The sequence below is a fragment of the Haliaeetus leucocephalus genome, unplaced genomic scaffold (assembly GCF_000737465.1).
Source record: "Haliaeetus leucocephalus isolate CR32 unplaced genomic scaffold, Haliaeetus_leucocephalus-4.0 Scaffold384, whole genome shotgun sequence".
In the NCBI taxonomy this organism is placed as follows: domain Eukaryota; kingdom Metazoa; phylum Chordata; class Aves; order Accipitriformes; family Accipitridae; genus Haliaeetus; species Haliaeetus leucocephalus.
In genome coordinates this window covers 7,747,257-7,818,782 of record NW_010972820.1, presented here as the reverse complement: position 1 = coordinate 7,818,782, position 71,526 = coordinate 7,747,257, and the positions used below count along the sequence as shown (strand labels likewise).

At 46.6% G+C, this 71,526-nt stretch overlaps 1 protein-coding gene across 1 annotated transcript; it reads left to right on the top strand.

The window, feature by feature from the left end:
• Positions 1-22,684: 22,684 nt before the first annotated feature.
• On the top strand, positions 22,685-69,160 carry SCML4 (sex comb on midleg-like 4 (Drosophila)). The gene is made up of 7 exons (XM_010573401.1): positions 22,685-22,840; positions 30,717-30,846; positions 33,440-33,640; positions 36,345-36,539; positions 54,777-55,043; positions 63,816-63,961; positions 69,035-69,160. Exons 1-7 carry the CDS (start codon positions 22,685-22,687, stop codon positions 69,158-69,160), a joined length of 1,221 nt encoding a protein of 406 aa, XP_010571703.1.
• Positions 69,161-71,526: the final 2,366 nt, after the last annotated feature.

Below are 71,526 nucleotides of genomic sequence, written 5' to 3'. Positions count from 1 at the left end.
AAGAATTGCCCAGAGAGAGTCTGGATGTGTAATTATGTTCTGCTGAAGGATGAATAATTCCTCTTGAACTGAACAGTTTGCTGTTGCCCTGCAGTTTATCCTGACCCCATCTTTAAAGGTGATTCTCATCGTGCAGGAGAAATGGTGCTATAAATGCCAGCCTTTTGCTCTCTGCCTGTTTGAGTTTGTTGCTCTGTTCAGTTCGGGTGTGGGATGCAAAGGATGGGGTTTTCTTTCCATCCCTGGTTGGCAGCGGGGCCAGGAATACGCTTCTGGTTTCCTGCTCCTCTTACCTGGCACGTGCGCCGACGCCGGCATGCTCGGCATTCGAAATGTCAGACCGACAAAAGCTTTCGCAGGGGCCAGCTGTTGCTCTTGTTGCTTCAAATATTTTTATATGTGGGACTCCCAGGAGCATTCTCTGGCATTTTCTTGATTTGCGACAGGTGCGACTGAAACTGAGCATTCAGGGTTGCTCCCTAAACTGCTCTCCCTGATTTGGTTACCATACTCCTCGCAGAGGGTCTCCTCCTACCTGCGTCGTGGCACACATGGACCCGGGGTGCCCACGCAGCTCCGCTGCGGCGGGGGGCAGGAGGGAAGGAGGCTGCATTTGGTGCAGGGCAGGGAAAAGCCCCAGGTCTCGCTCCTCTATTAACCCTTGCCTGGCGTGAGAGCACCACGCACCTTCTTGCCACCACGCCGCAGCTCCCGTGTCCCAGCTCAGGAGATGGGCAGCTGGCTAAGGCCACCTGCAGCTCTGCCCCAAATGCATGCCAGTAAAGACATGTTTTTCTCCACATCTGGAACTGGTGCTGCACCCAAAGCAGTGGCTGGCTCCATACTCCGGCTCTCACCTCGGTACGTGGTGCTGGGGAGCAGCAGCAGTTTGGCTGCTGGAGCTCTGCTAGGACCTGTGCAAGCCTTGCTTTCCCCGAGGGAGCTGCAAAGGGTTAATCCCGCAGCACGTGCAGTGATAGGCGATTCCTCACAACATCCTTTGTGATCTCAAGCGGTATGAGTAATTTGTAAAAAATCAGCTATATATCTCTTTGACGTGCTCCTTGGACGTGAACAGCATGTGTGCACGTGCCTTTTGCTGAGGGGCCAGACTCTGAGAGCTGCCCTACCTCTCTGTTGTGTGAATACTTTTTCCCGATGCTTGCCTCCATCTCTCCATGCTTCCACTTGTGTGTCAACGGTGTGAAGGAGGTACCACAAAATGTGGCATGTTTTACTTGGTGGGAGGTGCAGGGAAGGTATGGGATGCTTCCTTCATTCACCCCATCTTCCTGCAGGTGTCATGCACCTGAGATTTCAATACAGAAGCTAACTGTGAGTGCTTTTGCTTTCAAAACTGATTTAGATTTAATGGCGGGTGAGGACACGCTATCCCCACACCCCAAGCCTTGCAGGGCAGACGCCTGAGAGCCAGTTTCCCCAGAGCCGACAGGGCTACCTGTGGGCTGCAATGAACATTTCCTACAAGGAAAGTCCTCCCAAAACAGCTCCCTGAGGAAGGTGCCGCCTGAGCTGAGATGTCTGTGAGCTGAGCAGACTGGCTTGCAGGCAGCTGCCTGTGCGAGGGGCTCTCGGTGGCAGTGTGCGTTAGCCCCTTCCCACTAGCAGGAGGAAGCTGCCACGTCCCCATAACGCAGGAGAAGTCCTCGGTGACCTGAAAGCCTCTAAGCAGCATTGGCCCCCCGTGATTTCTTCCTGCCCACATGCCAGGGAGGACTCCACAGACAGGTAAGTTTTTAACCCAAGACCTTGTCTTGTGACACAGTCAGATTTATTGTGAACCATGGTCGTTGCCATCCCGAGAGGCTCCAGCTCACGTTTAGGCACTCTACAAACTCATGGTCAGAGGGAACATGTCACTCAAACACTGCAAGTCTATCAAGGCAGGAGAGAGGAAAAGTGGGAGCGAGGGACCACCACTGGTCCTGTTTGCTGGGTGTCCCGTTGCCACCTCCTGTCCCCTTGCCACCAAGTCAGTCTTTCAGGTGCCCTCCTGCTCCCCAAGAGCCTCCTGCTGCTCCCTGGTCCCACAGCATGGCCCAGATTTGGGGCAGAGCGGGCACACCTGAGCCATGAGACGGGCACTGCACCCTGCAAGGGGCGGTGGAGGCTCTCCCGGGGAGGCAGCGGAGGGGCACAGCAATGCCGGGACAGGGACAAGCAGGTCTGGGTGGAGGCTCCGTCCTATAGAGTCAGTGTGTAAAATGATCTGATTTCTGAAGTATACATCAGAGGTTTGCAGCCATCTGCACCTGCGGGCACTATGGGGAGAGCAACGTGCCTCGGGGGAGAGCAAAGATTTGGGAGGGGGCTTCTAACCTGGCCAGAGGCAGTACTTGGACAGAAGAGATTTTGAAAGGAGAGGTAGTCACTGAACAGGGGAAAGGGGAGCTCTGGGGTCTTAGCTAAGGACAAACCCAAAGGGCAAGGTTAGAAGAGGGGATTCCCCATTAAGGACAGAGATTGCTTGATATTTTTTTCCTCTGCTATCATTTTTGTTTGGGGCTGAGCTGCTGCTGCGCCTGGCCATTCTGGGCTGTCCTGCCGGGCAGCCAGGTGGGCATGGTGGTGGTGCTGGCCGCTCCATCTTGGCTCTGCATGTCCTCACCGCTGAGCCCTCAAGCTTGGACAGACACACCAGCCCAGAGCGGACACGTGGATGGTGGAAAGACCTCAGGGGTTTGTTGGTGACTCCTATGGAAAAGCCTTGCAGCATTCAATAGGGATGCAGCCCAGCAGAGTGCTGTGGGCTTTAATGGTAGATAAGGGCTTTCAATGTATGTATCTGCATATATCCATGAGCATGTATGTGTATAGGAACCATCCTATTGAATGGGACAATAGAGAGAGAGGATTTTTCCTTGTTTTCCATCTGAAAGAGTAAACAAGTGAATCAGTGTGTGTTAATTTATTACCACTAGGAAGAAACGCCTTGTGGAGAACATGTCCATTTGGCAGGGCAGTTTTAAAATCTTACACAGGGAACCAAAGGAGGATTTCAGTAATAGCATATCTGATGCATTTTTTAAGATCTGTTTACCATAGAAGATGTCTTTCCTCTGCCTCGGAAAAGCACAGACCTGGTGAGGGCTCTTGTCTTGCAAATGTCAAGTGAAGCTTCTCAAGAGAGCATCCATGAGAAGAAATGGCGCAAAAAGTCTCCCTCCCCTTTTCTGTGCAAGATGCCGCTAGAGGAAGGGCTCACATTTTGGTGCAAGGAAAAGAGAGAGTTTCGGTGGGTAGTCCATCTTTTCAAGTCAAGCATGTTCCCTTCCTGCAGCTTGGGCAGCTGGCGAGGAGGCGGCGAGCGAGAGGGGACGGTGCAGGGCCCTGCTCTGTCCCCAGGGAACCGGAGGGACTCCAGTGCCACCAGCAGGGAAAAGCAATGCAACAAATAGGGCTTCAGTGTGGATGTGTAGTAAACACACACACACAGAGTAAAAAATAAATAGAAGATGTTGCAAGAAACTGTTTATGATCATTAATTATGTATATGTATATGTGAGGACTCAGTGCCCTTTCCCCTGTTGCCTTAAAAAAATATTTATGGCATTTATCTCCTGATTTCATCTGGCAGCCTCCATCTATTTCCCTATAAACGACGAATGAGAGATGTGCCTAGTAACTGTCTCTTATGGCTCAGTAAATACTTGAATTTATTTGCATATTAAGTCAGCCACGTTTATATTGCGCTCGCTAAATGCAGCAACACGAAATACTACACAGAGGAGGCTAGTCGGCCATTAATGTGCCAAGGATTTATGTGAATGACTCCCTTTAACATTAGTGGAAGTTATCTACACAAATCGCCTTCCAATGGGGGAATAGGCCATAATGTATGTAAATACATATTACTCATGGCTGTTTAGTCATTCAAAAGGAAGCCTAGCAATCTAAAACACCGCTCTGGTGCTGATACTCAATCAGTTTTCCTTAACATGCGGGAAGGGAGGGTGCTTGTGTCTTGTGTCACGTCTGAGCTGGCACACGCTCGGAGGTGGCTGCAGTCCCTTAGGCTTCAGTGGTCACGAGGGAGAAAAGTTTTGGAGGTTTCAGTCCTTGCTGAACCAGTGTCCCAAGCGGAAGCGGGAGCAGCTCTGCTGGATGGGATGCAAGAGCTGGGAGAAGACGGGTTTCTCTGTCCCTCGTAAGCTGCCGGTGCAGCTGGGTAAGGCGTTCCTCGTTTCCCACCCGAAGGCCCTGCTGCGTGCCCTGATGCCACTACCTTTCAGGAGGGGTTGCAGTGATCTTTCAGGTTTTGTTGGGCTTGGCTCTCCTGCCGTTTACTCTCTCGTCCGGGAGGCCACATTTGTGCAGGTCAGTGAGCAGCGTGGCTGGGCTCTACCCGTACACGTGGCGTATTACCTCTCCCTTTTTCTATCCCGTCCGAAACCAGGACAGCCCTGCATCCCTGGGAGCTTTGCTGCTGGCTGCCTGGAGCCCCCGGGGGCTGCTGGACTGGCCCTGCCTCACTGTGGAGGCTACAGACCTGGGCAAGGTGTGCTCCGCGGAGAAACCAGCCTTGCTCTCCCTCTGCATCTCTATTTTTTGCCTCTCCCATCTGGGCAAAAGGCAGTGGTGGGTGTAAGTCCTGCTGCACCGGCCCCCACCTCAGCTCAAACCCCTTTGCACTACCAGGGTGGGAAGGGTCCGTGGTGAAGGGTGAAGCCAGGTGCCCTCAGCCTGCCTTGGGGTGAGAGTCTTTTTGTGACCAACCTGTCACTCAGCCCTGCCTGCTCCCCAGGGTGGCTGAGCTGAGCAGAGCAGAGCAGCTATTTGCTTTATTTATTTGCAGTTGCGTGCCTGGTTTTGGGCTGGGTGCCGGGGATTCTCTATGGCTTCCCAGCAACACCAAACTGAAGTGTGGTGGCTTTGACTGAGTTTCACAATGAATGTTAGAGGGAGCCCACGGCGCTGAAACTGAAAATCCGCAAGTCCTGGTGAGGTGGAGCCGCGCTGTTTCTCAGAGGTGTGTTTTAATCCGAACTTGCCCTTTCTACAGTTCCCTGGGTCCAGCTCGTCTCCCGGGGAATTCTGCTCCATTTGCACGGATGCACGTATTGCCCTGGGGCTGGGATGGGAAACCCAGCTCTTGGCTTGCCGGTGAGGGCTGGGACTGGGACTGGGGCTGGGGCTGGGCGGCCAAACCTCAGCTGCAGTTGCTGTCCCCTCGGCTGGCTCGGCTGCAGGAGACCAGTTTGCTGAAAAAGATGCTCCCAGCTTTCTGCCCATGCTGTCCTCCTTGCTGGCCTTCCCTGCTCAGCCGCAAAGCCCTGTGCAGTGCTGAGCACTATTTTTGCTGTCGTCCAGAGGAGACAGAAGCCAGGCAGGTGAACAACAAAAACCTTGTGGTAATGGGATGAGCTCCAGGGGCATCTTGACCCTTGTGTGGGTGCAGGTGGCACTGCTGCCCCACTGCTCAGGAGGCACCTCGCAGCTCCGATAGTCCAGGGATATTTATCACTTGTTGTTCTTCCCTTGATTGTGTTTATTTGACATACATTAACATGTTTTGTTCCTCATGGGATCGCTGTAGTTGCATTACCAAAGTTAAGCCTGTGCAAATATCCTTCCCTCTCAGAACATGGGCTTTTGGGGCAATGCTAGAGAAAAACCAGAAAACGTAGCTTTTGTTTTTCACAGCTGACTAGGTGAAGATAAATTTGTTCTGAAAACAAAAATCAAGTAATTAGGCTAATGGGACTGATCACAATGTTACTATTTCAGCCTCCTTCCCACGCAGCCACAGCTATCGCTCCAGATCCCATTCTGGTGCTGGGGATGGGCTCATTACCCAGCATTACATTAGGCAGTCTCATGTCCTCGCCAGCCTGCTGGGGTACCCAGCACCCCTCACCCTGGACTCAGGGCTGGGCAGCAATATCATCCCTCATCCCAGATCCAGCTGAGAAAACCTACACCAGCAAAAATGCAGGTTTGCTGCCACAAGGCGCTTAGGCACCGGACTGTTTGCTCTATGCAGCTCAGCTGAGTGGGTAGTCACGTCTCGTGGATGGCCACAGGTTTGTGTGTTTGCTACATGAGCACTCAGGAGCTCACGCACATCAGGGCACCCTGCAGCAGGCACAAAGATGTGCCAGTGGGCTGTGCTGGTCCTCTGGGATGGTTGGTTTTGAGCTGTGTGGTGTGAGGGGAGACTCCGGGGAGAAACCTTCAACTTCAGAGACATTTTTATTAACAAGAATATTAGATATGGTAAAATTCCTGCAATCTCAGGTGTTTCAGAACTTATATTAAATTTACCTGCCATGGCTGCTACCTATGATTTCTAATTAAATGATGTTATTAAACTGGGAGACAATATTGCAAAAATTATGATTGGTCTTTTATCCTTACCCATTATTTTTACACACTTAGCAGTAGCAGTCTCTGTTGACAACAGGGACCAATGCTGAGCTGGCAAAGAGACTCAACTACTTGTCATTGCCAAAAAGAAAGATCTGCTCAGGTGAGCTACCATTAACCTCGTGCCAGGGCTTTTGTCTCTCTGTCGGCTTAGATTGCGTGGAGCAAGAGGGTCTGTCCAGGGAAGGGCTGATGTTTAGTGGTGGACTTGGCAGTGTTGGGTTAACGGTTGGACTCGACGATCTTAAAGGTCTTTTTGAACCTAGACGATTCTATGATTCTACAGTTCTATGATGCAGGTATTTATTTACCCAGGTAGGCAGGAGGCTGCCCCATGCTGAGGAGAAAACGAAGGGTGGTCAGGGTGTGCGGTCTGGAGGGATGCACGCAGGAACATCCTCCTCTGCAGAACAGGGAGAGCACGACTGATTGAGGCTTCTGGTGGGTGATTTATTCTAATTAATTTGGAAGCTGGGGAGTTCTCCCAAACTCATTAATATTTAGCTCTGCAGATACAGAGATCTCATGCATAGGGACACAGGGGAGGGTGCGATGAGCACACAGGAGCCCATCATCCTGCCTGGGTGAAAGCTTCAGAGCAGACAGAGATCCAGGAGGGGACAGATATGAGGCTCCAGCCCCTCTCGTGTGCCCGGGGGGACTCAGGGCACGGCTCGGCGAGTGCAGCTGACAGCGAGCTCTGCAGGAGATTGTGCCGAGGGCAGTGGTCCCCAGGGCCAAAGAGGGGGGGAGCTCGCCGGAGCAGGCAAAAATTGCCATGTGTGCCTACCTGTGTGCTTTAGGACATCACATAAGCTGGTTTTCCCAAACATCGTATGAGATTATAGAAACATGTGATGTATAGGTCTAAAGGCGAATAGGGCCGTGCTTGCCCCCAGGTTGTTTTTACCATTGCTAGTACGTGGGTACGCATATAACCATGGGGGGACTCGTGTCTGGCACTTTAACAGCTAAAGGAAAATGCAGAGGAACTGGAACTGGAAACGATTGTCTTGCCGTGTGCTCAGCCTGCGTCCCAGGCTGCGACTGCAGCCTTAATTACTGTTTGATTAAGAAGTGTTGCTAGTCAGAGATATTTTAATGATTATTGTTAGTAAGTCTGCGAGACGGTGCATTACTTTTTTTAATGATTTTTGGGGAGGGGGAACAGAGAAATAAATGGCAACAGAATAAATAAATGGCAACAGAATAAATAAATAAAGTCAGCCTCTGAAAAGGTCACATTTGCCTACAGTCACAGTCAATGTGCCAATTTCTTATGCTAATTTTGGGACAGTGAAAAGCTTGACACTATGGTCCTGCTGCCTGGTGATTGCTAGAGAGGGCAGCTCAGGCTGGTCAGTGTAGGGCTGTTAAAGCATCTGGAGAGAAATGATGTGGTGGGAAGGCCAGGAGAGTGTGCCCCATAAAGGAACACAAAATTAGAGGACAGCGGAAGGAAAATGAAACAAAGTCTGAAATCTCTCCAGGTATTCAGGAGGCTCCATTCATCATGTGCTGTGCATGGCACCGTGCCACAGCCCCTCACAGGCTCTTTGCAAGCATGGAAGATCTCTCTGAATGAAGTATGTTAAAATCATCTGTTCTCAGAGATGATGAAGGACATAAGAAAGATTGGGGGGAAAAATAGGATAAACTCTGAGTGGAGAAAATGGCTTCAGACAAGGAGTTTGGGACATAATCATTACATTGATGGTGTTGGATCCCATATGAATTCCAACGCAAGAGAGTAAATCTGGGCTTTAAGGTGCAGAGGGAGGAGTCTGCAGTGGGGCACTTTGCCTGTTCTACTGTGGCTTTCTGAAACACACCCGACCCACTGGCATTTAGAGACTGCCTTGGATTTCCAAGAGAGATACAAGGAGCATTTCAATCTGCCGTTTTCTTTCCTTTGCAATTTCACAGAGATTTCATGAAGAGATACATACTAATCGTCTCAAACACTGTACTGCCCCAAAGAGCTTATAACGTGTCCCTGAGTGATGTGGTCACACACACAAACCAAAAAAAGGATGACTTACCTCCATCCAATGTCCCCATCCCCTGTGGAGGGGCAGGCAAAGTGAACTGTGACCTGCAGATATTTTATCTGTCTCATAATCACTTGTGCTTTCTCACTGGCAGAAGAAAGGGCTTAAAAGCCAAAACATTTTATTGGACAATTTTGAAATGATTCTCCAGGGGACAGATGTGCCCAGGGCCTGGAGGTGCTTACGAAGGCTTCTGGGTCAGGGAGATTTGTGGGATGGGGGAGCAGAGCAGACCACCCTCCTGACCAGGGCTCGCACAGGCAGCCTGAGCACTTCTCACTGAGTGCCCATGGCGCTCGGCTGGTGATGGAGGTCTCCCTTCCCAGGGGAAAGCAGGTGCCACCGGTCATGCCTGTGTGTTGCTTCTCTAGTGATTCACCTACTGGGACTGTCCTCAGACCCTGAGTCGCTCCCAGAGCCCCCGCTGCCACTGAGTGTGAAAACCTCTGTGCTAAATCTGAATATGCCGCAGCGGGTGGCTGTTGTCAGGCTCGGGCTGCTGTGTGCCTTGGTCTGTGCACGGAGACATTTCTTCCTTGGCAGCCCCAGGTATTTCTCTAGAGCTGTGATGAGTTGTCTTTGCTACTCGAATTGTTGTCCCAATTAGTTTGAAGAAATATAGCCAGGAATGGAAGACATTGCCATTCTCTGCTAGAAATCTTTTGCCAGTTTTGTGATACAGACATAGAAAATATGAAAATAATGACATCTCGAGAACTGGTAAACAATTCAATGCGTTGTGGGGAAAAAAATCACCATATGCAGGGCGTGAGTTGCAATACGAGCTCTTCTCTGGTCCCACAGAGTGCTGTTTTGGAGGCTTAAGCTGGACTGCAAGAGTGTACATGCCTTCTGCTAGTGCTCTGCGTTGCTCTTACCAATTAGTGTCAGAATTACGTGGGGGCCAAACTCTGTGATTAGTTTCTATAACGTGCCTGAAAGCTTTCTGTTACTTGCCCTCTGAGCTGGTTTGGAAGTGTGCCTTCTACTGACAGGCACTTGCAAATACAAACCAACTGAAAATTCATTCAATGGGACCTTTCATCTGGGGTGTGTTTTTTTAAAGAACAGTGAAAGCAGGCATATAATCAGTACAATTTTGCAAACTCTATTGCCCAAGGTATGCAGACGATGACACACAAGCCAGCTGGAGCGGTTTTGTTCCGAGTATTGAGTTTCTAGGTGATGAAAACAGGGTTGTTGCCAAACACAGTGTAAAAATCATCTAGAAAACAGGAAATGGTGGTTTGTTGGAGAGGGAAATGGATCAAAACAGCTCTGAAAAATGAAGGTTATATGTTTATTTAGAAAATGAATTACAGATATAATCATACAGGGGCAAACTTTACTCTTGGGTGCTGCATGCTTTAGTAACCAGCCCCAGTTAGCAAAGCTTTGCTCCCCATTCACGGTGAGTCACACCTTGCTAACTTGCCACATGATGTTCTCACGGTTCAGTCTTAGGTCTGGGATATTTTGCAGTTTCCCAGCATGTTTTTATTCCAGATGTATCCGTTTGCATTTTGAGAGCCACCTGCAGCCTCCCCCAAATGCAGATCCAGCGTCCAGTAAGCCTGCGAGAGGCCAAAGCTCGCCTTCCCAAAGAGGGGTGTGCCAGGGTGAAATCACAGCCGATGGCCTGAAACACCACCACCAACCTCCGCCAGCCTGCCCAATGGTCACTTAGGCACCAGAGTTTTTCTTCTGGAGTGGGAAGCCGTAGCACTGGGGTGACTGTTTAGTTCCTAAGCAGTCCTGGGTAACACAGCAGACTCTAGCAAGTGATGCACATGTTTTTCTTGTTCCTGAACTTAATGATTAAATGAATGTCCTTTTATTTATGCTGTCCAATTACAATGTTAAAATGTGGTTTGAATATAAATATATCTCCCATGCGTGGAAGTGAAAGCTTTGAGCATCTTCAGAAGCTGTGGTCCCTGAAGTCTCTAAAAACAGAAACATAAGAGCTACTCCAGTTTATGCCAGAAAAGGATGAATCTTTTATAAGTATTATTTCTCAAAATGTAATATAAAAGTGCAGCAGGTCCCTAAGGAATAAGGATAACTTTATGTAAGAAATGTTTGAAATTCCTGCCCTCTGTCTAAGAAAAGATATTTCCCTATTGACTTTTGTAATATCACTTCTTCAGATTTAGGGGGTTAATTTATTTCCTGGGACAGATATCTGTGGTAGGCGTATCAGCTGGTATGCACGATCCAGTCAAGTGTGTTGGTGTTGGAGAGAAATCATCACGGAGTCAGTGGCTGGCTATTACTGGTGACAGAAAGGGAGGCAGAGCATGGGGCGACATGGGAGCAGGGGAACCAGACAAGGCTGCTGACCCCCCCGGGGTCCCCAGCACACTGCTGGGATATAATTTGTGTGGGACAGGAGAAGCAGTGGACTGCTTCTTCAGTGCTCAGACTGCCTGGAGAGCACATTTTAATGGGAAAGGGGGGTGTCCCAGCCCTTTTCCCAAAATGAGCACATTAGCCCTGTTGATTTCATGCAGTAGACAGAATTTGGCAAGGAAGGAGGCACAGAAGTTTTATTACATATTGTAGGCTCAAGAAAGGTAGGGAATGATGGTGGCTATACCCAGGACAGGGGCTGTCACTGTCTTAAAAATGTATTTACTTGGCAAAGTAATTGAGGATGATAGTATGTAAGCCATAATGAAACGCCTAGAGTAGCACAGGAGGCAATAAATGCCAGCAAAAAACATCCAGACCATCTCAAGCTGCTTATCATGCCAATTTTCTCTTTTCCACTATGAAGTTCACTCGTATTTCTTATTAAACTGCTGGAGGTCCACTGGATCTGGGGAAGACAGGGAGTTTTTCAACTTGACTCCAGTTTTTGTGCTAGTGACTCTTTCTGCTAATTCCGGATGGTTTCAGGTCTCAGCCCAGGTTGTGCAGCCCAGGTTGGCCCCAGTGTGGCAGGCGCTGGGGAAAGGCTGGGGCTGGGGGAAGCAGATTGCTATCCTGCCAGTGTTTTGGGGGTGGAAAGTTCTTTCTCACCCTGTGCTGTGTTTAAATCACAGCCATTTCAATATGTGTGGGTGAAAGTCACTGAGCCAGTGCCCTCGTATCCAGTGCATAAGGTCGACATGGAGTTGTCCTGTGATGAACACACACAACATGGGAAAGCCATGACAGCAGACAGTGAGAGGCTAGGGCCTCACACTGGGTAACAGTCTGCCATCGAGGGGCCATCTCATCATAAGGGAGTACCCCCTTTTACAAATAGAAAAGAGGGAGAACTCTCAACCTTCTCTGCTCTGCTTCATATTAGCATCCTCCCTGGCTCTCATGCTGGCTGCTCAAGCCAACTCTCCCAGGGCAAATCTGCAGCTCAAGGGCCAACCTTCGCCATGTGGATGCAAGTTATGCTGCATCCCCGAGCCCTGGAGATAGGCATTACTCCTGCTCCTCTTTTATTTAGTAGTATAGCTGTAGTTAGAGAGAATCCTGCTTGGTCCTGAGAGTGATAGGGACCAGAGTTTCTTTCTCCCGTGTGCTGGGGAGTGCCCAGGCAGTGGGTTAGTTTGGCTGGGGTGAGTCTGCCTCTTTTACTGTTTTCCAGCAAAAGTTCTGTTGCATCTTGCTCTTTACTGCAAAATGTTCACCTAAAAAAGAAGAATTCTTGTACATGGTGTTTTCCAAAAATTCCTAGCCAGCTCTCATTGCAGTGTGCACCAGGCAAGTGGGATAAGCATCCCAAATCCTTGCACATCTGCTTGTTTGTATCACATTGATGAGACTTTCTCTCTGCTATTTCTGTTTGCTCTCCTCTATCACCTCCACAGAAATGTGTACAAAATCCCTCCTCAACTTGTTCTGTCCCAAATGCCCCCCAGAGGGATTCTGTGTGGTGAGAGGGCACATAGGATCTAGAAAAATGAGAAGTGTGGGGTCATTGCCTCTCTCCCTGCCCATCTCCCACCATCTGACTTGAATACATTGACCTTCTCTGAGTTAGGTACCTGCTCCTTCTTCCCGCTTCATATAAATGTCAAACTTTTTTTCCTGCAGGAAGGGCAATGCATAGCTGGTTCAAGAAAACACTGGAAGCAGTTCAGGGAAATTATCTAGATATTTGGATCCTTAGAATCATAGAATAGTTTGGTTTGGAAGGGACCTTTAAAGGTCATCCAGTCCAAATCCCCTGCAATGAGCAGGGACACCTTCAACTAGACCACTTTGCTCAGAGCCCCGTCCAACCTGACCTTGAATGTTTCCAGGGATGGGGCATCCTTCTTTGAAGTGAGCTAGCAGCAGCTTTGTAAGGCTTATCCATATAAGGCAGACACTAGTTTAAGATGTCCCATAAATGTAAAAACTATAGAAAATTTGGTGGCAGGAGGAAAAAAGGCAAGCAGTTGTAAGAGAAGAGGCCAGGGTACTGCCAGACAAGCGAGAGGGAAAAAATATGAGTATCAGCCAATTACAGACTCAGCTGGAGAACTGAAATGGCCATCATATAAATGTTGCTCATTTCACATTCATTTGTTCCAAATCTTTGCCCCTGAAAATTTAACAGAGAGCAGAAAGGATCTGTGGCTTATGGGTGATGAAAGCATCTGGCTTTTGCGTGAGATGCAGAAGATGAAAAAGAAAGTAACTGCATTCAAAAGAGAAGTTGGTGCTTTCTTTGCTGGTCTGAAGGTTGTAGATAAATAAGATATTGCTTTGTGTGCCTGTAGTTCAAGGAGGGTTAGCTTGTTAACCGCTCAAGTTCCCTGGTAACAAAGCTAGTGGCAGGAGGGGACTTCTGGAAAGCAACCTGTAAATTACAGTGGCAAAGTGTGTGATCAGAAACAAGGGCGTCTCAACTAGCAATTGCTTGGCTGAATATGTGAAACAGAACCTGCTACAACACAAAGCTCAAATTAAATTTAATTGCTGGTTCAGAATCACAGTCTCAGTTTTACGGGCTGAAGACCTATCAGGGCTGCAAACATTCATGTATTTAAGGCAAGATTTGTTCCAGTGTCATCTGATTAATTAATAACAAACATCCTGGGCATCTTTGCGTCTCCAGCAGTTGGGGTTTGAGCTGGAGAAACTGAGGCTGGAGGATCTTGGTGTTGGAAATCACTTCTGGTAGTTCAGGGAGAAAAGAGCGATGTGCTCTGCGTTACAGTCCTCCCGGTCACTGGAAAAGTCACTCTGTCCTGGAGTGCAGATGGCCAGAGGCAGGGCAGTGGGGAAGCAGGTGGAGGGTCCGTGGGACGTAATCTTCAGCTGATTGCAGCCTGGAAAGGTAGCAGCCCCTCCATTACACCTCCCTACACCCAGAGGGATGCTGGTGTGGGATGCAGCGTCCCATGAGCTGGAGCTCCTGAGCGGCTTGCGGAGGCAACGGGGGAGAGCACCTACCTCATTCGGAAATTTTGCAGCCTGTCAGCACCAAGGGGAGGACTCTCAGATGAGGTGGGGAAGCTGGGGAGGTGAAGTGGAGGTAGGCTGACAGGAAGGCTTGGCAAACAGTAAATCTGACATTGCAAGTCTGCAAGAGTAACTACTTGTATGAAAAATACCAAACTTATAATACTCAGCCCTCGGCCTCAGCTCTCCATCCTGCCTCTCCAAGCTTTCAGAGGGAATTTTGCACAGCTCCTGGACTGCTCCACCAGCAGTCCACTACATTTTACCACCCGCGGGGTTTCAGGAGAGGGGATTTTAAGATGCTCTTTTTAGCAAACCGAAATGCACCTCTCCATACCCAGATGCTGAGGCAGGACGCCTTGGGGTAGTGAGGGGAGGGACTCGGGTTGTTTTGCAGGGACCTTGTCTCACAAATGCTAAACCACAGCCTACGGCAAAGACCTGCTAGAGGAACTCTACCCTCCTGCAGCTTCTTGAGGTGGGAGACTGAGTCCAGGCACTGTTTTCCTTCTTGTTTCTCTGCAATATCAGAAGTGATGCTACTAGCTCCACATAAAAAGAAGGAAGGAATCGCCTTTTTTGTGCTCATTTGGCTTGACCACCTCAGCAGAGTGACCCTTGCTGCTCACATGGCCTCATTGCATCCATTTTTCACATCTTCCCTTTGGTGCTCTGCCTGCGCTCGCTTGCTCTCCGTAAAGTTTCATTTCCTCAATTCCCTGCCACAGGCTACTCGTCTGCAACAAAAACGTCAGGCCAAATGAAGAAAGGTAAGATCAGGAGGCGAGGCTGGCCTCAGCTGCTCCTGGGGGTCCCATTCTCGCAAGGGTTTTCAAGTTCTTCTGGCTCATTAAGCAAACCTGAGTGAGAGGGGGCATGCAGCTACTGCTCTACCTGCTGTCACCAGGGTGCTATCCTTCAAAAGAACACCTCCTCAAGGACAGCACTGTCACTGCTGCTGAATTTAACTTAAGAAAAAAAACCCCAGGCTGCAAGATGACACCGGGAACCATTTTTCCTTTTGGTCTTAGTAACAAGGGAAGGAGCAGACACCATTAATACTTTTTGTCTGGATTTTGAAGAATTTCCTACCAACTGCCTGCCCCTTCATTAAGGCACCCAGACAGTGAGATGGAGAATAGGGCAGGGTGCAGCATCGGACACTGCTTGTGAGACGCCTGGTCCTTTCCCACCCCAACGCAGCAACTGAAAATACCAATCCCAGCTCTGCAGGACCTGCTCTCAGCAGCTGAAGAGCAAGCCTGCTGCAGGACTCCTTCTGAAGGGGCTCTGCCACTTGCAAGCCTGGAGCAGCCAGCAAAGCACCCGTGGCAGAAACCTTGCTGCATTTCTGTTGCACTAGGACATGTTTGCGAGAGTAAAAAGATGTTTTCTTGTTTGAACGTAGTTTGATTTGGATCCTCTGGCAAATTATTTAATAAAGTGCCATGCAATTGCTATTGCAGTGTAACCTTCAGCACATTTTGCAGCTGGAGACATGCAGGTAAAAAGGGCTGAAACCAGCTGCAAAGAGAAATGTGCTGTTTCCTGAGATGTGAATAGCTGAGCAGCAGAGTGCCAGCCATGTCCAGACTGGCTGCTGCCCCTCCTTCAGTACCCACGAGGCAGGGGACAAACTCAAACACGGAGCAATTAAAAGAACAGCCGCAGGTAGTTTCCTGAGCAGAGGAGAGAAGGACACTTACTTGTTTTTCTATAGATTTGTGCCCTGTAACTGCCTGATTCTGGTGTCTGAGAGGGTGTCAGATCTGATAAGAGCTTTTCCCAGCATCAAAGCTTTTATATTGTTTCTTCTGCCCTCACTGTCTCATAAGACAGGTGGCCAAAACTGGGGGAGGACAACTGGGGTCTCACATCTCTGGTTTTTTGCACATTTCCGCTACGCCTGCAAACCTTTGAACCCCTTGCTCTTGTGCCCCATCAGGTCTGTTTGAAATGAGTCAACAAGTCCAAAAGTCATATGAGGAGTGAAGGAGAGCATGAGTTTGTGAATACACGAACTCCTACTCTGAAGGAAAGTAGACTGAAAAAGCGCACCACCTTTTTGCCATGCATGTCTCAGGCACGAAAGGATGGCACTGAAGGAAAACTTGCCCATCTCACCCTCACTGGTGCTACCACCTCCCATAGTCTCTCTGGCTTACACAACGGCTCAAGGGCAAGGTAGACAGAGTCTACGCAGTGACGGATGCCAGTATATGTTGGTTTGGATGCTGCTACTACTTTCAGTTCTATCAAGGAGAGTTAAATCTCTGCTGTGCTGCAGGGAGATAATGATATAGGGCTACCAGCTCTAACAGAAGATTACAGCTCTTTAGAAATCTGTGTTTTTACAGCCCAGTACAAAGCTACATTCACTTCGCCTTGTATCTATTAAAAGGCTTTGCTGTAGCACTGCTCCGCGTAGGGAAAACTCACTAATACCACTTTTAAATACCTAAGAATCAGTCTCCTTGGGAGTGGCTCCAAGCAGAAGAAAAGGTGTTTGTATTTTCTCCAGCCTTTTCTAAACTGCTTGCGAAAATGTTTAAAACATGGGATAGCTGGCAAAATTCAACTACTCTAGGAGCTAAGAGGGGAATCACATTATTTTGTCCAAATGACAGATACTGAAATATTTTGCTCACTTTTCCTTTGAGAATTGACATGTGGCAGTGGTTGGGATATGGGTGGTGGGTACTTGAGGAGCCTGGACCCTGCCATCTGCTGGCCTTGTCCCAGGCAAATAGCTTCGCATGTCTGGTCGTCTTCTTGCCTCCTGGAGGGGATGCTGTGGGACATGGGGGAGAAGTGAGACACTGAAAGGGCAGGAAGTTCCTCACTTGGGACCTCACAGGGAGGCTGGCACAAGCCCAAGAATCTCAAATCTTTCTCAACTGTGAAGCTTGAGTTTCCACTTCCAAAAAGGCAATGCTTTCTTCTGCAATGCAATATACTATTAACCAGAAATATCCTGCACACAGGATAAGATGGGACTGGCTATTGTGGGTAGGCATGAGCAACCAAGGGTGGGATTCACCTGGGCATTGTAGATATCTAGTTATGAGCTTGTTTTCCTGGGCTCATTTTATAAACAGAAGAAACGTATACATAGGACATGATTAACCTCGCCCTAATGTTGGGTATAAAATAGACAAGTCAAACCCAACTTTTAGAAATAGGATTAGTTCTGGATTAAGACACCTAAATACAGTTGTCTACAAGGAAGTGACAAAGCTCCCATGATCATCAAATTGCACCTTGTCAGTGGACCCTAGAGCCACTGAGCCCACCACAAACTACGTCTATATCCAGCCAGCTGAATGACTGCACACCTTCAACCATATTGGCTAGATCTCCACTGATACCATGGGAGGTCAGACATCCAACGCACACAGAAACACCTCTGTATAAGGGTCTGAAGGTAGGCATTTAGGTGTCTTCATCTGTTATTGAATTATTCCCTGTAGCTAAGTCTGGTTGCCTAAAATAGTCATCTAGTGCCACCTGAGATGACCTGAGGTGCCCAAGACTTTTTGGCAGATGTGACACAGGGTGTAAGAGAGATCACATCTGAAATGACCAGAGGCACCTATACTGAGGTGACGGATGAACTGAGGTTTGAAATTAGGCGGGGTGAATCCCATTCTCAGTTCCCACAGCTAGCACAGATATTTGTGTTGTTTGTTTCTTTAATGACTGGTTGGGGAAAGTGGGCCTTTCTACTCAGATCCTGTTGGCTGGGCAGTCTCAAGGTTTTTATGTAAAAATTCTCTTCCTGGGGTCAAAACAGGCAAGAGAGTCCCTCAGAGAAGGAGTTTCTTCTCACTTCAGTCCCCAAGGCAATAGGCAAGAGAAGAGAAGAGCTCTGCAAATCGCTGTAGAACTTTATGCCACGGATGAAAATTATCCTGACCTTTCTTTGAGCAGTGGTAAGATGAGTGCTTTCCATGCAATGTCATTAGGCAATCACATCCAGACATGCAGAGAATATTGGCTCAATGCTTTTATTAGCAAAAATTCCTACTGTCTGCTTCACTAAACACTTACCTTTCGTGTGCTATGCAGTGCTGCTTTGGTATTCATGATGAAGAGATGTGTAATGCCTCATGTGCCTGAATACTACCCAAGAGGAGCACGCAGGTATAAAACTTTGCTGCCAGAAAAGGCAATGCTTCTCATTTTGCTCACCTACTCTGCAGGCCATCAACTCCGAGCGGTCAGTCAAAGACCTGCCCTGCTGTGCACAGAGAAGAAGGGGAAAACAGTCCTGTTACCAGCTGAAAAGTATCCCCTCCCTCCCATTTAATAACATGATATTCCCCCACAGAGTGTGCTTTCCCGAACAACAGCTGAAGGAAAGACAGACAAGATCACAAGAAGTTTATATCTTTTCCACATACGGCTGTTGGGTATGTAGATCTGGGAGACACGAAGCTCTGCAGGAGTCAAGAGTTGGAGGCAGGGCTGCAAGTTCTGGCAGGGACTCCTAGGTCAGAGTCCTTTTGCGGCTGGGACCAGTGGCTGTACTGGGAGTGAAGGGCATTCTCCTTCAGCTGCTGTGAAACGGGCACGTTTTCTGCTTGACTGGACTTTTGCACCTTCTTTTGGCTTAAGGCATGAATAGCTTGTTCCTCCCCTATGCATGATCCCTGTGCCAGTCGAGGCATGGGTTTGGTGTAAGCCAAGTTTAAATGATCATCCTCTGGAATTACCGATATAAAATTTAATGTGATATTTTTACCTTCAGCCCTTGCAGTTACTGGAGCGCAGGTTAAAAGCTGCATTTATTGCAGGCATTTATTTTTATTAAGAACGGATCTTTGCAGTCCATCAAAAATACTCAGCTTGGGAGGAAATGCACTGCAGGTCCCTCCACTGTCAGCTATAGTTGCCAGCACGGTGAGCTGTGTTGCTGATCATACAGCATATCCACCAACACATGATGCAGGGCAAGCACACTGCAAAGCACGGGCTGTTAGAAACATCCTACAGGTCACCAGTGTTGGTCTAGGGCGTGTTTTTCTCCCCGCCCCTTGCCTTCCATAGGGGCAGACTGCTGTGCACAGGGTGCTCCTCAGGATGCTCTGAAGTCGCGGCAGAACCTCTGCTGCCTGGAGGGGACAGGATTTCACCCCTCCTGCAGCGCTCGCCCAGGCATCGGGGTGGGGAGAGGTGTTTCCCTGCTGCCTCCTCTCTGGGATCTGATGGGGCAATGTGGAAGGCAGGGCTGGAAATTAAATTTTCAGATGACAACGTCTGAGAGACAAGTAAGGAAAGGTTACCCTGTGTCTAGCCCTGCATTAAGTGATGAGAAGCCATAAATGTAAAACAGTTTCCTGTTGTTATTTTTAAACTGAGAATAGGAAAGTGATAGACCCAGGTCAGACTGAAGCTGCACCATCCTCTGCTGTCCAAAGCTAGTGCCTTAGGAAAAGTACAAGGACAGGGCAAATGTATACTGATTTCCCTCCCAAAATACTCTCCTGGGCTATTTGTACTACAGTGATTTCCTGAACTGAGGCGGTGCCTTTGTTAGTAGCCTGTAATTTGCTTCCTTGAATTTGCCCTTAAATTGCATCAAGTTCTCTTAACTCGCCTTGAAGCCACCAAGCTTTCCAGCTGCTGAGCCGTGGGTCAAGTCCCAGCTGTGGCTGCCCGAGGAAAGTCCTTCCAAGGTAACACCCTGACTTTGCTGGGGACGGTCCGACAAGCCCTCGTGTCCCTCTGGCCTCTCCAGCCAACCCGCAATTTGACTGCGTGTTTTTTCCAGCCTGCCCAAGAGCTTTCTCCTGGCTGTAAGAGGAGGTTGTGCTGTCACCCCCGACCGGCAGACAGAGGCAATTTTTGCTTGTCTGCTGTTTTCCCCCACTGCTGGGGAGCACACTTGCCTTCCAGGATCTGCAGCAGCGTAACACTGTAAATGCCACCGAAGGCGCTCTCCATTTCCCTTAGCATACAAGAAAGGAGAATCAAGTCACGGTTGGGCTTGCAATTAAGTGTAATAACAACAGCTTGTATACTGCAGTTGACTTCTTGTCTTTGCTGTATCAATTCAAATACATTACACTGAGATCATTTTGTGCACAGTCCAGTTGGGTCTTGTGTGTCAGCAGATGTGGCAAGGGGTTTTAAGAGGTTTTGCCAAAGCAGTGTTACAAGTGTCGACAGCAGAGAGACAGGACAAAAAAATTGTGATTGCTAATATTTAGTGTGTTTCCTGACCACCACATGTTTAATACTTCACCAGTTGCAAAAGAAAGCAACATTTCAGCCAAATAAGTGTTCTAGGTCAGCAGCTTTTTTGCTTTGGGAGCTGTTAACTCTCAGAGTTTCTGAGGTGCCACCAGCTACCTTTACTATCAAAGGAAAATATGATAAAGGCAATGCAGTGTGGTGTTCAGTGCAGGTCCATATCCTCTGTGTCACAGCCTCGTGGCCACCAGTGGTCCCCACCATGGGAACCACTGCTCTTCCCCAGGCAAGGAGCAAACCTGGGCTGGGCTTGTCTTTCTCAGCCTCTGCCAAGATCCTCTGCGAAAGTTTGTGTTGCCAGGCTTTTTTTAAAGCACACCAAAATGCAAAGCCTGAAGCGCTGGGCTTTCATAGCGGGTTTTTGTGCCAAATCCAGTGTAATCCTTGCATTTCCCTTCCCTGCTGAATTCCCAGCCTGCAGCCAGCCTGTAACATAGCGACCTGGGGACGTTTTGTTTTGGGAGGTGGAAGAGACACCAAGGGTGTCCCTCAGAAAGCACGATGGGGAGGAAAATGCACACTGCCAAAGACAGAAGGAAAGCAGTGATGCTCAGGATAGACAGAGCCTTTCCATTTGAGTCCTGCTGTGGCAAGCTGGATGCTTTTAACCCTGAAAGTATACTCTCTGCAGACTTCTATTTGGTAAAAATCAGAGCCCCATGGCAGGCTTTCAGGTGGTTCCCGAGCTGGCTGAGCATGCCTGGAGAGTGCAACCACAGCAGCCCTGGACAATTTGGTAAATTAGGCACTGCAGGATTGCTCTGGTCTGATGTTAGACATTCAGTGTTTACATGAGAGTTTTAGGCAGCCAATGTTCAAGACTGGAAATTTTATAGTCAATCTACAAGTCCTGCCATATGTAATGGATCTGTCTGAACTGAGCAGATACCCCTAGTGTTATTAAAAAACCCCAGTTTTTAATATATTGCAAGTAAATGCATTTACTCTAGGGTAGGGCTGGGAGCTCTCTATTTTTCTTATCCTACAGCAGACTCTGTAAACTACTGACTGGATAAGACCAGGGAAGTGAGTCGCTTGTTAGTCAGTCATGCTTACAAAGTTTTAACTAGGCAAAGCATATTTGCCTTTGAAGCAGAGAAGCCCCCAGCTGCAGACACTCGTCACCAGAGGCACCTATCAAGTGGTACCTTTTACCATGTGGGTGAGCAACCCCAATTTCCTTCCCAGCAACGTCAGTTCTGATCAGTCCAATCACACTGGGTTCTGAAATTGTGAGATTTGAAGTGTAGTGAGAAATGTGTAGATTTTATAGTTTGTAGATTTTGCAAAAATTTGTAGTTGTTTGTAGTAAAAAGCAAACAAACCTTTATTGCTTTATGGTTTTTGAGCTTAGAGGAATCTCTTGGACCACATCATTAGGCTTTTCTCTGTAGCTGAGAAGGCTATGAGTCTGCCCTGTAAAAATGGAGAGCAGGGAGTCTTCTGTTATCACTGGCCTGAGGGAGCATGAAATTGAAAACGTCAGCCATCGCAAGGCTTATCATAAAAGCATGAGAATTGCTTAGACCCTTATGTCTAGCAATGTATGCAGGCAGGACTGGGACTAGTATTCTGCCCACGCACAGGAAAGCAGTTGCCTGGACAAATCAACATTTGAAAACATATTTCTGCAGTTGTTTTTTTTTTATTGACCTTTGTTAGCATGTGACCCTTGCCAGAAGCTGTGAAGAATGCTGTATGTTCCCTTGGTACTTTGTGTATGGTTGTATATTTGTTTTCTTTATTAAAACCTGGACAGAGGAAAATGGACCAGCTTCCACTCCATTACCCCTGCCTAACTTCATCAGCTGCATGGAGTTCTGGTGAAATAACAGCTTTTGATTTGATGGAGTACATCCAAAAAACCACTACTAACATGCCTGGTAACAGATGTTATAAAATTGTAGAGAGTAAATGTTTGGCAATTCTCCTCTAACGCGGCTACCTTGTGCCGGCAGCCTCGTGGTCCAGTTCAGCCTCCCCGCTCAGGAGTGCTGCGCATGAAGTGGAGGCAAGTCAGTTTTGGTATTGGTAGCAATTCCGAGGTAAGGGAGGATTTGCAGAACCACAGAATTCGGGAAAAATTTAGGTCAGCAGGGACCTCAGGAGGTCATCTACTCCAAAGCCCCTCTGAAAGCAGGCACTGACTGATGGGTGCAAGCTCGTGCTTTCATCGTGCCTATCTGCAGTAGGTAGGGTTAAGGTGGCTGCTGTGGGGTTCCCCTATTAGACAGCTGCAATAGAGACCTCGCCACCTGAGCCAGCTCCCTGTACTGTATTCACAGTCAGCGGAGAGAAACAGGCGTGACAAGGGTTTTGTCCCACTTTGGAGAAGCTGAGCCAGCTGTGGTCAGGTGAATCTCATCCAGGAGTGCACATCTGTGGCATATTTCTTGCTGCTTTATGATCGGTGATAACAGGGAAAATGACAGTGTGAGAAAACTGCCTTTGGATGAAAAACCTAAAATGAAAAATAAATAAAAAGCTCTTTTTTTTTTCCTTCTTCTTCTTTTTTTTCTCTCCCTTCTTGTTGACCAGCAGCCTCGGGGCAGATGAGCCATCTGCCGTGCCTGTCCCCCAGCCGGGTCCCCGGGGAGATGCAGTCCCCCAGAGTGGCGGGGAGGAAGCGAGGGCGGCCCCCGCTCCAGCCGGCACCCATCAAAATGCCTGTTCACAACCTCTACTCGGCACCAGCCGGTGCTTTGCCGGTCGTGAAGATCCCAAAGAAGAGAGGGAGAAAACCCGGGTACAAGGTAGAGACATGATTTTCACACTCTTTCTCCACCTCCTGCTGGTTTTAATAAAATTTCTTCTAGAATTTCAGGTGAAATGCAGGAACAGAGGCAAAGTTGTGCAAGCGTGGGGCAGAGCAATGCAAAAAAAGTAAGAGAAGCCGGTTTCTCTTCTACCTGAGCTGGTGAAAATTAGAGGGAATCTATTTTTCTAAAGTTTACAGTTATTTTAATTTATGGTGTTTGAAAATAACTTGTCTCCCAGAATGTGTGAGATGGCTGTGCACCTTCTGGGAAGTGTTTCTCTCTCATTTGTCACTTTTTTCTTCTCTCTCACTAACAGTGATTAGAAATGAAACAAAATAAAAGGAAAAGGAAAGGAATACGGGGGAGTGGGAATAAAAGGGGAAAATAAAGCTGATTTCCAAAGAAAAAAAAAAGGGGGACATTTTAGAAAGTAATGAGATTTCACTTACTGAGGGAAAGGCGGTTTTGATTATTTGTCTGCTCACTTTGGGAGAAAATCATGCCTAGCTCTCAATGTGACCCCGGTGGGGAGGCAGGGCTGAAGAAGGAAAGAAACCCTGAGTGCCTTAAGACCTTCCCATGCTGCCGGTGGGCTGGGGCTCTCCCACCGTACAGCCCCCACCCCGCTCCCCGGTGGGTCTCAGCAGCAGTAGAGCCACTGTTATGCCTCAGATCAGGCGAAAACGGGACTGTGATGCTGAGGGGAGGGGAATTTATTCTGGGAAGTGAAAATGAGCTACATTGTAGTGAGTGGTCTTCTTGTTGGTAGATTGCTCCGCTATTCTCTCCATCTGTGTCTGCAGGCAGCTAGGGGCACGGTATACACTTGCTGTGCCTGTTCCTTGTTTTTAATGGGAACGGGTACAGACGTGCAGTCTGTTACACAAGGAGGGCAAATTGCTGACTGTTAGAAAATAATAGCTGCTTAAGTTCCTGATGTCAAACCCGAAAAGCGAGTAACACGAGCGGTGCATGCTCAGGGCTTGCCCCAGCCTTCCCTGGAGAAGGTCTCAGCCCCAGGTGTTGCCCGGCTCTTCCCTGGGTCTCCCCCAGTTCACGGGAGGCAGCAAGACCCCATGCACAGCGCTGTCGGCCGAGCTCCGAGCACAGGGACCAAATGTCTCAGCTCCTTGGGTTTGGGCTTTATCCAGAGCAGGCCACCCATATCGTTGCCCCTCCCTCCTTTTCACCTCGCACCAGACCTTCTTCTTCCTCCCATCCTCCAACCTCTATCCTCCCTCCTCTCTCTTTTCCAGGCAAGCCTTCCTCACCACCCCTCTGCATCCCATTTCCAGAATCCCCTACTCCTCTGCATCCCCCTGCGCAACACCTACTGCAGTAGACATCAGTACCTCAGTCCTTAATGCTTTCTCCCCATCTTTTGCCTTCTCCCGTGTCTCTCCATGCTCTCCCTACTTCATCCATGCCCCTCTCTGCCATGGGGGCACATTTTGAAGTGTGTTTCAGCGTGTGCTGAAAACAGACTTTGCATGGCTAAGAAACAGGTCCAGCTGCAGTTTCCCATTTCTGTGGAGAAGCCTTACCTTTGGTAACATGAATGATGTAACATCAGCAGCGAAGCAGAGTCGACCTGACAGCATGCTCAGGTGTCCCTCTTGGGATTACCGCAGAATTTTATAGCGGTAGTCCAAAATAGAGCTGCATGTCCAAGCTAAGACTGAGGCAAATACTCTAGTGTTTTGTAAAATGTGGGATATGGAAATACTTATTATTTTTCACTCCAGTGTTAGGTTAAAACTCTGAGACAGAAACATCTGAATTGTTTTACTTGAGGTACTTGTCATTACAAGTTTATTATTTACTATATTCATTTTACTTTATTTATTACAAGTAATAATTTGAATTATTGTCAGTAAAGCTGGGTCACTTGTAGGGTCTTTAGATCAAAACCACCCAAGTCTGGGATAATATTTTGGAGATGTGGTGAAATTGAGTCCCTGAGATGATTAAGTGATTTGCCAAATACCACAATGACCTTGTATGCAGAGTTTCGGCAGACCACATCCTCTCTGCCCCTGCCTGTCTTGCTGACCCCCATTTCTTACTCCTGCATTGACATTTGATTTGTAATTTGACAGAAAAAAAAAATGCTGGGAAGTATGGTGTGTTCCACCCCAAATGCACCCATCCACGTGCGAAAAAGCCTTTCACCAACCACCACGTGTTTGTAAGCAGAAACAGCGAAAAGGCAGACTTAAATTTCCTAAAACGCTGCAGTAACATTGCGCTTCAGACCTAGGTGGCTGAGCACTTGATTGCTGTTGCCCCGTCTTCTTCTGAAGGAAAGCTTTTCCCCCAGCTGGGTACCACACGCGCCTATTCCCATTCCCCAGGGACTTAGCGGGGAGGCGACGGCATCCCTCCTTTGGCAGTGAATCTGGGATTATGTTATTTCTTGGTGAGTGGCAGTGGGTAAAAAGGCATCTTTTTATAACCGATGGCTTAAGTTTCTGGAACTGACACTCATGAGCTGTAGTATCTGTGGCATCTGGCCTGGCACTGTTTATTTGCGCTATAGGATTCGTACACTGAAGCGACTTTTTCTGTGAGGTGCCTTTGTACGCTGTGCGCTCAGCTGAAGTGAGCCCTCTCCATCAAAAACACTTCCCCAGTGTGAGTCAAAGATTACATTTTTTGATGGGGAATTCTAGCTTGATTTAATTAACTTGCTAATTGTATAACTTTCAGATACCATGAGACATAAATGCATTTTAAAAAATGACTCCCTGTCCAAATGGCAGACAACCAAATTCTTTATAGCAACCAGATAGCTGAATTATTACAGAACAGATGGAAAAATACTTCTGAATTTTTAGCAAACTAGGAATTTACAGCCTAGATTTATATTTATTTTGACCGAGATGTGAATAACAGACATTTTTAATCACATGCTCTTTATAACCAGATGACCCATTGCCTGTTTTCATTGATATTAAAGCAAATATCTGTGTCTTCCTAAAATGACATTTCATCACGCTTCACCACCAAGCAAAGTCCCTTTCCTTGCTATCCTGTTTATTTTTTCACAGCTTTGGTTCTAAAATTTCATCAGGTATTTTTCCAAAACCTGTTTCGTACTTGATGAGGAGCTTGCTATAAAATGCTGCATTTTCTCTAAATACGATATTCTTTCTGACTGTCTAAATCTCTAGGAAAAAGTCTATTCTCGCAGCTGGAGGGGGGAGGTTAGTAGATGGATGGGTTTTATTTCTCTGGCTGTAAATGAGGGGCAGCCCCGAAGAGCTGCCTAGAAAGCCCGTACGAGGGAAGGCTTTGTTAGCATCGTGGGGGGATTTGTGGTGTTAGAGGACATCGGAACGACACATGCGCAGGGCAGTGCTGCAGCAAAGACCACCACATCCCTCCCAGATGGTAACAAAGCGATAGCCCCATCCGAGCAGCCCGAGGGCAGTTTGTCCCCCCTGTGCTACCGCAGCAGCTCCTGCCTGGGGCCAGGCTGGGGTGAGCGGTCGGCTGAGACCTTGCAAACTCCAGCCAGGTGGGGTGGGCTGCGAGAGTCACCCTGTGCAGGGCGGCGTGTTGAGTGACAATTTCCATTACAGGGATAGGTTCCCCTGCTGCCCTAGAAGTCACTATTAATGATGACAAATAAGCAGTCAGGATTCGGACACACTGGGACCGAGATTGCAGAGACAACCTTAAAATGCCCTGATTATTCACCTGTCCTGTGACACAGCTTTGGATTTCAAGGTTGCATACGCTCCTCTTAAGGTTACCTGCCTCATTCACTGCAAAACACTTAGGGGATGTAGGAGGCTGCGTGCAGACTCCCCTGCATCATTTGCTGTGCGGAAGAAAGGTATTGCATGACACAAGAAGAAAAGGTGGCAAAGACCTTGGACTGTGTTTTGCCTTTGCCAGCACAGTGCTGACCCCTCTCTGCCCCAGCGACTTCTTTGCTAAGCCCTGACTTGCCTCGTGCTGAGCCTCCTCGCCTGCGGCCGAATGCCCAGAGAGCACGTGGTATAGCCAAGGACCACAACACATGCACTCGGACGCTCTCTGCTTCCTCGGTGCAGGTTTAATGGCACACTTCTGGCCAGCCAGCAGAAGCCCACATGGCAGGACCACTGGCCCAGGCACTCACCTTGGTGCACATCTGTGTGTGCAGGGGCTGGAGGTGGTTTTCTCTCCAGCAGCAAAAGCTCTCGTGGCCAGGAGGTGCCTCTGCCATCCTGGCTGGAAGACCTGCAGGGACAGGGTGAACCCCAGCCTTTTCTAGCAAATGTTTTGTCAGGACAAGGGACAACCAGTACAGGGGAACTAGGAGCCATAAAGATGAGGACCTATGATCTAAGCGGTTTAAGAAAAGCACAGGGAAAATTTGCATTGTGGTTCATCTTGTTTCTTCCCTGTGTATTTTATTATACAAGCTGGCAGAGAACTTGTTCAGAAGAAAAAAAAGCTATCTGGTAAATGCTCTTGTCCTTCCTTCCCTTTATTTGGTGTGGGATGACAGAAATACCAGCTAGATGAATCCTGACTGCTCCAAAAGGATGTACAGATTGCAACAGAAACTCCAGGACTCCACAGTGTCCTCCCCATCTGCAGCCACTGCGTACTCAGACAAACCTGCAGCCAGCGTCAATGGCACAAAAGCCCATGCTCTCTCTGCATCTAAAGCACCATGACTTTGGTGCAGCAGACACACTTATTTCCTACCCTAAATCCCTGATCAGCTTTCTCTGATCTCTTTTCCGTGGTAGAAGGTCCATAAGAGTGGGGAGGTTGGTTGTACATCTTGGTTTAAAGCAACCATTGCCTTTTATATCTCATGCTGTGCATATTAAAACTTATGACATTTGATATTCAAAAGCTGATTTGAATGCCTTACCATGAGGATTTCCCAAAGTGCTCTGACAGATTTTCTCTGTCTCCTTTTCTCTCTCTTTCTCTCCTTTACTACTTTTTTTTAATTTTCATGCGTATGTGCTCTCTCAGCTGCCAAGCTCTCAGTCAGTCAGCTGGTTGGTTGGATTGGCTTTTTGATAGAGAAGAATCAGTCCAAAAAAAGACATCTTTAAATGAAATACTTTGAGATTTACACTTAGTGATATTCAGGGACTACTCAGGATTTCAGTGGCCAGGAGGTATTTAAGTTGTGTTTGCTAGTGTACTGTCTCTTGTAATCAGGCATTGATTTATTCTGATCTAATGAAAGCATATTCTCCCCTACCCCTAATAAAATGGCATTTATCTGTATCCAGAGGCTGTAGAGCACACATTGTTGTAATTAAGTTTGCAGTAAACTGTTCACTAAAACAGCAAAATGCCAAGAAGGGCCTTCCAAGCTAGAGAGTTTACACAAGTCTTGCCCTCTGTTTATTTGCTCTTGAACATAAGCCTGCCTGGGCCTCCAAAAGCCAGGGAACAGACAGAGAAAGAGGTCTACTGGGCACTCCCCCTCTCCACCAGGCTGATGGTGCTGGTTGGCGAGTGCACACTCGGTGCATTAGGGTCAAGGGCTGGAGAGGGGACTTGTGCGCCTGTGTTTGAGGCCACAGGCCTGTGAGCCAGTAAGGATGTTAAGGAGCCAATATGCAAGTGAAACAGAAGTTATTAGGTGTGCTGTCTCCAAAATAGTATCTATATAGATGTGTGTATGTGTGAGAGCACATATATATATTTATATATATGTATACATAAATATATATACAAGTATATATGTACATCTCTATATAAATGTATATACTTTTATATTTGTGTATGTACTATGTACAAGCACATGTATGGATATATGCATTTATTTTACATGCATGATTAAAAGCAAGCCCAGAAGCCAGCATAGGTGCTGCTCAAATTTCACAGTGCCAGTCCACTTCACCATAGAAAAGAGAGTCATCGACATGTTGGTACAGAAAATAACAAATCATGCTGCTTCTCACCTACTCTTATGGGATAAAGCTCAAACTGGACGGGGACCTTGATTTTGGAAACACCGTTTTCCTCACATTTATTTTACTTGCTTGGAAAACAAACTGACAACACTTTGCTGCTGGTCTTTCCTGATCGCAATCTGAAAGCAAGACAACCCTACAAAAACAGGACAACACGGGCAGGTGAGGACTGGCACTAGCCAGGGGCCAGCTCAGGGTCCCTAGTACCCTACGGCTGCCAAACAGCAGGAGGTCAAATACATAGTTTGTCTTAGATTCACTTATTGAACATTTCCTCCCTCGTTCAGGCTAAATCCAAAGGAATTTAGCCTGCCCCAGGGAAGGGCAGGTGGTGGTACCATGTGGAGTTGGTGCCTGGCACTGCTGAGACAGGTAGGACGCAGCCTCTGCCCCAGACACCGAACAGTGCCCGGCTAGGGATGGTGCCTGGATGGGGAGCCAGCTTTTATTTCTGTCCCGCTTATTGTGCCCATCTTTCCACAGAGGCTGCTCTGAGGGAAACTCTAGGCTGCGTAAAGGAGCAAGTTCAGGAAGGGCTTGGTGGAGGTCTGGTAGGCAAAAATTAAAACCATCTCAACAAATATGGCCTTTTTGTTTGTTTTGATGGGTACCATCCCAGCACAGGCTACAGTGCTACTGAAAGCAAGAGAGACCCTAAATTCTCTCTTAGTGAAGCCCTTGCTGGGATAAGCCAGTACCTGGGGAATGATCCAAACTCCCAAAGATTTAATGATTGAAAACTCACTTGGATGGCACTAAGTCCAACAGCCTTCCCTCTCCCTTCCCCAGCTTTCTGTTTTCACCATTACAGTGAAACAGTGACCATTATTTTAGACAGTTGTAATCATAATCATGGACAACATGAATCTTTATCCAAAGTGACTTCTGCTCTGCAGCAGGACTTGCTCAAGGTTTGGTTAGTAGGTAGTGGTCTGGCTTCATTTCCAACTAAAACATACTTTGTACATTATTTCCAGCTTGGGTGTAAGCTCTGAGAGAAGCAATAGTCTGCAAATTTAACAGGGCTAAAAATTCCTTTTCATTCTTACACTTGTCACTTACAGCATTTTTACCTTTGGCCACTGAAAAACAACAACAAAAAAAAATCACCTGCCAGAAGAACAGCTTAGTGTAGTATATGTAAATATATAAACCAGCCAGCTATGTGCTTGGCTCTCTGCTTTCCCCCTGCTTCCCTTTGTAGCAAAAGGAAAAGAAAGCGTGATACCTTCAGGTCACATCCATCACGTCAGCACTTTATAATTATGAGGACCTGATCGTCACTTGACGGGTGAGACGTTACCAGATACCGGCAGCATAAAGATGTAGTGATATTGCACCGTAAATTCCCATCACTTTTCACTTCTCCAAGCCGGGCTGCAGGTCACAAAGATTACTGGGTGCAACAGTGCAGCAGTTTGTATTTACTACCTGGTAATAACACACTATGGACCATGGTCTGAGCTTATTTACATGGGTGTCTGCCCAAAGTAGCCTCTTGGTGCCATTGGATTTACACAAGATTTACACCCCTGTAACCAAGAGCAGAATCTGGCCCTAAATTATGACGTAGTTAAAGACCCCGTGTTTCTGAGTTGCGGAGAATTGTTTACACCCACATGAAATGCGTTGTAAAATGCCATTGCGCTGATTTGTTAGAATGTTAGACCCAATTTGCTCAGGTGTAAATAACTACCCAGTGGGTGGCATAATATTTGCATCCTGTAACTTAAGGCATTGCTGTCTGCTGCAAATCAGTCAGGCTTCAGGCTCCAGTATCCTCCCGGGAGCAGAACGGATGCTCCTGGCCTGGAGAAAGTGATGCAATAGCAGATTGCTAATGAGTGGGAGTTCATGGTGCGTGACATACACGGAATAAAATTGGAATATTTTGTGTATACTTTCATTACCCAATTGGTTATTTTTTGCAGCTGAAGTCTCGTGTCCTGATGACTCCCTTAGCAATCTCTCCACCGAGAAGCACACCGGAGCCGGATATTAGTTCAATCCCCCAGGATGCAGCTACGATACCCAACTCGGCCACCCCACAGGCTCTCACAGGTACCCAGCCTCAAGTGCTCCTTGGCCAAGGGGTGAGCAGGAACCATGGGCTGACAGCCAGATGCTGTGCTTTCCAGAACAGGTGGAGCTCATGAAAATGGGGCGTTTGCAGAATAGACTGGCCACCAGTGACAAAGAACAAAGATGTCCTGCAAGACTATGTTTTGACTGCCATGTGTCAAGTTTAGTGGAGATGGCAGCTCCACTCCTCTTGAAATGTGAATATCAACATCCCATGGATGCTACCCATGTGTAGTGGGTATTTTATACCCAACACTCACGCCGTCAAATGTGTTGCAATGACCAGACTAAACCCCGGTGTGAACATGAAACATCTGTTACAGCTGTGGGGAGAAAAATGATGGAGGAGCCATGGTCTGACTGTAGGCAGGGTTACCAGCACATAAACCCTGATGCCTTATCACAGCAGCAGACCTGGTCATTTCTGACTGTAGTCAGGGAAAATACAGCCTCATGCCTTTTTTTGCTTATATTACCAGAAGTAACATGGGTCAATGCTTTTAAACTGGTGTAAATGAGAAGAAAATCAACAAGACAGTTGATTTACCCTGAGATTTCAGCAGCGAAATGGATTAGATAACATTAGAATATAAACACAACACATAAATCCCATTATTTCTTAGCTGGGATGCACAGAGGAGAAGTTTTCCATCTGCTCTGGTAACAGAATGGTACTAAATGTAGCGACGATGACAATAATAATATATTTTATTCTCATTTATCCCTTCACATGCGAAGACTGCAAAGCGCTTGGCAAACATCAGCCGAGCGGTGTTTCTTAGCGCTGCCCTGAGAGGTGTGCCCGGTGCCGCTTTTGGATGGGGACAGGGAGGCACAGTCCACCAGCCCCACCAGATCACCGGCGTGGCCGCAGAGGCAGAGGCTCCGTGGGTCATTTCGGGCTCTGCGGATGCAGTGCCCTGCACCTTCATCTGCCCGTCCCCGTGGCACCAGCACCTTTTCTCCCAGCACCTTCCGAACGGTGCGTGTAGGCTCCCACCAGAGCAGGGTTTGCAGGAGCAGGAGGCAGGCTCAAGCCAACTTTTACCTCTCTATCTGCACTGAAAGGACCATTGGGGCCCCCACTCCCCAGCGAGGGACCCAGCACGCTGCCTGCAGGCTGCAGAGTCCCTTCCGCAGATGAGCTCTGGACAAAACCGGTGGCTTGTCATAGCAGAAGCCACATCCTGCAGATTCGGTGAGGTTTGGCATGGTGGCACCCAGGGAAAACTGCACCCTGACAGCCCCCTGCAATTCATGCATGCTGCTGCTGTCTTTCGGTGCGTTATCCCTTTGTTTGTTTGGCACTTGGAGGGTGTAAAGTGCTATGTAATGATAAGTATGATTGCTATTATCCTCCTGTTTACCCAGGTTATATACTGCTTGAGCCCCTTCTGCTGTTCAGTGAGAGATGGGGTAGCAGAGTGCACTGACAGTTGCACTAGATTTTCATTATGGTGATGCAAACTGTAAATTATTTCCAACTTTACACAGCTGTCATCATGTCCTCCACTCTGCTTGATGTTTTTTTTGTCACATATCTGATTTCTGTCAGAGGATAATGTTATATTGTCTGAGAGATGACAGCTCGAGCACACTCAGCCAGCTATTATAATATGTCTCACTTTAGCTTGACTTTAGGCTGTGTTTTAGTCGCCCTTAGTTACCACAGTGTTATCTCCGCTTCCTCCAAGACGCAGTTGGTCTCAGCCAAGCTTAAAATAAGTTCATGCTAGCGAGAGAAGAACACTGATTTTTTGGCTATTGCCAGCAGGCCCGATGGCATGTAGAAAAACTGCCTTTGCAGGCAATGGCATATGAGAGGAGGCACGCGGGGCTTGGCTGTGGAGAGGCTGGGGCATCCCTCGCAGACCCAAATGGGGATTTAGCGGTGGTCCCAAACGGGGATTCAGCACTGCACGCAATGTACGGTTTCCCTCGAGGTGACGCAGTTTGCAGAGGGAACTGCAGTTTGCAGTTTGGACATGGAGGGTCAGGAAGCTCCCAGAGTCTCTGCCTTCGCACCGTGCAGCTCAGCGCAGCAAAACCCTCCAGAAATTACAGCTGCGTTAAGGTCAGAAGCAGCAAGGAACCAAAGTCTCCCAAAACTCATCTCAGAGCAGTGCTTCTCAGAGGGCCTCTCAATGAACCAGTCTAGGAACACATAGAGAAAAAAACCAAACCCCAAACACCCCTCAGGTTGGATTTTACCCGCTGCTGTAAGGTCACCCTTGCTAGTCACTGTCCTGCGCTCCCTGGGCATGTTTTCTGGCCACCAGCTGCGTGGACAAGGTAGTCTGCGAGAGAGCAGACCCCAGGCACACACAGGAGCTGCTCTAGTTGCACGTAGCTTATCCCCGCCTGGGACACCGAGCGAGGCCTAAACTCAGCTCACTTCACTTAGGCAATGGGTGATCACTGCAAGGAAGCCTGGCTGCGCCATTGCAAATGGCAGCAACTCGCCGGTGAAGGGGAGGGCTCGTGAAATAAATAGAAATGTGCAAAGCTAGCATTGGCGAGGGTGCTCTCAGGGCCGTTCTGTAATAACCTTGTCGGGGTTTTGTGTCTACAGTCTGCATTTATGTCAACAAACAAGCGAACCTGGGGCCGTACCTTGACAGAAAAAGAGTGCAGCAGCTTCCGGAGCACTTCGGGCCTGAGAGACCGTCCGTGGCCCTGCAGCAGGCTGTTCAGGCCTGCATCGACTGCGCGCTCCAGCAAAAGGCCGTCTTCTCCCTCATCAAGCAGGGCTACGGAGGCGAGATGGTGTCAGGTAAAGCATTTTTGTTAGGGGTTTGTGGCCCATAGGGAAGTGCTTGAAGTCTCAGCTCAGTCCCCAGTCTGGCTGTCCTAGCTGTTCACATCAGCTGGCTGGCAACCAGCTTTGAACATCGCTTGCGCCGTTGTAAAATGAGCTGCTGCAGGAATTGCCTTGGTGTCGGAAGAAAGTATATTGGTAAAGAGTATTGCCGTGGTGATTTAGGGGAGGAACAGGGCTAGCTCCAGAGCCCTGTGCTTAGCACTCTTTGAAACGGTGCTGAGGCCAGGCCGGCGCGCTGAGTTTTTCGTGCAGCCGTACAAGGACGAGCAGCGTTGCAAGGCTGCTTCGTGCCACACGTTGCCGCCACACGTTGCTCTAAAGGAAAATTTGCACAGAGTTCAGCTGCTGGTGTGTCCTCTGCCTGCAGTTCATGAGCCAAATCTGCTCTCAGCTGGAGGAATTGCAGAAGTCCCGCGGCAATTCCCCATACAGCCGGACTATGCAAATATATCAGAGAGGATCAGAGGGAACCTCCCCAGAGCGCCTCATCTTCCTGCAGTGACACTTCTCGCTGTGTCCTGATGAGTCTCCCTTGTCCCATGCTGGATCCCCTGGCCTGGCTCTCAGCCTGAACATGAACTTTTCTTTTAATCGCAGCAAGAGTTTTGTGTCACAACTTGGTTTTAGCATGTGGGGATGCAGTGGGAGTGAAACAATGATGGGAATATGGGAACAACACTCTCCAATGAGCTGCCATGGATGAGTCAGGCACGAACACAAAGCCAAGGACCGCAAGTCCCATCAGTTTTTCAAGGACTACGGCAGCTCAGCTGTGCAATTGGGACCCTCTTGTGTGGGAGCTCAGGCTCTGGCCCTCTGTCCAGCATATAAATCCTGCTTCCTCCCTCTCCTCTAGTTCTCTCTAATCACAGCTGTACCTTCCCTAAGGGACATCAGAAACACTCTAAGAATGATCCAGATTTGTTCACAGAAACACAAGACTGAAGCAATTTAGTGCAAAGCTTCATTTTTGCCTGGTTCTCTGCTGCATATATGATTTTCATTACAAGCAGGACAGTCATGTTGTGCACCAAGCTTGCCAAACCCCTTCGTCTCGGTTTCTCTGAGCTGGCTTGGTTTCAGGTACCCGAGCTAAAAGCACCTGGTCAACATTGCTCCCAACTTCAATGCGTCTTCTAATCATCGATGAGGGGTGAATGGCCTCCTAGTCATGGTGTGGCTCTGCGACTGCAGCTCACTCCCAGCCTAGCAGCAGTGCAGACAGATTTTGTCATGGGCTTTCCAGTCTTCCCATGGCTTGGCTCACAGATGCTTAACCGGCTGTGGAGCATGATCCCTTACAGCAGCTCAGGCCAGCTATAAGCTGGCTTGATAATCTTTATCCCAAAGATTATAAGCCTAACATTGCAATTTATACTTGTTAGTAGTGACTGGAGGCTGTAGGACTGGAAAAAAACCTTCCAGGTGGTGGAGTTCAGGCAGCCATATCAGGTAGTCCTCCCTGCAAATCTGTTGACACCTGAATGTGCCCCGCTACAATTAATCCTGCTGGGTCTGTTGTGACCTCTCCACCTCTCTCATGGCTGGGACCTATGCCCTTTTTGATTCCTGGCTAAATATATTCCCTGACAGCTTTGTCCAGGAATTTTAATTGCTCTGCTCTCACCCGAGATGTATTTCTAGAGAGCAGTCCTCATCTTGCTAGGCCGAAATACACAATTACTTTCAGGTCCTCTCTGCATTGTGAGGAAGGTTGCTGGATTAGTGAAAGAAATGCAAGTGTCTTTCCACAGCCCCACGTAGAAGAGATGGTGATGGCTGCAGTGCCACAGGGAAAATTTCCGTTCCCTGAACATCGCTGTGGCCTGCCTGTGCACCTCTGCAAGTGTGAATTCACCCTTTTTGAGCCTGGATGACCAGAATGGTGCCCATCACTCCAGCTCAGGTTTCACCAGGACTTTATATAGTGGAATTGACACTCCCTTGTCTCTCCTGGAAATGCTTTGTTCAATACCTCCTTGAAATATATCTGACTTTTTCATCACTGTGTCACCTTGGTGGCTCATGGGCATCTGGCCAGCCTGTCCTGTCATTCCTCCTCCCATCAGGTCACGTTGAGCCTCCTCAAAAAAATTATGGATTGCCATGTACTTTCTAGTATTTTTTTCCACCCATTTTTATTATTGCAGAGCTCAAGATCAGCCGATCCTTTCTGTGCAATCTCCCAGTCCTCTTCTCCGTTGATAATGCCTCCTAGCTTACAGCATCAACAAAATCTTTTTGTGTCAGCGTGGACCACTGCTGGTTCGTCTCCAGTGCTTGAGGTCTCCTGCCAGCAGAGCCTATTGTCATCTCCTGACCCACCTGATCACTTTCTTTCCCATTGCTTAGACCAGGCTATCATAATTGCCTCCTTCCAATCATACAATACAGTTTTCAGTTGGATACATATATTAGAAATCCTTGAACTGCCGGCCATGACAGTTGGCATCTTCCAGCACTTCAGGGTGAAGGTGATTGGGGTCACAGAAACTCAGCTCCTTAAGCTTCTCCAGTTTGTTTTGTACTTCAGGTGGGGTAATTATGTAACATATTTTAAGACATACAAATACTTGTGTGAAAGCTTTTCCCCTGCTCTCATTCTTCCTCCTGCCGTGCATCCCCAGGTATTGACTTGCTCCTGCTTGCTTTCCAGTTTCAGCTTCTTTTGAGGGGAAGCAGCATCTCCTGAGCCTGCTGGTAGTGAACAGCATTGGGTATGTCCTGCGCTTCCTGAAGAAGCTCTGTCGCAGCCTCTTGTGTGACAATCTCTTCAGCAACCAGCCTTTCCAGCAGTACAGCGCCGTGTCAGAAAGCCCAGAGGTGTATGAAAACAGACGGATGGAGGCAGGTAGGCTGCTTGATCAGCTTGGGCTCCAGATTTAATAGGGCTGAAGAAATGACTGTCTTTTTTTGGTCCTATACTGTATATGCTAGAGAACTGTGGGTCTCTGTGGGACTGTGCCAGAGGGAGGCAGCAGGCTGATTTGCAGTATTTTTTCCAGTAGCTACAGAGGAGGCTTTCAGGTGAGAACCACTGTGTTGAGGAGCCCCAGCAGTGATAGGGATTATTTTTTTTTATTATTGTCATGGTTTAACCCCAGCCAATAACCAAGCATCATGCAGCTGCTCACTCACTCCCCACCCCCCGCCAGTGGAATGGGGACAGAATCGGAAAAAAAAGTAAACTTGTGGGTTGAGATAAGAACAGTTTAATAGAACAGAAAGGAAGGAACTAATAAGGATGATAATAACAATAATAAAATGACAATAATAATAAAAGGATTGGAATATACAAGTGCAAAACCAAGTGATGCACAATGCAGTTGCTCACCACTTGCCAACCAATGCCCAGTTAGTTCCTCAGCAGTGGTGTCCCCCCAGGCCAACTCCCCCCAGTTTATATACTGGGCACGATGTCACATGGTATGGAATACCCCTTTGGCCAGTTTGGGTCAGGTGTCCTGGCTGTGTCCGCTCCCAACTTCTTGTGCCCCTCCAGCCTTCTTGCTGGCTGGGCATGAGAAGCTGAAAAATCCTTGATTTAGTCTAAACACTACTTAGCAACAACTGAAAACATCAATGTGTTCTCAACATTCTTCTCATATTGAACCCCAAACACAGCACTATACCAGCTACTAGAAAGAAAATTAACTCTATCCCAGCTGAAACCAGAACAATTATTTTATATGTCTTTGTTTCTTTTATCTCTTTTCCTAAGGAAACAAGGCTCATATGATCCCATTGTCCTTGTTTCTGTCAATTGTCTGCCATAAATTTTGGCCTTCTCAAGCATACCTGGCCCTGGGGTAGATGCCTCAAAGGGATTAAGTTCCTTTAAGTTTCAGGCAGGCGGGAAGGTAGAGGGGAAATTTCTCTCTCCATCCAACTCAACCACCGTATTAGACATTGAAGGATCCCCACTGACTATCAAGCCTCCTCCGCTTGCAGACCTGCTGCAGTGTTGCCTGTCCCCACTCCCCAGACCCCTCTGCTCGTGCACTGTCTTGGCTCGTTAGCTGCAGCGAGAGGTGGGAGCCCGGGTGAGTGCGTGGACCCCAGCCCACATTTTGGTGTCACCGTGGCATGAACAGGCAATCACCGCCATAAGGGGTATGCCCTGACCTGGCACTGCCCCAGCACTTTGTTATTTGTGCGCTTCCCCGCTTGCACACCACTCATTTTAAAGATCACCTGCGAAGCAGCATGGTCTGCCTTCACTCGAGGGGAGCTCTTACTGGGTGAGGGGACGGAGCTGCTCACAGCAATGCAGTTTTGGGTCAGTGTCATTAGCATAAATCTAAGGTAACGTTATTAGCTGTAGTGCACTCAGCCTGGATCCTGATCCGTCACCTCCACCCATGAGTGTAAACCTAAATGAAAGTCGTGACTGCTAAGGGTTTGCTTTGCTACTTGTGGGAGTGTTTCTCCTAGCTTAAAATGCCTGTTGGCACCAGCAAGGTCCTTGCCTTAGTGCTTGACCATGTGGGGCGAAGCCTGGAGGGGCTGTGGTGTGGGGCAGATGCACCCAAGGATGGTGGTGGGACAGAGAGGCACCTGCCCCGAGCAGCACCAGGCTCCCAGGTGGATGGCATGCCTGGGCTTCCTTCTTGCCCACACCCCAGGGTGCTGGGACAGGGTGCTGGGCCCGCGCAGCCCCTGTGGAGCTGGGACATACCTGTAGCCCCCATCTGCAATCAGTGGCTGGAAAGCTGCCCTGGGGCCCTACTACAGACATGGCAAAAGTTAGTTTAGAAAAAAAGAAATAAGCAAAGTTATGGCCCTGAACCTCCGCTTCACCTGCAGGTTTCCTCCTGACTTAAATTATTTTTTTCCTTTTTTATTAACAACACTGTGGGTGTTTGGGGAGCACACTGTCTCTCATGCATTCAGTTTAATGGCAGATACCTGCTGGCAGCTGAGAGAAAGGTGTTTTAGTGTCCACAATTATGATCCATGAATCGCTTGTTTGCCAGGAAGACCCTAAATGTGTGCTTCACACACCAAAGCTGGGAGTGGGCTGTGCACACAGTGCAGAAATTGCTTTTTTGTGCAAAGAAATCCAGCTGCCACTTATACACATAGGGAAGGAAAGGCAAGAACTCAGATTGAAAAGCACTAATTTTTTTCCTCTGGACTAGGACATTTGCAGCAACTTGAATGTTTCTGAGAGGTCAAGGGATTTCTGTAGCTCTGAATGAGTGCAGCCCAGGAGGCCTGGCATTTGCGTTTGCATTTGCATTTTAATTTGCATGTACATTTGCATGGCAAGGCTGTGGGTCATGGAAGGCAGCTCCACAACTGGAGTTTTTACCGTGGCTGTTACACTCTGAGCATCTCCCTCCCCACATAATTTCAATGCAGATGTCCCTGACACCATTCCCACTGGCTCTGGCCAGCCACTGAGGAAGGGGCAAAATACGATTTTTGCCCCAGACCAGGCAGGACGTGTGGATGTAGGGAAGTCTTCTCTTCCTTGGCTCTCCCACTGCTGGGGGGCAATTAATAGCCCCCCTGGAGGCAGCATGGGCTAGTGCTGGCCTGGGCTCTCATCCCCTCTGCCTGGGAGTGGGATGGAGGAAGAGGCAGTAGTTCTTGGGACTTTCATATCTCCATCACCAGCAGCACTGTGGTACACTGGAGAATGCGAGCTGTGAAATAGCTGCGGGCAGCGGTTATACATGGGGTTAAAACTGCCCCCGCCAGCCTCCAGCTTGCTCACCCCAGGGTCTGATAGCCACTGGCCTGCTAGGCAGAGAGCCATAGCGTGTGTCAGCATGACCTGCAGAGATTTGGGTGCTTCCCTGTTGAGGTGGGGACATGGGAGAAGTGATGGAGGAGCCACCTGGTCCCGCAGTGAGAGAGGCTGTGATGATCAATGCCGTTTCCAGAGCAGCTGGGTGCTCAAGTGGCTCTCTGAGCTGGCAGCCCCAAGAGGGGACTCTCCTCCCACCAAAGATTAACAGAGAGATGGTGAGACAGGATTTGAGGACACTTTCAGCACTTTGCTGACCACCAGCCTGGGGTACCAAATTTGGTGAATCTGGATTGCTCTGCCGAAGCCTGTCCATGAGCCTGGAGGTGGCTGGGGGGAGCTCAGCAGCTTCACCAGCTAACCCGCTGTCTGCATCGCTGTGGGCCCCAGGATGCAGGCTGGAGAGCCAGGGACTGGTTTCAGTGCAGCCAGGTCGTTGTTTGGAAAACCCACCTACAAGATTACTGCTTGGCCGCAGGGCAACACACGAAGGCATGGAAGGAGAAATTAACTCTGCCACATAAAGCCCTTGAAATGGGGAATTTTGGAGAGGGGGAAAGGTGCCTCTTCCGCAGGGCAACTTGTGCCCAGCTCAGGAGCTGTCTGTCCTTGGCTGTGTAGCAGAGGAACTGGAATGACAGCCTCGCACCCTTCATGCTGCGCTCAGCCGGAGCCAGGCAGATACATAATATTCCTGTTCATCATGTCAGGCTGTATTCAACAGCTCCGTTGGCACCAGTGGAATAACTCCAGTTTTACACAGTGGGTCTTAAGCCACTGACTGTATGTTTAATGCTGCATTGCCTAAATCTCTTTCCATCTCCCTGGGAGCTAGCGTGTCTCTGCAGCAGGATCAGCACAGGGGGGACCTCTGCTACACAGAACAGAGATGGGCTTTCCCTGTAGTGGCGGTAATAAGGAGGACAGTAGGAACTCTTCTCGCAGACGGGTCTGCGAGGGCGCCTGTTGGGATAGAGCTCGCATGGAAGGAGCAGAGCTGTAATAAAGCACTGCAGGAAGCCATGCAAAGCAGCCACATTTTTCATGGTTTCTGTTCTCCAGCTTGTAATCGAGATGTTCGTTCTTTTAAAATCATGTGCTTTTGAGCCCCTGTGTACCAATGAATTTAATATATGTATTGACTTCGGTGCAGTTACTCTTGATTTACACTGGCAGAAGTGAGAGGAGAAGCCAGCATCGTGTCCAGTCATATTAATCCACTTACACCATACAGGAGTCACCTTTTAACCTTGCCCTGAGGCACATGCCCCTAAGCCATTATTCACCTGTGCTCACAGCAAACTGCCAGATGCTAATGGCTGCATATAGGCCAGGTGGGATTTGTTGATATATGCATATATCACTTACAACAATGTTTTACATGTCTAAGAAGTATGCATTCACTGGGCTGTACCCAGCACGGGCCTCTGCAATGAGCTTTCTTGGCTGTGCATTACCCTCCCTGCACCTGAGCCCCCACACTCTGCCTGCCCTGCCAACACCTCTCGCACCAGCACCCAGTGGCCCCACACGCAGGGCAAGGGTCCTTCTCCAGCCCTCTCCCAATGTCGGTGGTTTCACTGCCTTGTCTTTGCGCATCTGGGGACACACCCTACGGCTTTTTCTCGACTGTGAGGGAACTTTCTGGCTCATGAGAGCAATTTGTGGGGAGCAGCTGTGGAATGACTCCCAGGACTTCATCCGGCAAGTGCCTGGCTTCAGGTCTGCATTACAGCAAATCTTGAGATGTTACCTGTCCCTGCAGCACCTGGGTTCAAAGCAGTTCTGGACCTGCACCCCAGAATTTTCCATGAGAGTGGTAGTGCAGTTGAAACTAAAATGATGGCAAGCTCTAGGTGAACTCTGCAGAATATGCTGTGAAGTGTGCCAGGAGCTACATGGATGGGAAGCCAACAGAGATCCTGTGAAGTGCCTCCATCCACACCCTCTGCGTTCAGCTTTCATTAGTCCTCCCATGCTGAGCTAATGGAGATCATGGGAAAGGGACATTTCTGGAACACCTACATACTGTTGACATGCACCTATGCAATGTTAGACTGTTATTTTTCAGAGGAAAGCATATTTGCTATAAAACTTCTTGCCAGCGTGATAGTGGCCCCAGAAATTGTAGTTTCTCCTATGTGGGAAGCATTAAGCTTGATACTCATCTTCTTCTTTCCCCTTACAGTCAATCCTTTCCTTGCTCTTTCTGTCTTGAACCTTGGGTTTTGGTTATTTTATGCTGTTAGACAGTTGCTGTGCTCCATACAGAGCACGGCTGCATGTAGCTGCAGCAAATCCTTCGTTATGCAAGGAATCCTCAAGGCGGAAGACAGAAAGGTCTGTGAATAAGGTCCCCAGCCTTGCTTCTCTCCCCATGGCTGAGTCAAATTTGTATGCGTAGATACCATATGGTGTCCCCTACCACTGTCCACGGGAGAACAGCACCTCTTCTCATGGCAGTGGCTGGATGTAGGGCCCCATATGGAGCAGAAGCACAGCAGGAGGTAGAGGTACCCTATGCTACATCAGTGCCTCTATATATAGGAAGGTGCGCTCTTCCTATCTACAAGCACTTGAAAAGCTGGTAAGAGAAGTGCTATAGCAATGCACTGTAAAAGTGTGACTAGTTGGCAGGACACTAGGCTGGGAGCTGGATATTGTCAGAGACTTTCCCATTGATTGTGTGGGCAAGTCACCCTTCCCTGCTGTGCCTTTATTTGAGCATCTGTCCAAGGAGGGAAATAATTCTTGCCACCGTGTGCAAAGCCCTTCTAAAACAGCTAGGAAAAAAGGAATAACATGATAGAAAACCACATATTATTACAATCAATATTTTCTGTTCCAAGCACCAGATAAACAGCAGCTCAGAAATTTCAAGCCCTGAGAGGGCAAGAAAAATGTTGTCTTTCCCCTTTCTAGTACCGTGGCTTGTTTAATCTTGTCTTGTTGCATGTTATGATGAGGAACAGTGCTCCTGACTTTTCAGCACACAGAATAAATGGCTTTTATGGCTATCAATAGCTTCGGCTCTCTTCAGCATTTAATTACCTGCAAAGGCCATTTATTGCCTCATATATTCCTCTACCATGAACATTATCCTTTAAACAATAAATAAAATATTAAGGTCACTCTTAAACAGGGAGCAGAGGAACTGCACAAGCCATCCAGCCACAACAAAGTCTAATATAAAAAGTTCGTCTGGTCTTTGGGGCATTTGAATTGACGGCTGAGCCTGCAGTAGAGGAGAGAAAGGGTGGGATGGCTGCAGGCATTTCTTCCTTCCCTCCATGCGTGCATGAGTCTGTGCATCCATCAGCAGGCCAGGTCCCTCCTCCCTCTCCAGCCCGGACCCAGCCAGCCCCAGGGGAGGGCATCCCACCAAGGACCCCCCCACCGAGGTCCTGCCTGCGGCGGGAGCACCATCCCCAGGACTGGCTTCCTGAAACGAGGTGTCCAGGGTGGCAACTCTGTGGCAGAGCAGAGAGGCAACTCTAGCTGGAATTGCATGTCATCATTCAGAAACCTGGGGAGGAACAGGAATGGTTTAGGATGGTACAAGAGGTAGGAAGTAAAACCAAGAGGGTGAAAGAAAAGAGGCAATGCTCCTGCGAAGAGGTTTCATGAGGGTGGTAGCAGAGGCTTTAGCATTAAAAGCTTTAAACCTAGACCAGAAGAAACTAATGAAATGTACACTAAGGGGCAAATCCTGGCAGGAAGAAAAATAAGAGATGGATGGGAGAGATGAAATTCACCTGTGATATAATTTGCCTGAACTCTATAGAATTGGCAGAATTGGCTAAATTGACCCTTCTGACCTTTAAGCTGTGTGATTACTGTTTGCTGACCCCCAAAAGAAGAAAGAGTCCCTTTCTGTTCCTTTAAATTTATGAAATTGTATCTCCTTGTGGATGCTAAGCAATGAAGCTATAAGCAGATATTCCTCCAGCACTCAGCCCAAGGGAAATCCTCCTTCCCACCTTCTGCCGGGCTGTTTTACCTCCAGTCTTGAGGGGGTGCATGAAAATCCATCCCTTTTGGAAAGCTACCCCTTGGGGGGGTAGGCACTGCTTCCAGCGGTGAATGAGGAGAAGCCCAAAGGCCCTTCTGTCCTTCAGCCCAAGATATGCTCAGAGCCACGGCACAGCCACTGGCAGTTCTGGAGATTGCCTGGGCTGCAGCCGTGGAGGTTAGAAGAGAGAGCTAAGCTATGAAATGGAGTTTAAAGGGAAAAGAGATGCTTTATTTTTCCATATCAAAGGGTATGCATGAGGAAAGTGGATGAAATGATGGGCGTAAATGCATGAAGCATGATGGATGAGATCATATCCACTACAGAAAAAAATACCCCTGGGTATAAGCATTTAATTCAAGCTTTACATGCGCAGTCACGTGAGGAAGCAAGGACACTCTTTTAGAGCCCCGTTCAGGTAAATCATGTGATTGTAACTCTGTTTTGGCTTCAGTTTTAGCTTTAACTTTGTTTTATCTCATTAATTCTTTTCCATAGACTTATACGATTCTTTTAGGAGATGTCTGAAGTTAGGAGTACGGGCTTTGATTTTAAATAGCTTAAATTAAAGTTGAAACAGGAATTTCCATTCCTAAATTTTTAAAATATTGATGCAAATACCTGTGATCCAATATACCCATATTTCAAGCAGTCAGATCAGCAGGCCACAGGCCAGAACTGATGATGAAAGACCTACCACCCATCCAAGAGCCGCATGCATTAGCCAGTATGACCCACCAGATTTTTCATAGATGCGAGAGGGGGAAAAGATGATCCTCAGGATCCTTACCTTGTGCGAGTTTGAGCCACATAACATCACTTGGGAGCCACATGTGATGTGTCAGTGTAGGCACTGATAGCCCACGAAAGCCGTGGGCAATTAGATGTGTAGCTCCTTGCTGCTGGGTTGCTGTTGCAGCCAGGTTAATAGAAAGACTGGCTATGGCAGTGGAGGGGGTCTATGAGGGTTAGCAAAGCCAGCACTTACTAAGTAAAAGACAAAGCAAGAAATGTTTTGGAAGAGAGATGAACACTTGCTTGTGTTTTGTGAATCCGGAGGAGAGGGCCCTTGCTTCTGGGACTGCCTGGTACGTGGCACCTACGGCAGGGCCTGGGCTTGTACCTCCATGGGAGGAAGCAGAGTCAGCTGAAAGGGGGGAAAAGGGAGTCTTGTGTTTAAGCTATTTCCATCTGACAGGCTTCAAAGCAGATTCAGAATTTTTTTCAGGGGATGTTACTGATTTTTGCTTGGATGTTCTTCAGTTTTTCATCTCAGTTTTTCTCCTCCTCCACATTGCTCTCTTTTTTTAGCCTTTTAGATTAAAAGATTAAAAGGCTCTTCCTCCTTTATTGGTCTTTATCTACCTTCTGTTTCTCTCTATCCTTTACCAGTTCACTACAAAATAAATGGAAACCCCCACACAATGGCATTTCCAGTTCCATGGAAATAAAACATCCATTTTTTTCTTGAAAAGTCTTGGCCCCTGTTTAATCAACAGTGCTCCCCAGCTCCTTAGGATTTATTTGTTTGCAGTAATTATACAGAGTACATCAAAGTGCCTTTTGGAAAGTAGTAATACACAGCATCTGCCTGAAGAACATTCATCTGTTGGCAAAATGAGTGCAGAGGAGGAGATTAAAGCAATTAAGAGAGTCATGCAAGCAAACTGTTGGCGATGATGTGCAGTTTGGTGTTTGTGCCGAGACGGTGCCGGCCGCAGGCAGCAATGAAAAAGGTAAGGGTGCAAGGCAAGGAGTTGCACCACCAGCAGCCGGGCAAGAGAAATAGGTCCCTACCTCTCACTGAAAATAAGCTGCAAATGGAGGTTTGGGGAATCAGGTACTTTATGGTGGGTTTCTTCATGGAACAGGTAAGTTTACGGAAGTGATTTAAACAAAAAGGCGGCAGTGGCTTGCTGGAGTTCAGCAGAGAAGTGAAAGTTAAGGAAAATGCAGTGAGGCTGGGGATGAGTCCTGGGATGGGGTCCCAGGGCAAGCCTAGGGTCCTGGCAGCATGGCACAGTGCAGCATACCCGTGTGAATGGAAACTGGCTCTGTGGGATTGTGGTGAGAGGAAGGGATAAAAAGACCCAAGGAAGGGGAATTGGTGAGTTCCTATCTGCTGGGACCGAGATCGGCCAGGGATGTCAGAAGCAGCCACAGAGAAGGCAGGAAAAGAAAGGATTTGTGAAGGGGAACTAAGGCTTTAGGGCCCAGCTATGTTGTATTTATATGGCAGAAGAAACCCCAGAAGAAATATCAGAAAGTCGAGCTGAGCTGCAGCACTGGGCAGGGAGAAATGAGGCAAAGACTTTATAAAAGATCTTATACCTACATATAAACACATGTACAGGCTCATGCTTTATATGTGCTCTACCTAATTTCTGCATGAGATTATTAGTTATTAATGGGCAAATGCAGCTTATTTTGCAGTTACTGCACTTTGCTCTAGACATCTCACTTCTTGTGTCTCAAATTATTTGCTTTTCAAAAAAAAAAATTTCTGTTAAATATTTTAAGCCAGTACTAAGCAGTATAATTCAGGGAGATTCATCATGATGGTAGCAGAACAGAAATGCACTAAGTACTTCAGCTGCAGAGAATCCCAGCATACAACACCTTGAAATTTTCAAATAACAGTCATTGTCATCTAGTGTATTCTATATACAGCTTTTTGTAACTTTTATCAATGTTGATTTATAAGCATATGGAGTACCTTATAAACTACCTGGATAGAAAAGCTCCTCTAGGTACTGCTGGAAGCTGGAGACAGAAAAGATCGATCACAGCCTCTCCTGTCTGCCTCTGCCAGTGCAGAACTATTGCTGTGCTAAGACACAAAACTATACAACCCTGATAAATCTCCTTTTCATAATGTACACTTTGGTGTAACATAAAGGCAAGGCAAAAGGGAAGGGAATGGAGGAGCAGGTCTGAAATCAGGAGGAAGAGACCAAAGGAAGAGTTTTTCTAAAGGCCGGATCCCTATGTCATTGAAATCCCTTTGCCTTCACTCGTGGGTATGCAGAGCCTAAACAATTTGCCTACGCTGTAAGATAGGACTAAAACCTCTTCATTGCAACACAAGACATTTACTCAATCATCCCCAAGCACTTAAAAAAAAAAAAAATCCTCGATGGGTTATTTATACACACGAGCACCTTTTATTATTAAATCTAATATATTTGTCAGCAGCTACCTTGTGAATTTACTCTACCTTTTTACTCACTTTGGACAATAAAACCATGTTGATCTGTTCCCAGCTGGTTTCATTCCCCGGTTCTACTGCATTAAACACAATGTGGCTGTTGTCTGGGCTGCAAATACTCAAGGGAAATCGTTTAAATAATGAAAAAAAATTGCCTATGCTGAAGTCCTTGTAATCAGCACAACATTGGATTTTGGAAAATTCTCTAAAAAATTTAGATTCCTGATATTAACTGACTGGCAGCTTCTCCTTGGGGGATTCGGCATTTCAGTTATCGCAAAATATTTTTCAGCAGCTAGGACACAGCGAGATGATACATGGTGCAGTAAAGCCTCAGACTAAACCCTGGAGAATTCACTGCAGGTTTTATCTCCACGGTGTGACCATGCTTTCAGTGTTCATAATATCTACATTCACAAGTGGATGAGGCTTATTTCCATTTTCCTGTTCTGACTGACTGGTACCCCCTCTTTCTTTCCCCCGTGGATGCAATTGTGTGTTCCTATAACCCATGCAAAAGTTATCCCGTAGACTGAAAAACGCAGGTGTGACAGCCCTGAACTGCTGTCGGTGGATGCCCTGGGCTGCCTGCTCACTCGCTGCCTCTCTGCAGCAGCCTCAGGGATGCTGTGGCTCCCTGGGGACAGGTTTCCGTGCCACTCCACCTTGGCAAGCAGTGAGCAGCTCGGCTCCACTGCCACGAACCAGATGTCGCTCCCTGTAACGCTCTCCTTGTCCAGCCAAACTGTGGCAGCCATGGGCTGGTGTGGAAATGGTCCAGTCCTTGCTCAGTGGTGCAGGGTGTGGATGCATGCAGCAGAGAGTGGTGTTGACACGGTGTAGAAACGCCTGCTAAGGGGTGACATCATATTTTCATTGTGCTGCATGTCTGGACGGGTGATGGAGCTAAAAGGAATGGGCTGGTGCTGTAATCCCAGAGTAAATCACAGCAGGCAGAGCTGGAAAGTCTTAATCCATCATGGAAAGCTCTTATCTTTAGATAGATGCATGCAGACTCAAGCTACAAGGAAGATAAGGTTCACAGTCTGTTTCTGACTGGACAGAAATGTGTGAGGCTGTTTGGCAGACACAGAAAAAGTTATTTTTTAATCCTTTAAGAGCTGATGTTAAAACAGAAGGTAGCAGTTCAGAACCAAGGCATTTCTTTCACACTCTTGAGTACTGTTTAGATCTCTCTGGTCTCTCCCTCTCTGGCTTACACTAGATTGAACTGACGGTTAAACTCACCTGAAGTATTTCCTTCTGCATTTCTGCATTTGCTTTTTGTGTTTCCCCACTTGTATTTTTCCTTCCATGAAGGCTGAGATGCAGGTTTTCTAACCTCCACAGCTGCTTAAAACTGTCCCCTCCCACTCCCCTCCCACTGCCTCCCAAACAGGGCAAATGCCATCCTTGCGCTGGGAACTGGAGCCAAGCTCAGGAACTATAAAATACAGGCGAAGATAAAACTGTACAAAGAGTCTCTTGATAGGATTTTGACACTGTGGCTGGCTCTTCTCAAAATGACTGGGAGATGAGAAAAGGCTGGCCCTGGCTGGGGGAGAGGAGAGGTCTGAGGAAGCTATGATATCATGCCGCTTAAAATATGGAGTTCACATCTGGTCAAACCATTATAGAAAATATATGGTAGCACTTAAAAAGATACAGGGAAGGGTCAGAGGACAAAGTCCGTCACTAAACAATATGAGGAATAGGAGACGACACAAAAGAGGAAAAGCGGGGGCAGAGAAAAGAAAGAAAGAAAGAGAGAAAGAAATAAATCTATATTGACTGTGAGGAAAAGAAGTTAACAGGGAATTTAATTAGAGCAAATACAAATGATCAAGCATTGCAGGTGGTGGAGTAAAAGGTTATGAAATGACACAAAAGTATTGACCTAGAAGGAATGGCGGTTGTCCTGGGAAGCTACCAGTAGTAAAAGAGGACCTCACTGGTTTGGGGATCACTGTCGGAGGTGGGGGTGCAGGTTTCCATCGGCACCCTGTGCAACCTTCACCTGGATGCAGCCACTCCATGGCTGTGCAGGACATGGCCTGTTAACTGGGAACAGGGACCCTGCTCCCAGTTCACTGCCCTGACCCCGGGCTCTGCTGTCCAAGCAGCAATGTGGGGATGAACCCAGAGAAAGGCATGGGGTTATCAAGAAAGGGAAAGCTGGATCAATGAAAGTGTGCAATGGATGGAAGGGTAACAGCCAGGGGAAGAAATGGCTGTGCAGGTCAGTGGTGCGGGAGGAGGGAAATAGGAAAGGGAGATAGGAAAATTGCTGGCAAAATGGGAAAAGGGTGATGCTGCTGGTGTGGGAAAGCAGTGAGCAAGGCTGAGATGATGGGAATGATGGAAGAAGCAGTAGGAAGAGATGATGGGGAAGAACAGAAGGAGGCAGGTGGGGGGTATAAGGGAAGGGAGGCTGAGACAGGTAAGGGGAGAGAGGGATGTAACGGGAGAAGTGATGTGGGAGCAGCAGCAGGTGAGGAAAGCAGCACAAGACATGTTGGGCCTGGGAGGAGAGGAGAGAAGGCAGACTGGAGAGTGTCTCTGGAGTGCAGAAAGAGCTTTTACCTATAGGAGAGATTTTAGCAGATTAAGTTTGTCTGTTTTTTTTAAGATCAAGGAGAAAAAGTGAGAGATTAGATCTGCTCAGGAAAACATCAGCTAAGGGTCATCTTTCCTGGGTATACACTCTTCTTCATTTCCTGTTTGTCTTGAAATTGATTTTCATTTGCTTTCCTAATGCACAACGGGAGGCATAATTTTTTTTGTCTTTCTGGAGTGTCTCTATTCACAGATGCTACCAAAGGTCCACTGTATGTGTTCTGCATTCACACATACAGTATACATCCATGTGGTGTGCTGTAGTGGCATACAGATACTGCTGAGGCAAAGGACTTGACATGTTACGGAGGTGAGAGACAAAACAAGTATTTTTCTTCATCCTAATGGAGAACTGGAGTCCAGAGATGATGGATAACCTGACCAAGGTCACTCCTGAGGTCTGCAGCAGAGCTGGGATGTGAAATGCAGGTTTGCATGCTGTTTTAACTCTCAGCTGACCCATCTTCAGGAATTTGGCTAGGAACTGTACAGGCTGCTACTTTAAAAAAACATAGCTAAAGAAATTTGCATTTTTAAATTGGGAAAGCACTTGGGTTTTTTCTCTCCTCCTTTGCAGCATTTTAAGGTGTGCTGGATGTAACAGCCTTGGGCTTTTCAATCCAGTTGCCTGTAGACCATTCATGGAAAGGAAAACTATGCCAGAATGGCTAGAGCATCTCAGAGTGGTAAACAATTGTAATGGAGGCTACTGTGCTCAAAGCAAATGCTCAAAGCAGCTTTCTCATAATTCCTGCTTTAAAATATTGTGTACTAATTTCTCACTAGTGAGTGCCCTTCTGCTGACTACCTAGAAAATAAAATACAGAAGTGTGACAGAATACAGAGGGCTAAGCTACAGATTTATGAAACTGTTGCATTTTAAACCTCAATAGAGTTATGTTTTCTTCTATTGTCTTAGAAAACATGTTTTTCCCTAATTGGTCGAAGTGGGATTAGTATCTGTGAAAGCCGTACACTTTACAAGGCCTTCTGGGAGCTTACAAAACGCAGGTATTTTCATACACATCATTGGTGGAGCCCCAACTCATGCAGCTTCTCTGTGGTACAAACTAACAAGGAGATGGAGAAACATGAACACAAAGAGCTTCCACAGTCTTTTGTAGTTTTTGGACAGTGGAGCCCATCCCTCTTGCTGCCTCCTGTGCCACGGTAAGGGGCCATGGACCCCTCACATGAGCCCTTGCCACGGTCCTCCCCCATCCTCTATGGCTGCTTCTGGGAGTGAAGACATCAGTCACAGGATCAGAGGACAATTCAGATGGGAAGGGACCCCAGGAGGTCTCTGGTCCAACCCCTTGCCCAAAGCAGAGTGAGTCAGCTATGGGGTCAGACCAGGTTGCTCAGGGCTTTGTCCAGTTGGGTCTGGAAAACCTCCAGTGCCAGAGCCTGCACAGTCTCTCCGGGCAACCTCAGGTGCTGCCCACTGTCCTTATGGGGAAAGGGTTTGTCCTTACAACCAGTCTGAAGTTTTCATTTCAATTTTTTCCTGTTGTCTCTTGTTCTTGTGCCATGCACCACTGTGAACAGCCTGGCTCCATCTTCTTGGTGATCTCCCCACGGGTTCTGTAGGGCTGCTGTTAGGTTCCTACCTTCAAGCTCCCTCTCCCCCAGGCTGAACAAGCCCTGTTCCCCCAGCCTCTCCTCACAGGGCATGTGCTCCAGGCCCCAGGCATCTTGATGGCCCTCCGCTGAACTCACCCATTTGTCCATGTCGGTCTGATATCGTGGAGACCAAACCTGGATGCCAGGTTAGACCCCTGCGGTACCCCACCTTTTACTAGCCTCCATAAAACCCATTAACTGCCACCCACTAAGCCTGATCATCCAACCAGTGTCTCACTCAACCCAACTGTAATGTTCTAACTTAGATGCAAGAATATTGTGGGAGATGGTGTTGAAAGCCTTGCTAAAGTCAAGGCAAATGACTTCCACTGCTCTCCTTTTGCCCACAAATCCAGCTGCTTTATGATAGAAGGCAATCAGGTTGGTCAGGTGTGACTGATCCTTGGTGAACCCATACAGACTGTCCCTGGTCACCTTCACCCCCTTCTCTGCTGCTGGGAGGGGCGTCATGAAATGCAGATGTCTTCTCCTGCCCTGAAGTGTCACGGGGGACTGTGTCACCCCTCAGGGGCATAATGGATTTCTCTGTGCACTGGAAGTCCCCCAGGGCCTGCCTGCCTCTTCCCTCTCACATATGGGTCTCTCCTGGGGGTGGGCAGACTGTTGCATGGGCTCACGGAGACATGGTTGCTCAAGGTGCATCAGCTCGTGCAGTTTTACAAAGCAGCCCACACTCAGCAGGGAGCACAGAAGCTGACCAGCACCTTTTAAAACTGTATGATTTAAAACCTGTAACCACATACTTGAATGCACAGTCTCCTTTTTCCTAATCTAACTGTGATCTGCATTTCATCATGAGCTTCTTTTGGTCAGGAGGTGATTCCGATGAGTTGCTCTTGTAATCTACTGACTGCTCATGTCAACTTGGCGATCAGGAGCTCTGAAAAGGCTTGCTTAGAAACCTGGCTGCTTGAGATGATCCCTGCTCCCCCCTGTCCAATGAAGACGTGAATATGACTTTTCGAATTCCCAGAGCACCTTCCACTGGGGCATGTTTCAAACTAATGAATGGAGGCTCCTGCTTGGTCCGTGGCAATAGGTGTCATTACTCTCATTTTGGAGCCCAAAGCAGAGACATGGAATAAATTGATCTAGATCAAGAAAAGAGTCTCAGGCAGGGTAAGGAACAGAATTGACGGTGTCTGGCTCCTTGTCATAGTCTCGTATGCAACTCACAGGTGTCCTTCCACTGAGAGATTTCACCCACACATGTCTTATTTCACACAGACTACTGAGAGAGTCTGACATGAGTCAAAAAATCCCTGGTGTCTGCTCACAAATTTTGGAGTCATTTATATCCATAGTAATAAAAGCTGTATGCCATTTATTTATCAGGGCTCTTTTAATGTGCTGTTTGTTGTTTTGATAGTCTGTGTCTTCTTCCTATTGTAATCATATTAAAAAAGCATTCTTTTCCTGGAATAAAGAGGTAATGATTCACAAGAGGCATAATTATTCCATGCGGTGCAGGCAGGATGCTGCAGAAAGAGCTGTCTTCTTTATGCGTACGAGGCTTTTATTGCAAGTGTTCTACACAGTAATTAAATTCCTTTGAATGAGGAGGCTTGATTGGATTTTCTTTGGTTTATTGGGAGGAGTCTGAAAAGCAAGGTATTTAGCTCAATTGCTATACAATTTTGGCATCTGTTGGGGGTTAGGGAGAAAGGTTCAGAGCGTCTGATTCCCATTTCTCTTATGCTAGTGTTACGTTAGCTGAACTCTGTTGAATTCAGTTGAATTACACCCTATCTGTATTTGTGTGAGAATCAAGCTCAGAAATCCCTGGCAGAAGGCAGCAGGATACCTGAATGCATGCTGTAAGAATCCAAATTATCCAAGGGAAAAAAGCCTTGCTAAAGGAAAGTTACTTGCAGTTGCAAACGCAAGTACCCAAAAGCAAGGAAACTTCACATTTACAGCTGTCCTTCAGATCTGATGTTTGCCTTATGGCAAGTCCAGGCTTGGCCCAGAATGGGACAAAGTTTTAAAAGACAGCAGCAAGAAAATGAAAAGTTAGGCAATCATGTAACAAAAATCTGTGCTGTGGCTTGACACACGAGCCAGGATGCTGGCATAGCACAACTCTTGAATATTTGAGTTGTCAAACTAAATCATGTTTGTTTAATATCAACTACTGTACACAGCTGCCAAGGTTTTGTTTTGTTGGTTGTTTTTTTTTCAAAGGAAAAGAGTAAAAATGTAAATTAAAAGGAAAACTCTATTATAGACAGCCTCAACACCCATTAGCAATGGAGTTTGGGTCTTATAGCATAAATTACAGCATGAATTCTTCCTGTTACTCAATAAGGCTACACAACACGTCAGGAGGAGAGTGTTGCTCAGGCAGGGAAGATGTGCAATACCACGGGGGTAATTTCACCCTGCTCAGATGTCTCTGGAGGGGGAGAGTACATGTGATGAGGAAAGTGGCATTTTCAACAGCTCAAAGAAATGTCATGGGGCAATGGGAGGCACTTTCCTAATCTAGGGGCTCCCTGCCCGCTAGATATTAACACCTTGTTTCACCCAGTAAGAGTGGGAATCTCTGAAGTGCAGGTTGCCAGTATTTGTAGGGATTATGGGAAGGTTTGGATCTCAGAGAGTTTTCCAGGGGGTCTGCTTGTATCTCAGTGATGGTGGTGATGGTGGTGGTGGCGGTGGAGGAGAGGGTCCTGGGGCTGGGTGAGGGGAGGGCTGGTTTTGCAGGGCGAAAGCAGTGGGAATGAGGAGGAGGAAGAGCTTTGGCTGTTTTGTGAAGACAAAAAAGTCAAGTAGGAAGGAGCTTGGCTATCGAGGCCTGTTGGGAGGAGACTGGCACTGGCCAGAACAGGACAATGACACAGACATGGAGGTCTCAGTCCAGACAGCGAAGCCAGATGTGGAGGTCTCACTCCAGACAGTGAAGCGAGACACCCCTGGACCTAGGTCTGAGGGGAACTAGCAAAAAAAAGTTGGTGTACTGCAAAACCTGGGGCTAGACCTGCCTCATGCCTGTGTGTTAGACCCCCAAGCAAAGGGGAATATAAGTCTCTAAAATAGGTCTGTCCGTAAGTGCAAAATTTGGTTTATAGGGAGGAGTCTGAAAAACAAGGTATTTAGCTCCTACACAGTGCGCAAAGTGCAACATAGAGGAGAGGAACCAGAGCAATGGTTTGCAGTTGTCCGTGATGGTGGCACATGTGTCTGAACCTGAGCTGGGTCTGAGTGACCCACTCACACATCTCTGTCCATGATAAACCTTGGGTGTGCTCATCAGCCATCAAGCCTCTTCTCCTTGTGGGATACCAGGCCAGATGGATGTCTGCAGCGGAGGATATTTTCTGATTAATTTTGGTAATTGCAGCTAGAACGCTTTGGTTTATTACCTTCACTCCCTCCTACTGGCTGCCAGGTATTATCAAGCCAACAAACTACCTGTCCTGTTGTCCTCCTCTGCCTTCTTCCTTTCAACTTTCATGTTTTTAAACAAAAGACAGAGCAAACAATAGCTGCATAATCCTCCAGTCTCAGTGGTATTTGGGGAGCACCATGAGCCAAATAGGACCCGTCAGTCAGCGGCCCAGGACTTTATGGAGAATATTGCTGTAAGCTGACTCAGATGAGTCACATCAAACCATAGTTTCCCAGTTGTGACTCTACTGACTTCTGAGAGGTTGTACTTCCCTTCATTATTAATTAATTCTCAGCAAGGATCCCTCCTGGAGCCAGTTGTCTGTACAGTAAGTTGGAAATGGAGTTAAACTTTTTGCCAAAAGAAGGGAATCTGGGCAAAAATATATGGGTTTTTTTCAAGGTGAATTAAAATTGGTTCTGTTTTACTGATGTTTCTTTTATGTCTTGACTTCCTGAGCAGAAACAGTCATACCTGAGGACTACCTGGCTGATCCTGCAAACATGAAGCGGTACAGCGTGGATCCTGCCGATTCTGCCTTCGGCTGCATGGGCTCCATGTACGCCATGCGGCAGAGTCCTGCAGATGGACGTCCTGCTGGAGGCTCCTCTTCCTCCTGTAGCCATCGTCCTGCCCAGATGTCTTCAGGGGGGTCCTCGTCTACTGGCCTGCAGCATCAGACCTCCAGCCCAACAAGGAACGGGACCTGTCTTGAAGCAAACAGAAGTGGTAATATAACATCTTCCATTTAGCAATGTGTGTTCTATGCTGGTGCCATGCTGGAGTCTTAACTCACTCCCAAATTCCCAGGAAAATTAGTGAGGTGCATCTGGGTTGACATCCATCCAGACCACTTACGCAAAGTAGAACTAATATCCTATGTAAACACAAAATCAATCTGTTCATCATTAAGTAAAAAGGTGAATGTTTTCTAATGCTGTTATTAATTATGTAAGCATACGTATTATGTATAATTGTGTGGCAATCACAACTGTTATTATCGACTTACAGATATAAATATTAATATATAAGGCATTCCTCCCAAAGACTGATACTGCCTACTGGCAGGTACCTGTTAGTTGTGTGACACCAGCTGTGTACAAGATACGATGCAGAGCAAACCCAAACATTAGTGCCTACCTCAAAGCATTTTAGCAAAAGGTTTTACTTCCTAGCTGCGTGGCCCATCCTGCCCCTTTAATCATGAACCAAGCCAGATTTTGCTTGAAAAAGACTATCCAGCAAAACATATTTTTAGAAATCATCCAGCTCACTGCTCAAGGCTCTTTTATCTTTCAGGCAGCAAAGTCACAAGAATTTTATCTGCAAATTCAAGGGATGCCATGGGAACCACTGCATTCAATAACCGTTCTTCTTTCCTCTCTTTGTATTTTTGTCCTGTTATCCTGCTAGGATTTACGTTTGCTGGATCAGTCGCTCTGCCCATTAGCTTTATTCCCTATTAGCCATGATTTTTTTTTCTCTAGAAATGACCTGGGTTCATCAAACAGGTTAGCTAATTCCCTGAACTTCCGTTAACTTTGTCTTTGTTTGCATTTTCCAAGTTCTCCATTAACAGGTCTTTATCAGCAGTGATTCCAACAGTGTCTTCACCCCTTACTAATTATTCAAACTTCATTTATGCATTTTTCATCTTGAAGATAGATCTAACAAAGGAGTTGAGTGTCTTGGCCATTTTTAAGTCATTAATTTCTTTCCCTTCCTCATTTATTAATGGAATCTACTGTCACTCTAGTATTTTTTTTTTAATCTTGATATATTTGCAGAAGCCTTGCTGATTCCCGTAGCCCCTTTGTCTACCATTAGCTCATTACACTGTCTTTCTGCCTTTGCATTTCCCCTGGAAACTACAAGTGATTCTGCATATTCTTTCTTGGTAGCCACTCCAGAGCCTCTTTCCAGTAGCCGCAGATCTTTGCATAATTTCTTCACATCCCTCACCTCCCCAACACCTGTATTATTTCTTGTTCCTGAACTTTCACTATTTAATATTTCAGAACATTATTCTTCTTCCAAAAATATGTATTACCAGTATTTATCCTTGTATTTCTTTGTTTATCTAAGTTTGCTTTCTTATATGTTCAATATCTACCCAAAATCATCACTCACTTTGCTATTATTTTCACATACTTGTTTTCCTGGTTTACCCCTGTGTTACTCTATTATACAGGCCACAGATGATAAGCGGTCAGTTCTCATAATTATTTTTTCTTTACTTATAGAATCAACTTTACCCAAAGCAAAGTGGATAGTATAGAAATGTACTACCACAAACAACTTGTAAAAGGTTATCACTAAGAACTGGGTGCCTCAGTTACAAAGAAAAGGAAATGAAAAGCCTTTCCTTTCAGATCTTGTTCAGTGCCTCTCGGGTCGGCATAATCAGGTGCTGGCAGGACAAGAGGCTTACTGTGCACAGGATTCATTTTCCCCTCTCTCACTGCTTCCCCAGAGCCTCCTAGCAGAACTGGGACCCTTTTCGTCAAGCTTTTTAGTTGGCAGCTGTGAGGAGCCAAGATTTAACAATGTTGTTACTTGCTTGCTTTGAAAATCTTTATCATTCTGCTTGGGATCAGTCGTTATCTCTTTGTAGTACATCAGAAGGGTCAGAGCAGTTCAGAGCAAAGGTCTGTCTAGCTGCGCATCCCGTCTCCTACATGAGACAGCAGCACACCCCCAGAAAAGACATAAGTTCAGAGATGGTGGTGCTTCCCCACTATCCCCTCCACCTTCAGAAATTTGTGGCTCAGGGACCTCCTGAACCAGAGGTGGTGGATTCATATTTAGTAACCCTTCATAGATTTTTCTTCCCTGAGTCACTCAGTGGCTTATTGAATGCTTTGTATATTTTCAGCATCCACAAAACTCCTGTGCTTAAGAATGTGTTGTGTGGAGAAAAGCCTTGGTATCAGGGATTTGAAACTATGTTCTAGGGACTGAAGCTTAAAATCAGAGCTCCTTAAGCTTGCTCAGCTGCATTACTTTCCCTTCTTGTTTCTGACTCCGCATGTCACGGTTTCCCAGTCTCAGCTAATGTCTTGTGAAAGTTCAGCATGGTCCTGAGCAGAAAGCTAAGCTTCAGGAAACAGCTCCATCTCTCTTATCATGACTTCCCACAAAATCTGCAGTCTTTACAAAATGAAAGCCTAAAAGGTGGCACGTTGTTTTTCCAGAACTGAACCAACAGAAAAGTCATAGAGTGGCCATGCAGTAGGCTTTGCAGGTTCCTATATTTCTCTAGCTGAAAACATATTAAAGCACTTTGAGGAGCAAAGAAGAAGAGATTGCTTTTGAACCAGGCACCCATGATATGTGGGTGTCTCTGAAGCAGTTACAAGTGACTTTAAGCTGCTGCATATAATATTTTGGGGTAATAGGACTCATCCCAAAACCGCTTAGTATTTTTTATGTGACAAGCATTTGACACTTGCACAGACTAGCTCCTCTGGGACCTCTGGGTCATTTGGCTAGCTCAACAGTAAGGGTGCCCTAAAACTGACTGAACATCATGAAAATGGTTATGAATTCATTGATTTTGCTTATTTATAATTATTAACAATTTATTAGTCCCAGTATCATCCATTGTAGATTAGTGTCTGTCATAGAGGTACACGCAAAGCCATACAGAGACAGGTTTGCTGTCAAGGTCTCTAACAGGGCAATAGCAATCCCCTGTGCTCCACCAATGTATGGCAGCACAAACAGCTTGTGCATGTTTGTGCCACCAGCATCCATCACATTTCCTCTGATCCCCTCAGCTGCTTTCTGGAGACTCCAGCAGAGACTCTCCCACACTCCATGGCAGGAGTTGGCAGAGTCTGAGGCAGAGGAGAGCCATTTGCTCTCGGACATCACCAGGCAGCTTTCAGTGGCTGTGATGAGCAACACAGTGACATCCATGAAGGCAAGATGCCCACAGATGCATTACAATATCACTTCTAGAATTAAAGAAACTGTGCTGTTTCCAGTCACAGCCTAATTTCATCTCCTACTCCATTTGCAATGGCATCAGCTCTGTGACACTGGAATTCCCACCGTAGAGTCCTACAGAGCATTGCCTGCTCCTCCCTAAAATTAAAGACTGTATTTCTTCACAGCTGTCATACTACCATGCTGCTTCCACTTTTACTGGCAATCCCAGACTTTTAAAATACACACCTTTCTGCAATTGCCTCAGTGCAGCCACAGAAGAGTTTGATTATTGTCTCTGCAAGATCTCTCTTGCAAAGGTCTTTGGAATCTGTGCTTTCACAACGATCCTTCTGCGTGTATCTTCCCTCTTTCTAGGGATAATTTATATGCTGCTGACTCATAAGTGAGCAAAGATGAGTAAGTGGTGCATGCCAGTCTCTGTTCTTAACCTCCTCAGTTTGCATACTTACAAGGCAGGGATGGGCAGGACTCATTAAAAAGAGGAAGAATTTCTCTCTGAAACCTCAAACCAATCCTCTTTATTTATGGATAGTTTTGAAAAATAGCTTGCTTTATTTATCATCGTGGGCAAATATCAGGGAAAAAACCATAACCATAAAACATATCTCAGTGCATAGCAGAACATGTCTTTCAAGCGGAATGGATGAGATTAAACCTCAAAGCTCTCATTAATGCGATTGGAAGCTTGATGCCTAATTCTCCATGATTATGCTAAAAAATTCCAAAACAAAACAAAACCAAAAATCTCATTTCAAAAAGCCAGTTGGGGCTGCTAACAGATAAACATGAGCTTTCCTGTCATCATTTGCCAAATTGAAGCTCTTAAATCAGCGAAGGAATAGTCAAGGACATCATAAACCTTTCCAAGCCTGCTTACATAACAAACAAAGCCTTTATTCCAAGTATGAAGAATTGCGTGTTCAACCACAACATAATAACCTTAACCTTGCCCTGTAGCTTGTTATTTTTATGTAGATTTTATTATCCAATATTAGCGCTAATTATTATCACCTGAGGGCCTTTGTTAAAGAGGCAATCCTGCTCGCTAATACATTTATTTCCTGAAAATATTTGGGGGCACAGGGTTTGAAGTTTCTCTTTTTCCAAAATAATGCTGCAAGCACCTTGTGGGGGCCAGATCCAGCACCTCCCCAAGGCAGTGGCAAAGGAGCTGCTGATGTCATTGTGGGGTTCAGCACTGGGTCCCACCACGCAAACACAGCCTGCCTGTTAATTTTTGAGGACATTTACAGTTTCGATGCTTTCAGTGAGCTGCCTTTTTTTTTCCCCTTCAAAAGAGAGACAAAGCAAGAAAAGCCCAAATAAATATTTAATGCCAGCCCATGGCCACATCTTATGCAGCTGGAGGCTGGGCTGCTCTTGCAGGGGGCAGAGGAGCACCCGTGATGTTGCATCCCGGTGCAGTGTGTGCCATGCCGGGAGTGGGAGCAGCCGCTGCACTGGTGGGACGAGGACTCTGCTCTGCCATGCCACGGGGCTGAGGCCACCAGCCAGGTGGTGCACGGTATCTCCTGCAGGCGCCTGCCAGCGTAAATCGACGTGCTAAGCCCAATGTTCTTTGCAGAGCCCTCTGCTGACTGTGGCTCGTCAACCCCCCCGTGCCCATAAATATCCTGTAATTGTGTTCTTCCACATGCCTGCTCTTCTGTTGCCTTTCCTCTTCTCTTGCTTGGTGTGCCCTAGACTTTTAGAAAAGTGTCTTTTACAAAGCATTCCTCCTGTCCTTGCTTATAGTGGGAGGTGCTTGTTTTTTAAAATAATTCCCATTTCTCTGCGCCTTTCAGGGTCTGCTACTTCTGCTTAGTTTCAGTAGATCTGCTGCTCCTTATTATCTGCTCCAGTGCAGTCAGAGAGAACCTTTTAAAATTTCATTCCCACCCCCTTCCCTTGAGGCAAAGAAATCATTTAGGCCTGCAGCAATATTAAAGTTCATCTGTCACTCCCTTTCCACTCTTATCTATCAATGACCGTACTCCCTCTGGGCTCTGTATGTTTGCCAAGAACATATTTAGGGAGTCTGCTATTTATCTTTCCTTCTTTTGCAGGTTTAACTCCATTTTAGCATCGGATTTCTTTGTCATGCCTCTGCAGCGTTTGGCTGTTGTCTTTCTCTCTCTCCATCCTCCTTCTCAGGAAGGTCCTGACGCCAGAGGTGGGGAGTGGAGAATAGCCTGCGTGGGGTGAGAGCTCAGACCAAGTCAGGCCATATCTTTCTGTCAGCTTCGCAGGGCTTTGGCCACTGACCCGGTATCTCCAGCCGTTTCTGCGCAGGCAATGGTCTCGACTGGGATGCCCCAAGACCTTCCTCTGCAGATGAATCTCTTCACTCTCCTTCCCCAACACCGCTTCAGGCAGGAGGGGGAAGTGCTTCCCTCTGATTACCTAAATTTCCATATCCCATTCCATTAATTTGACAAATTTTTGCCACCTGTCAAAAACAGGAAATTGGATTTGACCTAGATTACGATCTCTAAAAATAATTATTGGTCGCGAGCACTCCCATCTCTTTGTAATCTGAGTATTCATTATCATCTTGATTAATTCTGATGACAGGATGGCATAGGATACCCGGGAGACATGAGACTTCTTCATTTATCTAATTCTTAGGTTAAGTGTGAATACCTTCAGATAAGAAAAAATGTATAGTACTTGCCCTGCTGCCATCAAACACTTTTGTGCTTAATATAATCTTTCAGCAAAGTGATGCTATTGAAACAAACCCCATGCCTTTGTGTAGACATGAAATGATTTATTTTCTTTTGTAAACGGAGAGATTACACTTAAATGTGTGAACTACAATGTTTAAAAGCCAGAGTAAATTAAACAACAAAATACATTTTAAAGGTATATGGAAAATCAGATTGTTTTCAGACTCACCAGCTACAAACTGTGTTCCAGGTATTTGTCTGCAAGCTGGTGGTATCCCAGTTTTACCAACATTTAAAGGTAGTCCCTTACACACAAGTAAAATAACACATCTTAATTCATGAAGAAGCAGCAAAGAATCCAGGATTTGACTCTAGGTAGGTAAATAAAGAGGAAACAATCTTTGAAGAATTAGTATCTACAAATAATTCTTGTTTTTATATTATTATTATATTATACCTCAGGTAGGGATTTGAAAGGGTTATCTTCACCTGCTAGGGCCCGGAAGAGTTCTAGCCATGTGTCTCTTTAGAAAGGTCATTTATATATTTGTCTTTAAAAAATCAGATTTATGCTATTGATTGCTAGATTGCGAAGGAATGAATAGAATTCCTCTGTCATTTCAACCTTTTGTTCTCATCCCCCTTCCTTTCATTACAAATATTTCCAATACCTGTGAAGGCTCCCAACTGCTCTTGGGGCTCTCTGTTTCCCTTTGCCCTTTCCTGGCATTTCTGGAAGCAGCGGGTTGCAGGCAGGAGTCACTGGGCCGGGGGCTGCTCTCTCTGTGCCCGTTGTGAATTCCAGGCTAAGCCCCCTGGGCTTTCCTTACATTCATACAAACTTAAGGGAAAAAATGTGATCCTCAGTAGTGGCACATCTCCCTGGACCACATTATGACAGCAGCATAGAAACTCCTGCAATCCTTCGGGCATGGCCAAACCTTTCTCTCCCCCCTCTATTTTCCGGCTGGTTTGCAAAAGCCTGGGTTTCTCCCTGACCTTTGGTTTGAGGTGCCAAGGTGCCCAATATCTCCACACATCAACTGGCATCCAGATCATCGGCAGATCAGGTAGGTGAGAAATACTCGCCCCTCTGCCTCCAAGACAAGTCTCAGTTCTCCCACTTGTTCCTGACAAAGTTACTCGATGTTACTGATGATCCAGGGGTTGGCCAAGATTACCCTGCTCGTTTTGCACTCTTTGTCTTCATCGTTCTAGGCCAAAGGCTCCAGATGGTGTCTGTACTGTTGTCTATTGCATTTATTCTGTGAGCGGAGCCCAGGGTTGCCTGAGTCCATACAAACACCAATCCTCGCTGTCTAATTAAGAGGACCTGCGGCTATTCCTTGTCCTTTATATCCAGAACAGTGACTTAGCAAATGAGAGTGTAATTATCATGATATTTACATCACATCCCATTATGAAGCCCATCGACCAGATTTGCACATTCATAGCACTGTTGCTTTCTGGAGTTCATCCTTTGTAACTGCAAAATATCCCTCATTACATTATACAATAAGATGAGCATGGCGGCAAGAAAAAAATGACCAATATGCACATAAAGCCGTTATTGGGCATATATGGGCAGAGCCTGAGCTAATATAAATCAGCACAGCTCTATTGAAGTCAATGGAATGACAATCTACATAAGCCACAAACCCAGCCCACTACATTTGCTCACACGAATTAGGATCGTGTTTTGAGTCACGCATGGGGATTCTCATACATTTCATCTGTCTCTATAGGCTCAGTATTTCTCTGGAGAGCTCAGCCCTTCTCTCCTCGGCAGGCCTGATTGCCCTCTTGGCTACTTGGGGCTTCTCCAGGTTCCAGTTTAGGATCTCTGGTCTCCCTCTACTAGCACTCTTCTGTTTCCTTTTTTGTCTTCTGTAGTGTCTGCTTGCTTGCCATTTGCACCTCTCTCATTAAAAACTGGGCCTTTACGGAAAGAGACGAGCAGGTCTGGGCAAGTAACATTTTAGACATCTGTGTGCTGCCACCTGCTAATGCAAAGTTTGCTTGGTGTGGATATAAACAAATTTAAACAGCTTTCCTGTAACCTAGCATAATGTAGTTCTTGTAATAGTGAAACAGCATTAGTGGGGGTACAAATTATATTCATGTGTAGGCTGAGATTTATAATTCTGCAGAGACTAAGAATAAAAACATAAATGCACTTTCATTCCAATGTGCCTTTATTCACTTGATTTAAAGCTACAGCAAGCCGAAGTGACCTTAAATCATCCAGGGCTTATACCATTAAAAAGTCACATGTGCAATGTTCATCTTTGCGTGTTTTAGTAGCTTTCCAAATAGGCATTCAGTGGGGACCATCAGCTTTGTGAGAGCCTAAGATTAGGAGGATATGGACTAGAAACCTTCCTTTAAGCTCTAAGATAAGTCTGAATATTTGAATGTAAAGAAAAAAACGCTATTTGCTAAATCCTAATTTTATCCTCTAGCCTTCACATTCAATGGCAAAACCTCCTTTGTTTAGTGCTGAAGCGCTTTCTCTCCAGGTGGGAGGGTGGTGTCTTCTTGAGCCAAGATCCCCGCTGCTTGCAGATCAGACAGCAGGGGCAGCTCGGATTAAGAGCCTGGCAGCTGGCACATTTTTCCTTCCCCAGCAGGAACCTGAGGGTTTCATGTTTTTTAACGCAATTCACCAGCTGGGATCATGTCTCCCGATAAGCAGTCAGATCGGAAACTGCTCCAAGTCCCCTTGTCTCCCCACCCCACCATCTCAGGCTGATACTTGCACACACAGATCCAGCGTCCAACGCCGCAGTGAGGCTGCCGCACCCCTGCACGCTCACAAACCAAGGAAACCACTGCATGCCATTGTAATGCGCTGTTGTGGGCTTTTTTGTACCGATAGCCTCAAGTCCTTCACCAGAACAACAAGACGCGGCTCGGCCATCAAGCAAGAATCCTTTGACCTGGACGGTGGATGACGTGGTTTGGTTTGTGAAGGATGCAGACCCTCACGCTTTAGGTCCCCACGTGGAGCTCTTCAGAAAACACGTATGTAGAAGGCTGCCCTTACTGCTTCTGAGTAATTTAAGCCAAGTGCATGGGCAGCCCCAACAGATAGCCAGTACACATCACACACACCCCCCCCCGAAGGTGCCTTTGACTGCTATAGGCAGTGTTCATGCTCAGCCAGGCTGAACACAGGGCCCTGCAAGGAGTTCAGCACTGCTGGGGGGTTTGGGCTGAAGAAATGTTCACTTGCCACTCGAGAAGGTGGTCAAAGACTGGAACAGGCTTCCTGGAGAGGTGGTCGATGCCCCAAGCCTGTCAGTGTTTAAGAGGCTTTTGGATAATGCCCTTAATAACATGCTTTAACTTTTGGTCAGCCCTGAACTGGTCAGGCAGTTGGACTAGATGATCATTGTAGGTCCCTTCCAACTGAAATAGTCTAGTATGTTCTGTTCTGTCCTATTCTATTCTATTTATCCTTCAATGGGGAGACCCTAACAATGTCTTTAGAAAATGCTCACTATTTGTTCCCAACCATGCCAGCATAAATTGTTTCCATGCCAAGCCTAAGAGAAAGCACTGAGGATCTGGTGCTCATTTTTCATTGTCAGATTGGCACAAAAAAGCCTCGTCTCAACAACAATTTTTTCCCAGGATACCTATGATTCTTCTCTGAAGAGCATTTTTTATGTGTCTCTAGACGTTTAACAGGAGAAACCCAAAACAGCCAAGCTTTTAATCTTTTTCCCTTCAGATTTATGTAACTACATAACCAAATTTAACAGACCTGCTGACTCACGGGAGAAATGATAGTTGCTTTTGCTAGGCAATCTCCAGTGGCAGAAATTATATTATCCTTAATTAGTAAAGGGGAAGAGTGTAAACACACATCTGATCTGGAGTTTCTTGTTCTGCTGCTGTATATGGAGTTGGCACCAATGCATCTAATGGCATCTTCAGCCTCCTCCTCCTCCTCCATCCCTCCTTGATCAATTCAGACTGTCTGTGAAAATGGATTTTACCCTAAAAGTGACTTGCTTGTGTTCAGCTAGAGGTCATATCTTTGGATGTAAGTGCCTGGACCAAGGTCTAAGCAAGAAGAGCTCCCCAGCCCTGACTCCTGAACAGCACCTTAGGCTGCAAAGCAAGCAAGAGGGCTTGATCACCAGGTCCTACTCCTTGCCCGTGTGCCAGCAGGGATGGGTGGGAATGTGGGGCTGCAGACAAGAGCTGAGGGAGACAACTGATAGACTTCCAGCTACACCCTGGATGCAGGGTTTCCAGATACTGAGGAGAGGAGGTGGCTGAGGAGCAGGTGAAAATGAAGATGAGCACAGGCCTTGGTGTCTGCTCACCCTAGGCAGGTACTGAGGCCATCTGCCATTCTGCAGACAGGCCGCTGGGCTGAGAACAGAGCAGGTGCTCTGGTGCTAGGACCAAATCTGCAATTACAGGACAGCTGCCAGCCTACTTTCCCTGTCTTCTGCAGAGAAGTCAGATCTGCCTTATAACCTGTTAACGAATGTGGGTAACCAGGCAGATAAACAAACCACCTTTAGATTTAAAGGAACTTTCTTTAGCATAAGTTTTTGAGACTCTCAGAAGGGGCTGTGCATCAAGAGAAAACTCTTCATGCAAGGGAGAGAGAATTGCCATGGTCTGAGGCATACAGGTACATCCCAAAGAAAAGAAATGTTTAAAGTTCATCTTGTAAATATGGACAGCGCAAAAGCACCATTTTTGTCTAGTTTCCGCTTGTAGCAAAGGATGGCACAATGTGCTTTTATCTAGCAACAGGGCAGTGACACGTTCCAGGCAGTCATGGGCCAGCTGCACTGGAGCATGCCACGATACTACAGCTGCTCTGTGACCAAAGAGACCAAGCTAAATTGCCACTAAAGACTGTCCCTGTCATCCTTTGTTGAACACCCAGCACCCATGGGCTCTACTTATCATTGGTTTCCTTGTAAAATATGCCGTAGGTGTGAGAACCCGGGTAAGATTACAACACAACTCAATTCAATTACGCCTTTGAGTTATATATGTCCCTGCAATTTTTCAGCCTTCAAATCTCATCTGGATTAGCACGGAGACCCCAGGGGTGAGAGAAAAGTGATTAGTCCATTAACCTTAGCCATATCTTCTTGTATGTTCAATCTTTCTATGAAGCAGGTGCATAATTTACTTAGAAGCACTTACTGTCATTGACAAGGCCCAGCTATCACCTGAAATCGTTGCACTGGCAATCAGCTCATCTGAGCTATGACACTGGGAGGGAGAGGGTGGTGGGACCACCAGGAAGAAAAGGCTGGGGGGGGTATCCTGCACGTGGGCAGTGTGCTCTCCCACTGCTATATTAAGCCATTTGGGTGTTGACCGCAGTCCCCGGCGCCAGCTCTCCCAGCATGCAGTAAGGAGCTGCAGCCCTTGTTCTCCACTGCTGCAGTAGGTGTTGCAGGATGACCTGGCTCTGTCTCTGCTCTGCACACGAGAAGCAGAAGCTTTTCTTCTTGCCAAGACACCCAAGGAGCTCTGTCACAGGCAGCTCCTGAGAGTGTCCACCAAAGACTGTGAAGCTGCCTACTACCTCCCCTCTGCTGTTCCCTGCTCCCTCGGCAGGACTGTGCGCCAAGGAGAGCTGAGCCCGTAGCTGATGGTAGATCTTTTGGCCTCATGCAAAGGAGCTGTCAGCCTGGCAGAGACCTTGTAGCAGCACTGCCCCATGCACTGCAGTGCTCTCAGCAAGAAAGACTTGGTAGAAAGACTGGGGGAAGGGAAATGGAGGAGGGGAAATACTTACACAGGGAATTAGCAGGTAGAAAACTCAAGCTGGAAGGAATAGAAGCAACGTTATGGTCTGACAGTTTAATTATGGCCAGTGATTGGCAAATGCATGTATGAAGGAGACAAAAACCTTTGACATAATTAATCCAATTTATTCAAATAGCAACCTGTCTCCGCCAGTGCTAGACATCAGACTTGTGAGCATGCATCTTTCTCCAGACTTTCATCTCGAGTGTTTGAGCACTGACCGCTGAGCTGCCACTTGCTGCACTCCTGTTGCAGGTGGTGGCTTTACCAGGGTTGGTGTCTTGTTCACAAGACTGAAGAATACAAAAGAAGGGATATATATATCCCAAGCAGGATATAGATCCTGAAGTCTTTGATTTTACTCAGAATTATGTGCTTAAACACCCATGAAGATGGGGACTTTCATCTTTCTCATTAAAAGCCTCATTCTGGGGAATGTCCACCACCAGGTGCAATTCTTTTTTCCATGGCACAGGGCTTGTTTAGGGGCTACTCTGCTTTTTGAACAGTATCCTCAGAGTAAGTGCTGCAAGAAGTCAGCGCAGAGTAATACTCATTCTTGCAGGTGGAAGCTGTATGTTTATACCCACGATATCATGACCTTGCAGCTCATACATTTGCTGCTCACATCCCCCTGCAGCAACATGGCAATGTTCTCCTGAAATATTCTAACTTGCAGTGGGCCTGATCTCAACTCATGTGAAACAAGTGAATTGCACTGATGGCACTGAATTTTACCAGCTCCAGATCTGATTCAAGATCTTCTGGTGGGACTTTTGCAGACTTGGGGACCATGCTATAGAATCCTTTTTTAAATTATTTTTTAAAAGAGCTGACATAGTAGTACTGTAGAGAAGTTAAGCCAACATCTGCACAGGGACATGGCAAATACAGGATATTTAATTGGATATGAATGCTCCCTCTGGCATACTCTTGTCATGGAGTTTAATTTTGACCCCCACACAATAATAATAAAGGAAATAATAAAATGCTGAACTCAACATTTAGAAACAGCTGCCTCCACACCAAACCCTTGACAGTGTTTTTACCCTATGGCATCACAGTTCCAGGAGTTTGTTTTTCTTTCTTATGCAAATTTTAATCACATGTAATATTTATTCTTACTTTCCCTTATCTTCCTTAAAATAATGGGAAGGAGAGGGGGAGGGTGAAAAGAGTTTCTATTATGGCTAGAGTGGGGGTTGCAAAATGAAGAGCATTAATTAATTGAGTTAATCAGAAAGTGACCTTAACTGCTCATCAGCTAAATCACCTACTAAATGGAATAATAATGATCAGGGCAAATTAGAATCCATAGTATTGCTTAATTAGTAGGTAACAGATCACAGAAGAAACATCTGACCATCAAAACCATAGAATACAATATATACAGCATTTGTGTGTGTGTATAGGTATGCTCACACCCATAGCACTAGTTATGTTTTAGCTCTGATGGTCCAAGTATGTAAGTGTGGTGGAGGCCTTGGGGAGGGGTAGTATTTTTTAGCAGATCTGCTAATACAGTCAGTAAACACCAGACAAGCTTAGGATCCAAGCAAGGACAGTTGAAAGAGTCTGTGTTTTACAGTCCATAGTAAAAGAGTCTATTTCTCTGTGCACCCAAGCTACCTTGTGCTCAGCACAGCACTTTGTAATTTCAAAAGGTTTTCAAGCCAATAGGTCTGGGATAAACAACTGAACTTGGCAGCAATTTCTTCTACTTATGTGAGGGTTAAATTAAATTTGAACAAATTTTCTTAATAAATGCAATGAAATAAGAAAACTACTACTATCTTCAATTTAGGAAAAAGAAACATGTATATATATATATATATCTCTCTCTCTCACTGAATATGTGTACTGGAGATATGTGAAATGTGCAGATAGCCAGGGACAAAGATGGAACTGAGATTCAGAGGTGTGCTATTAGCAGTTTGTGAAGCCACATCCCTCTCTCTCTCCATTACTCTCACTCCTTTCTCTCAAGGCTGACTGGCTTAGAGCAACCCTGATTTTTTTAAAATAATCCTCATGTTTTAATCGCAAAATAATTGAAAACCTAGACAGATCTTATAGTTCCTGAAGTATAAAACATACTATTTGATTAACCTCTCCTTTATAGAGTTTCCTTCTATCATACCTCAGATTTCAATTTTTTTAAATGGGATTTCAAAATGCATGACATTTCAGCTACCTCTACGCTAAAAGATATGCTATTTCTGATTCACCTTGTTTAATGTGTCAGGATGCAGCACTGGAAGGGGGTTGACACATTTTGATTCTCTTTCTTTCTTTTAAAACCAGGAGATTGATGGCAATGCTTTGTTGCTGCTGAAAAGTGACATGATCATGAAATACCTGGGGCTGAAACTGGGACCTGCGCTGAAACTGTGTTACCACATTGATAAGCTCAAGCAAGCCAAGTTCTAACAATTTCTTGAACAACAACAGAACCTGACCTAAATCTGGACAGAAAACTAAAGGTAACATGTTGCCTTACAGAAATGCATTCATTTGCAGATTGGTTTTCCTTCTTTTTTAACAAAGACTTTGTCTTTTTTAACATTTGTGCATTGTCACCTTTTTTTAATCCAATGGGGTCTTTTGGGCTGCTTTGTGTTAATGATTTGCCAAAAAGTATATAATTACAATAATTATTTTTTATCATTAGTATTATTATGATTATAGTAAGTCCTATTTTTGTAATCAGAAGTGGGAAATCAAAACCAAACACAGCTACGGCATACGCTGAGGACTGCTGGAAGACTAACCAAGAGTCTCTCACTTGCCACGGGCCCACCTCGGAGGAGTAACCGCTGACCTGCATCAGCTGGGTGGGCTCCAGCTCCACCACCGCTGCTCAAGGGTCGGAAGAGCGCGGCGTTTGGTCACCTGTTGTCTGATGGGAACTGCCCCATGTCTTGCACTATCTGGAAAACTTGAATTCTTCAGTTTAAAAAAAGGAGGAGGGGGGGGAGAAAAAGAAAGTTAAAAAAAAAAAAAAGAAGAAAATAGGGGGGAAAAAGGGGGGGTGTTGCAGCTAAAGTACTTTTTCCCACTAGAGGGAGCAGCCCTAATATACTTGAGGCTGGAGTTCTGATGCCGTGGTGCTTTCTTTCTGATGAGCTTTGACCATCACGACTCTCCTATCGAGCACATCTATGAACACCGACAAGGAATCGCAGGCTCCCAGCAGGATAAGCCCGTCACCGTTTACGGATAATTAATTCAAGAAAAGCCCAAATGCAGAGAGTGTTTCTGACAGGATGTTTCCCGTTATGCCGAAGAGGGGGCGGATGGCTCCCACGGTGTCTGGCGTGCTCAGCTGTCGGCTCCCTTCCCTCCCTTCCCTGAGCCATTTCTGCCTGGCGTACAGTTTGTGGCACTCTAAGAAAAAGCAGAATTTCTGGTTTTGGTTTTGTCTGCATTTTTAAAAAGCGAGGGAGCTGGGCGGAAACATTCCCCAGGTGGAGCTATCAATGCAGGGCACATCTCTGCACTTTGCAACGATGGTCAGGTCCAGGGTGGACGCTGTAGGGTTGGTTCCTGATTGCGCTGTGGCTTTCATCACACATGCAGATGTGCCAGGCTTTACCATCTCAAGTGGATTAAAAATAATGCTCTTCTGCCTCTTACACAAATCCAAAAAGTGCTCATTAATATTCCACATCGCCAGGTGGGAGAGGACAGGTCTCTGGCTGAGGAGGTAATTTGTGGCATGGGTACGCCCTCATTTTCATCCTTCACAAAGGAGGATGATAAAGGGACACATCCATACAGTTTAAACCCTTAGTGTGTGACAAGGAGTGGTAGCATGTGTTTGTAAGTCATGCAGGTTATTTTAAAGCTAGCCTCAACTGAATTGAGAAATGGGGTCCTGATAATATGCAAGACATCATACTGTCTGACCCTGTTTATGAAGAACAGAATAATACCAAAAATACCTCATGGAGTAAAATTCAACTTGGTGCACATTGCTAGACTACAACTCCTACAAAAAGATACTAGTTCAAGACCTAATCCTGAAAATCCTTAACAACATGAGAAACCATATCCCACAAGACTTTCACTAAACTCTTGGGGACTACTCCCCCAAATTAAAAAAGTTGTCTGCATACGTTTGCAGGATTGGATCTTTACAGGACTGACCAGCTTTCAGCAAATCCTGTCTGCATGCTGAAACACTTTTAGTAGGAATAGCTGAATAAGTGTGTTAAATGAAAAGTTGTATACAATCCAGTGATGTAATATACTGAACCCTAAATGTGCCGATGCTTGGAAGGTAACAACCACCCGCATCACTTTGTGCCCATGGTGTAGAGAATGGAAATCTGTTCAGCCAGCTGTCTGGTTGAGGCAGAGGTGACTTCACATCAACACCAAACCTGTACAGGTCATTTTTCACCCTTACATCTTTTAATAAATGGATCTCTTCCCCACAACAATCCCCCAAATATGTAAAAATCTTACTGTATTAGTAATGTCACCTTCAGAGAGTCCTCAAACAATCTTTTTCTCCCCCCCCCCCCCATAATTTTGAATTTAGTTAACCTCTCTTTTTTTCAAAAGATGATTTTAATTCCTCCACTTAGAAATCCACCTGGCTGTAGTATATCAGTAGTCAGAGCTGGTTAGAATGTATCAGATGGCTTCAATGCTGGAAAATCCCACTTTGTCAAAATCAAAACTCTTCATAAAAGCATGTCACTTTCTAATGTAAAATTCTATTTAACTGAAACTACAGCTTTTGGTAATGTCAAAACATCATTTTGACATTTTGGAAATGGAACATTTTT

Excerpts from the sequence above, each read along its gene's own strand:
- SCML4 (XM_010573401.1), top strand. The coding sequence starts at position 22,685 with ATGCAGTCCCCCAGAGTGGCGGGGAGGAAGCGAGGGCGGCCCCCGCTC. Across the intron at positions 55,044-63,815 it reads TCTTGAAGCAAACAGAAGTG|CCTCAAGTCCTTCACCAGAA; the intron begins GTAATATAACAT and ends TTGTACCGATAG. Across the intron at positions 63,962-69,034 it reads TGGAGCTCTTCAGAAAACAC|GAGATTGATGGCAATGCTTT; the intron begins GTATGTAGAAGG and ends TTTTAAAACCAG.